Raw genomic sequence first — 71171 nt, forward strand, 5'->3', positions numbered from 1 at the left:
ATAAAACTTTCTTGTGACCAACTATTCCCCCTTCGCTGCCTGGTCGATTATTTCTGCTAGGCAGTTCAGCCAATGGGCTGGAATGAATGCAAAGTGTTTTTCTTTCTTTTTTTTTTTTTTTTTTTTTTTTTTTTCCCTAAAGGGTCAGCACAGCCTGTCTGATGGGACTGAGCAATTGTGAGCAGGCTTTCTCTGCCAGCACCCAGGACAGGTATGATTCCGGGGTTCCAGGGCTTTCCTGAAAGTGGAGGTCCCAAGAGGGTTCCTGGGTCCAGCAGCAGAGCCTGGCGCTCTTGCTGAGGAGCCAAGCACAGAAGCACGGCCGGCCGGGGCTGAACGGGGACCATTTGGAGCTGGTGTAATTGCTTATGTAGTTTTAATTGCTCATTCATCATGCTAACAGGCCCAGAGTACTGATCATTTGCCACGTGCTCAGTAATTAAAAGACCAGGGGGTGAGGTAGGGTGATGAGGAGTGGCGGGGTGAAATGAGGTGAAGAAAAGCCAAAATGCACAGCCCAGGAGGCAAGTGGGGGCGGTGGCTAGTCCCCTTTCTGACACTGAGCGAGGGCGGGTCTCCCCACCAGCATCTCACAGTCCTTGGTTTGCATCGGAGAGCAACCTCGCTCCTGGCTCCCTCAGGAGGGAACCCAGTCCCTGGACCGCCCTTTTCGGATCACAAGCCATTTCCATCCACGTCATCCTGCTTTCTCCTAGATGACCCAGTGAGATCCATGCTCTCTGGGCCTCCAGTTTTCAGGTGAAGGGAAAAGGCTCCATAAAATGCCTTGCCCAAGATCCCATGATGGCCGGCCATTGGTGGAGATGAAACCCAAATCCACGTCTTGTCATGCCAAATCTCCGACTTCTCCTCCCTATGGACAAGCAAAACGTGGGCTTTTCTCTGGGTCCCATTGGCGTTGTCACAATAGCTGAATTTTGGAATGAATATCCAATTGCCTAGGGAATTTACAATAAACTACAACAATTCACTGATTCCGAAGTCCCACCTTCAACAAGGGTGGCAGCATTTCTGAGGGTCAGGGTGGGAGTCTGTGGATAGGATGTTCCCCTGTCCACTCTACTAATTGGTCTGTCTGAAAGATCCTTGTTCCAAAGGACACACTGCTGGCACCAGTCCCTCTTCAAGGAAGGGCCTCACGGCAGGTGTCTTGGTTTGGGTTCCCCCAGCAGCAGATCCCAAGTCAAGTATTTGAGTGCAAAAAAGTTTATTTGCAAAGACGGAGAAAATTCTGGAAGAACTGGGGGGAAAAGAGACAGGGCAGGGATGGCAGAAGACATAGGGCAACTTACCAAAGAAGTTACCTCTGCAAGCATTGCAGGCTTAACCCCACTGGGGACCTCAAGGGTACAATGCATTACATGATTCACAGTTCTCTCATCCGAGGGGCGGGGACGCTAAGGTGTTTATACTCCAGCTCTCCTAGAGGTGGGGATGTCAATTCCTTGCCACGGTCACTTTCAGCCCACCTTGCAGAGCAGAGCAGGCCCCAGCCCCAAGAGAAGGTCCTCTGGCAAAAGAGATGAAGGTTCTGGCATTTGTGGGTTTGGCGGGTGTACGCCACAGTAGAAGGCCCTGGGGAATATGGGCAGGATGGGGACAGTGTCCAGACAGCAGGGTATCTGTCATACTGCTGCAGGGGAGGCTCCTGAGGGTCCCTGCCCCCGACCGTGTTGTTCATCTGCCTTCATTGGCCGCTCAGCTGTTCTGGAACAATTTGCAAGCTGAAATAGTATTAGCGTTCCCCTGGGAGTTATTTGTGCATTCATTTTCCCTCTCGCTTCTTTCTTCTTCTTCTCCCGCTAATGCAGCAGATCCCCTGACCCTAAAGACCAAAGGGCACATACCCACCGCAGGCAGCACGGGGAGGGCGCTCTGTGATGATGGGCTGTGAGCAGGAGTGACGTGATTATATGTATTCTAATTTCTTTAAGCAAATAGTGTGAGATTTGTACGTTTTATGGTTAACAACAAATTTTGTGTGAGTCAACTCACAGCTGACGGGGTCAATATTCATTGAGAACCACCACTCTGTGCCGTCGCCAAGAAATGTGTGCTTTCTTTTTGTATCTGGGGCAGGAAACTTCCTGGAAACAGTTTATTTACATGCACGGCCAACTTTCCATCAGTTGATCAATAAATCAATCAACAAATATTGATTGTCTCCATTGTGAAGAGCATTGTGGAGACTTATTATAAATATAAACACGCTCCCTGGCTCAGAGGAGCTCACTGCCTAACTGGGGGTAAGATCTGTAGACATGAAAAGGTAACTTACAATGCAGAGTAGTCTATAAACACTGAATGAGTGGTGTACATTGACTGGGTCTGGGAGATATCAAGGAAGACTTCCTGGAGGAAGGGTGATTTGAGCTCAGCCTTAAATGATAGGTAGGAGTTGCACAATAAGAGGACATGGAAGGTATTACAGACAAGAGCAGCAGTGCCAAGGAGGAAAATCCCAAGGCCTGTTCAGGACTGTGAAGGGGTCTGCCTGGCTGCAGTGGGGCTCCTAGATGGGACGGTCACGGCCCAAGCCTATGGGACAGTCTGGAACACTGTTGAATCTTCCTCATTCAAAGAACCACCCAGTCGTCAGTATTGGAACTTTGTCACTGCTGGGAACTGAATTTTGGCTCTCCAAAATGTGTATCTTGAAGCCCTAACCCCCAACGTGACCGTTTTTTGGGGGAGATAGGGCCGGTAAGGAGGTAATCAAGGCTAAGCAAAGTCAGAAGGGTGAGGTCTTAATCTGATAAGATTGGTGGCCTTATAAGAAAAAAAGTGTTCTCTCCCACCCTCCCTCCCTTCCCCTCCCTCTCCTCTGACCCCACTTACTTCCTTCCCTTCCTTCCTCCCTCTCTCCCTCTCTCTCTCCCTTTCCCCTCCCATTGCCCTCTCTGGGACCTACAAGCCTTAAGGAACTACAGTTCTCTTCATAGCAGGGATGTGCATGAGGTTCAGGCTGGGTTGACCTGCTCTGCTGCCCCACACCCCTCCCCAGACCATTGTAAGAGGAGGGCAGCTGATCTAGCAAATAAAAATATAGGACACCTAGGGCCATCTGGGTGGCTCAGTGGGTTAAAGGTCTGCCTTCAGCTTAGGTCCTGATACCCACTAGGGTCCTGGGAGGCTCCCTGCTCAGCGGGAAGTCTGTTTCTCCCTCTCCCCACTACTTGTACACACACACACACACACACACACTCTCTCTCTCTCTCTTACATACTCTCTCCAATAATAAATAAAAATCTTAAAAAGAATATAGGACACCTAGTTAAATTTGAATTTCAGATAAACAATGAATAATCTTGATAGCCTAAGTATGCACGTCCCATGCAATGCTTAGAACGTACTTGCACTAAAAAAAAAATCCCTTACTCATCGTTTAGCTGCAATTTAGCATGTAACTGGGTGTCCTGTGTTTTATCCCGCAACCCTCTCATGGAGGGCTCAGGACCCGTGTATGGCCAATCAGAAGGCCCCACTGTGCTCTGGGTCACCGTAATTGGTTCAGCTTGGGGCATGTGACCCAAGGTCGGAGCCCTTCCTGCCCATGCGCACTAGTACTGGAAGCTCCCAAGCTGTCAGGACCGCGACAGGGAAAGTTCTCCAGCTAGAGGAGACTTCCCCGAGGGAAGCACCCGTGTGACAACCCAGGTCACACAGGAGGAAGTAGAGCTGAGGGAGAAAGCAAGCCTGAAGACAGTGCTTGATTCGGCTACACCCCCTGAACTACAGCTCAAATGGCAAGTGGCTTGAATTGGGAATCCTTCACTCACAGCTGACTTGTTCTGGCAAAATCTGTGGGAGCTAAGTCACCTGAGAACTGTAAGACTCAAACCTGACTGAACTCAAAGGGAAGGCTGCTCCTAAGACCCCCTCCCTCCATTTAATCGCTGAGCAAACAGGGCCTCCTCGGCTCAGGGGCAGCAAAACGTCCCAACAGGTCCCTCACGAACACTGGGGACTCCTCTGTGTGGCTCCGAGGTGTCACCTCTGCCACATCCACATCCCCTGCTGCCAGCGGGCAGAGGAGCCCCCCCCCTTTTTTTCAGCCCTCCTTCCCCTCATATCCAGCTCTCCTTTTCTATCGAAGACCTTTTTTTTTTTTCGTTATCAGCCGTATCTTTTACGTTCCTTCTCTTCCTTGCCTTGCCCTCCATGCTCACTTTTCAGAATACAACCCACAGACTCTCTCAGCCCCACAGGGTGTGTGGATTTATTCTGGACTGGACTAGAAATATTGGAGCCAAAAAGACCTTAGGGCTGATACAATCCAGCCCCCTCTCTGTCCTGAGCTAACAGAAGAGGAAACTGAGGTTCACAGTGGTCCAATCACAAAGGCTCCAGCGAGAGTTATGGGTAGATTCTAGAATAAGAGGAAAGCCGAGCGGTTGAGGGCAAGGGTCCCCGGGTTTGGATTCAGAAATCCTGTATATTTATTTGGGTTCTACTACAAATCACTTAACCTCTTTATGTCCATTTCTCCGGCTTGAGGAGGAGCTTAAAACCCCCTTCACCTCATCATGGCTTCTGCAGCTGACAGAATTATAAAACTGCCAAATGAGTGTGCTGGACCAAGGCTGCACGGTATTAGTGTTGTTGGTGTTACTATTATTATTTAACGAAGCTAATCCGCCAGTGAAGGAAATGAGCACACATCACGAAATTAATTATAGATTTTTTTTTAAATGACTGTTTATATTGAAAGGAAGGCCTCGTAGTTGCCGCACAATTTGAGGATAAGTCGTGTTTGGGAAAAATATTAATATTCAGAGCTGTGTTGATTAGCTTCACTCTTGTTGCTAGGCAACAGGGTCCTTTGTAGCCTCTGCAGTGTGGGGATTTTTCTAGGGGTGGAGGTGGGGAAAGGGATGGGGGGATTAGAGGGAGGAGAAGTGTATTACAGTAAGTGATTCCGCTGGTTCAGCCAATTCCAAAGTTGCCTTAAAAAAAAAAATCTCCTTTAACAACCTATGTGATTATAGTTGTTGGATAAGGAAAACCAGAACGTGACCCCGAGCTCACCACTCACCCATGACTTGAGTTTCAGGTTTGGCAAGACTTGTGTTTACGAGATCAGAACTGAACCACACGCGGCCCCGGGGTTTACCACCGCTGACGTTCGCCATGGCCCAGCAAGGGCAGCCTGCCAGCGCGCAGATTAGGGGGTTGTGAAAGGCTGCCATGAATCAGATGATCCAATCTCCTTTAATAGCGGCTGTGGCCTTCCAGTTGAATTCTAACACTCGAATGGGGCCGACTCAGAGCAAGCCAAAGAGCATGTTTTCACAAGCAAAATGGAGGCGCTCGAGGATCTGGAATTCACTGGAAACCCAGGACAGGTTATGTGCGAGTGACCGTCTAGAGCATCTCCTGTGTGCTGGGCGCGTTGCAGGGTTTGCTGGTGGTCGGTCTGGCCCCGACACTGGGAAAGAGGCAGTACTGGCCCCATCTGGGGGACTGAGATTTGGAGGGGGTGAGTAACTTGGCCCTGGTCACACCAGCTAGCACAGGGCAGAGCAAAGGAATTAAACTCATCTTTCTGTACGTGAGTTCAGGGCGCTCACTTAACCAGGCCATCTGCCCTTACCTGGCTGGGAGGGGCTGGGAAGGGCTGAAGAGAAAATCTTGGGGCTTTGCATAAAGTCATCTTGTGGCCTCTGTTGGGTTGAGACTCACTCAGTGAGTTTCCGGTATCATCACAGATCACTTAATATACAGTCCTGTTCCAGCCCCTGCTGCTGCCTAGGCCACCTCCGAACTTAGCGGCATAAAACAAGACCCATTTCATTATGCTCGTGGGTCTGTCAGTTAAGAATTATTCAAGCAGGGCTCAGCTGGGCGATTCTTTCGCTCTGTGATGCATATACTGAGACCACCTTGTGGCCCGGTATGCTGGGTCTGGAGGGTTCTCCATGCCTTTGCTCACATGTCTGGTGCTGGGACATCATCCCAGCACAGCAGTCTTGGGGGTGGTTGGACATCTTGCATGGTAACTGCCCTCCCCCCAACAGCAACTGTTCCAAGAGACCCAGGGAAAGGCCACATGAACCTTTCTGACCTAGCCCAGAAGTCACACAGTGTCACATGTACCATAGTCTGTTAGTTAAAAGAGTCACAGCCCACTCTGACCCCAAATCTCGATGGGAGAGCTATCAGAGAATTTGGGGACTCTGTTAAAGACAGCTATAAGGGGTGCCTGGGTGGCTTGGTTGGTTAAGCGTCTGCCTTCGGTTCAGGTCATGATCCCAGGGTCCTGGATGGAGTCCTGCATGGGGCTCCCTGCTCAGTGGGGAGTCTGCTTCACCCTCTTCCCCTCCCCCAACTTGTGCTTTCTTGCATTCTCTCTGAAATAAATAAAATCTTAAAAAAAAGAAGAACCCAGCTCTAAGTACCGAGTTCTTCGTTTCAATGAGAAATGGATAGTCAAAAAACTTTGGATCCTCTGAAAATGGAGGAAATGCATAAGCGATATTCAGTCCTGCAAATCGGACTTATTTTGATGGATTTAGGATGAGGCTGGTTGAATAAAAGGTATGCTTAATAAGGGCTTTTGTTTGTTTGTTTTGAATTTCATGTTCAGGGGTAGTCGCCAGCTGAGAAGTCTGTCTTGCTGACCAGCTAAGTCTCATTTATAATTAATAGTGATTCCGTTTGCATACAGTGTGCTTATGACTTTTAAAAGACTTCATTCCACTATGATCATATTTACAATATTAGTTTGGTTAGGGAAGCCTTTTCTCCTTATAGAAATCAAGTGAGATAATGATGTCGTTGAAAGACTCTTTGGATATTTTAATGAGCTCTGCAAACTTATGCTAGCCTACCTCTCCTTTCTTGATGTTCTATGTCAGGCATTATGCTGGAATCATTTAGAATACTGAGATGCATAAAGACCATCTCTGGCAAAGACTGTCCCCCAGTATACTGCCTCTTCCTCCAACAGAAATCAAACTCTGATTTTATGCTAGGGGCTACGTTTCCCAGACTCCTTTGCAGGAAGTTACGGCCATGGAATTTAAAAAATCAGGCTATTGGGATAGAAGTGGAAGTATCACATGGATGCTTCCAGGAACCTTTTTTAACAGAGAGCTGATATTTAACCATTTCTCTTTTTTTTTCATCTCTTGCTGCCTGGAATGTAGATGTAATGACTGGAGCTATAGCCTCCATTATGGACCACGAGTATGGGCTTTCACTTTAGGAATGGTGGAATGGTAAACCGGAAGGAGCCTGGGTCGCTAAGATTCTCTCAGGGCAGTAGCCGTTCCCATGATGAACTGCCTATCTCTGGACTTTTACAAATGAGAAAAAAACCTCTGTTGCATTTAAGCTGCTGCAATTTTGAGTCTCTGTTGCTTTTAGCCAAGTTTAATCCTAATCAGTGTAGTCTCTCTCTAAGGAGGCCACAGTCTAGTGAGGCAACAAAGAAGTACATAATTATGATCGAATGAATAAATGAAATAAATGGCCTAATTACAGTGATCACAATTATGAGAAATAATCTGAGAGATGCAGTTTTGATGTTGAAATACTGGAATAGTGTGGCAATATTTTTCAATGTAGGACTAATCGAGAAAATAGAGGACAAATGGAATCTATATAGCCAATACCAGAGCCAAAAGGAAAATGCCAGATGAGTCCTGAGAAAGGAGCAAGGATTTTTGTTGTTGTTGTTGTTAGATTTATTTATTTATTTGAGAGAGGGAGCCCAAGCAGGAGGAGGGACAGAGGGAGAAGACTCTCCACTGAGCAGGGAGCCCAGTGTGGGGCTTGATTCTGGGATCATGATCTAAACCGAAGGCAGATGCTTAACTGATTGAGCCATCCAGGCACCCCACGGAGCAAGGATTTCTGTTGAGGGCATCTTACTCAGATTCACGGAAGAAGAGGTAGAAATTTTAACTTGGTCTGGAATTTGGGGCCTGCGTTTTAAACAAAGAGACGAGCAAGAACAAAGTCCAGGTGGTATGGAGATGTATAGAGAGTCTGTAGAAGGGTCCATGTGGCTGGGTGGGAGATCACACTGGAGAGTCCTATTTGGTGGGGAGGAGCAGGCTGTTTGCCCAGCTCCCTCGGCCTTCCTGAGGTGGAAGGGTGGGACTTCTGGCACTTGATGCCCATCGAGGGTCTTCATAGACCACCCCCTCCTTTGAGGGTCTCCTACGAAGGTTTCTTTGGCCTCACGTAACTTGTATCACTTTGAGTTAATTTTTGTACCTGGTGTGAGATAGGAGTCCAGCTTCGTTCTTTTGCACATATATATATATATCCAATGTCTTGTCCCACTTTCTGCCCAGTGTGTGGATCAGACATTGAGGCCCGCAATTCGTGGGACAAGCAAGCACCACATATGTCCAGCAAACAAAATGAGGAGCCTGAGCAGAGGCCAGGCCACACTTGTGGTGCTGTTGTTCACTTATTCTGATGTGGGCAGTTTAGTTTTAAGTACTGCACCTTCTGATCATGAGACTTGTGCCACAGGAAGGAGTTCCTGGAAGCCCAAACCTCTCTTTAAGTGCCTCTCTGCAGAAATCTTTTCTTTGGACTTGGTGAGGTTTAGCAGGTGTGTGGATTAGCAGTGAGGATTAGCACAGCCCTGCTGAGAAGGTGGCCCATTGCCCAGAGCCTTGGTCCACAAAGGCTATGTTAATAATCTGATGTGGGATGAGGGCAGGGGACATCATAATGAGATTCTTAATAAAATCCCTTTTCAAAGACTGCGGTTTAAAAAAAAAATTTAAACAATGACAGTAAATAAAATGTTCCAGTGCCTTAGGACACTAGAGGAGTTTTTGGTGTGCCAGACCTGTGGAATACTGGCTTTTCAAACCCCCTCCTTCCAGGGAAATCTAAAGGGCAAATGGTCAGGATAAGGAGTGAGTAAAGACAAGCATACTGTGCCTTAAAATGTTGGCGTAGAATACTCAGGATTTAAGTCTTTGATCCATTTTTAATTAACTTTTGAGTAGGTCTGAAGTATGGATTCAGCTGCATTTCTTGTGTGTATGGCTATCCAGCTGTCCCAGCGCAATTTGTTGAAGGGCCTACTCTTTTCCTCTTAAGTCGCCTTGGCACCTTTGTCAAAAATCAATTGACCATAGATGCATGGGTTTATTTCTAGACTCCCAAATCTATTCCATTGATCTACATGTCTGTCCTTATGCTGGTACTACACTGTTTTAATTACTGTAGCTTTGCAGTAAATTTTTTATTTATTTATTTATTTATTTATTTATTTATTTGACAGAGAGAAATCACAAGTAGATGGAGAGGCAGACAGAGAGAGACAGAGGGAAGCAGGCTCCCCGCTGAGCAGAGAGCCTGATGCGGAACTCGATCCCAGCACCCTGAGATCATGACCTGAGCCAAAGGCAGTGGCTTAAACCACTGAGCCACCCAGGCACCCCGCTTTGCAGTAAATTTTGAAATTGTGAAGTGGGAGTCCCCCAACTTTGTTCTTTCTTTTTCAAGATCATTAGGGCTGTTTGGGGTCCCTTTCAATTCCATACCTATTTTGGGATCTGCTTTTTCAGTTTTGAAAAAAAAAAATGACACTGGGGTGTTGATAAAGATTGTATTGAGTCTGTAGATTGCTTTAGAGAGTATTGCCATTTTTAACAATACTAAGTCCTCTGATCCATGAATATGGGATACCTTTCCATTTGTCTAGGCCTTCTTTCATTTCTTTCAATAATGTTTTGTAGTTACCAGTAGACAAGTTTTGCACCTCTTTGGTTAAACTTATTTAAAAAAAAAAGATTTTATTTATTTACTTTGACAGAGAGAGAGAGATCTTAAGTAGGCAGAAAGGCAGCCAGAGAGAGAGGGGAAAGCAGGCTCCCCGCTGAGCAGAGAGCCTGATGTGGGGCCCGATCCCAGGACCCTGAGATCACGACCCAAGCTGAAGGCAGAGGCTCAACCCACTGAGCAACCCAGGCACTCCTAAACTTATTTTTAAGTATTTGATTCTTTTCCATACTATTGTAAATGTAATTGTTTTCTTAATTTCACTTTTGGATTGTTCATTGTTTGTATACAGAAATACAACTGATTTTTGTGTGTTGCTCTTATATCCTGCAACTTTCCTGAATTTGCATCGGTTGAAGGACTTGCAAATTACATAGAAACCCATTCGAACTGGCTTGAACCCTAAGAGAGATTGATTGGTTCACATAATTTAAAAGTCCGGTACTCCTGGGTGGCTCAGTTGGTTGGGCAGCTGCCTTCGGCTCAGGTCATGATCCCGGCGTCCTGGGATCGAGTCCCACATCCGGCTCCTTACTCTACGGGGAGCCTGCTTCTCCCTCTGACTCTGCCTTCCACTCTGTCTGCCTATGCTCGCTCTCGCTCGCTCTCTCTCTGACAAATAAATTAAAAAAAAAAAGTCCAGTGGGATCTAGGCATGATTCTATCAAGGTTCTAGCTCTGTTTCTCTGTACTTCTCTCAGTTTTGCCCTTCTCTAAGAATTGGTTCTGTGTTCCTGTTGACCTCCCTTATGGTTTGCAGGAGGGTAGCTGACAAGAAGCTAGGTTTGCGTGCTACCTCAGTCACATCCAAGGAAAGACAAAAAAGCGTTTCCTTCCCTCAAAAGTCTTGAGTGTCTCTTTGATACTGTCATCCCTGTCTAGTGACTAGAGAGATGTATCACTGTGATTGGCTTACGCCGTTGAGATAGGGTTGGGTTCAAACCCACCCAGACTACAGTTGCTGTACAGAAGGAGATGGTTCTTAGAGGAAGATCTCAGGGTTGTTAGGAAGGGGAGTGACAGTGTCAACCAAACCTATGAAATTTGTATAGTACTGAGCTGCAATGACTGTTTGCTGCATCAGTGAATGAATTAAAGGAGTCACTAGTCCTTTCACGGATACCCAGTTCCCTAGGGCTGTCACAGCCTCGGTTTTAGTGATGGCCAACCCTGCAACCTCTAGAAATCCCCTACTGAGATCCTAGACTCTTCTATGGGGAAGAGAGAATTCTTTCTTCGGGTTCCATAGCCTCCCTGATTCCTGAGCTGCAAGACCCTGGTAAAACAGACCTGAAGAACTGTGAACATTGGGGAATCCACATATTCCGAATAAGCAGGGTGGACCTTGGGAGTCTGTGGTGTGGCTCTGAAGTCCTCATTTACAAATTGTTTCTCAGGCCTAATGCCTGACCCTCCACCTTAGGAATTCACTCCTCTGGTTAGTTTGAAAGGCTTTTACACCTTTAAGACCAACATCCCCCACCACAACTGTCAACTGGGGCTTTGGTTGGCAATCAAGCATCTTTGTATGATCAAACCCTACCAATACTGATGTATTCTGAGGAGTATTTTCCATGATAAAGAATCATCTACACCAGAGAGTCAGAGTCAAGGATGGGGGTCCCGGGAGCATCAGGTCCTGAATTATGAAAACTTACTTCTCTTCATAGATATAATGTTTGAGCTTAGTTCCTTCAATTCAAGACTCTACCCCTTCTCTGACTAATATCAAACTCCACTGTACAGAAGGTATTTTCCAAAAATAGCTACAACAATAGCCCCTGTCCCACGTGCTTCTCCAGGTCCTTCCCACTTTTACTTCCACAGGTGGAGTCTATGACCCTTACCATTGAGCCTGGGTGGGCCTTTGTTACTGCCTTGACCAATACAGTGTGGCAGAAGTGATACTGTATGACTTCCGAGGTACTCCGAGGTATACCTCTATGTAAGGTACTCTTGCCCTGCTCTCTTGGGACATTTGCTCTGGGAACCTGGCTACCATGCTGTGAGGAAGTTCAGGCAACTTATGGAGGGGACCCAAGGCTCCCAGACCACAGCCCCAGCTGAGCTTCTAGCCAACACCCAGTGCCAGCTTACTAGTCATGTGACAGAGTCCTCTTGCAAGTCAGTCCTTGTGGTAGGTGGCATCAAAGATGGTACCCAATGATAGATTCTTGCTCTTGTATAATCTCTTCCCCCTTAGAGTAGACCACACTGAGTACCCAGCTCCTAGAGTACAGCAGAAGTCATGGGATGACTCTTCCAAGATTAGGTTAGAAAAAGATGGTGGCTTCTGTCTTGGGCACTCCCTCACACTCTCTTTCTCTTGCATTTCTTTCCCTGGAGGTAGCTAGCCACCATGTTGTGAGGCCCTGAGCTGAAGGAGGCACCCCGCTAAACAGCATGCAGATTTCTGATCCACAGAAACCATACAAGATTCCAAGCATTTGTTATCTTAAACCACTAAATGTTGGGGTAATTTGTTAGGCAACAAGGGGTAACTAATACAATCTTCTTTTCCCCCCAGATCAGGTTGGATTAGCCAACACTGCATAGAAGAGCCCTTGCCTGAATTACAGAATTGTGAGTAAAAGAAACAATTGCTGGGGTTTTTGCCCACTAGGTTTTGGGGTCTTTGCTAGGCAGCTGTGGTTAACTTTTTCTCACTGAGAACCATCTGACAGGTGTTGGAAAAACAAAGCAAAAAATAAACCAGGCCGAAAGACTCATCTCCTGTAGTCTAGTGTTTTAGTCCCCTTGGACTGCCACATCATGGCCCACAGACTGGGTGGCTCAGAGAACAGAAAGTTCTCTCCTCATTCTCGAAGTTAGAAGTCCAAGATCAAGGTGTTGGCCAAGTGGATTTCTTCTGAAGCCTCTCTCCTTGGCTTGTAGATGGTTGCCATCCCACTGGGTCTTCACGTGGTCTTCCCCCTACACCTGTGTCGAAATCTTCTCCTCTTAAAAGGACACCAGTCCTTTTGGATTGGGGCCCACACTAAGAGCCTTATTTTAACTTAACCACCCCATTTAAAGACCCTAGCTCCAAATACAGTCACATTCTAAGGTCCTGGGGGTTAAGGCTTTGACATGGGAATTTTTGGGAGGAAACAGTTTAGCCCATAAGACCTAGGCCACCTAACTCCTTGGCATGGCCTAATTCCTAACTCCTCAATGAACTGATTTTTCTTTTCTTTTTTTTTTTTTAAGATTTAAAAAATTTATTCATGAGAGACTGAGAGAGAGAGGCAGAGGGAGAAGCAGGCTCCCCATGGAGCAGGGAACCCAACATGTGGGGCTTGATCCCCAAATCCCGGGATCATGACTTTAGCCGATGGCAGATATTTAACCGACTGAGCCACCCAGGTGCCCCAAACTGATTTTTCAAGAGATTAAAATATGTCCTTCTTTCTTCTGGCTGGGGCATTTTATAATGGGACAATTTTCATCATCTTCCCAAAGCTTTTTAAAAAGCTCTTTGAGGGGTGCTTGGGTGGCTCAGTGGGTTAAGCCGCTGCCTTCGGCTCAGGTCATGATCTCAGGGTCCTGGGATCGAGTCCCACATCGGCCTCTCTGCTCAGCAGGGAGCCTGCTTCCTCCTCTCTCTCTCTGCCTGCCTCTCTGCCTACTTGTGATCTCTCTCTGTTGAATAAATAAATAAAATCTTTAAAAAAAAAAAACAACTCTTTGAAACTCACTTCAGCCCTTTAAAAAAAGCAATACCTTCCTCCTAGTAATTCCTTCCCCTCCCTCCCTACAGGTGTCTGGGCTTCCCCACAGCAGATCCAGAGGCCCACGGTGTTGGCAGGATCTATGACAGAGACTCAGGGAGACCCAGACCCACTGTGCACCCAGACCCACGCCACAGAACCAAGAGCAGACACAGGCAGGACTTCAGCAGCCCCTGGGCCCGGGGTCCGGACCTCCTCCAACTCCCGGGCTCAACACAGGGCCCATGGTCCTAGTTTTGTGGCAGCTTCAGCCAGGCGGGAGGAGCTAATTCACAGGTCTCCTTAAATACTTCCCAAGGATTCATGACTATGGAAGAGCTGATGGCCTGAGGCAAAGCAGAAAGCTGGTACCCTCAGCTCAGTGTTAATTCCCTCGTTATCATTATCAGGCCAGACACTTCTTCCAGGTGGTTTTCTGTTTTCCTGCAAAATGGAGGGTGAGCAAGAGGGGAGGTTTTCAGCTTTGGGGCCAGATTCTTCTGCGGCAGAGCTCTCCTGCTGGGGGCGAGGGGCAGGCGGGTAAAGCCGGGAGGCTGCAAGCGGACAGAGACTTTTCCTGAGCAGAAGGGCTTCTCCCAGGTGCTCCTAGTGTGTTGGAGAGGATCTCCACCCCAACCCCCACCACCCTTCTGCCCTTTTTTCGACAAATGTGTAGACCATGGGTCAGGCACTGTGCTAGGTCCTTATTTTCCTTATGTGATTTGGATTTATCCTGCTTCCAGAAGCCCTGCAAAGACCTTTCCTTCTACCCACAAGCCCTGGCCCTGGATGACTTGAAGTCTTCTCCAGGTAAATAGGCTTTGTTGGTGGTTATAGCACTGTGTATGGGGGGGGGGGGTTGCAGCAAGTGGGGCATAGGAAGGAGGGGCTCCTGGTGGCTTCTTCCAGGTCCAGCTGCCCCTGAAAGTGGGTGTGGGGCAAGTGTTGGAGGCACAGAGAGGCAGCCTTCCTCCATAGGATTCTTGGCCTGCCTTCCAGGCTAGTTTGCTCGCCTGTTCTCAGTGAACACACCCTGCCAAGGAAAACAACAACCAAGGGCCCAGGAGAAAAGCCACTGTGTACAGAGCACAAGCCCCTAAATAGCTCTTCAGCTCCTGTCTAAACCTCAGAAATGTGACTTTGGGGTAGGACAAGGGCTGCTGTGGAACAGAGTTGGGACAAATACATAACAGAGCAGGGATCCTGTAATTCTACTTAATCGTAGGTTTATTTAAAAAGTGGCCTTCACGGGAGACTCTTAAAGTGCCCTGTGGTGGCGAGGCCTCATTTTACGGAGGGGGGCCCCCTGAATCACCGCCTCAAGTTGGGGGTTGGTGTGCAGGGGCCCAGGGGCTAGAAGGCCGGGTCTGAGGAGGGCTGGGATGCGGACAGGCCTCAGGTCTCCAGTCTCGGGCCTCAGCCCCGACCTTGGCCAAGGCTGGAAGATCCTGATTAACGTGAAAACGGAAGACAATTCGGGCGTCCTCGTCCTCGGGCAGCCCAGCTCCTGTGCAGCTAAGGGAGGAAGGTAATCATTCTGTCACTGTCTTTCGGGCCCAATTAGATGATTCAGCATATTCCCGGCCTTTCTCTGCGCAGAGGTGATTTATCGTGAGCTCTGCGGGGCCTGCCGAGGGTGAGTGATGGGGAGAGGGGCCCGTCCTCTGGGTGTGTGCGCACACTTCACACATCACGTACACAGCGCCAGATGGGGTTGTGTGTGAGACACGAAAACATTGGCGGGGCCTCTCCCAGCCACCCCTCTTGCTGTTTCTCCTGGAGAAACGCTTGTCTGGGGTGAAAATCTGTCCTTGCTCTGGGTGGGGGTTGGGGGGGGTCTCTTCACGGGAAGCCCAAGATGGGGGCAGGAGTTTAGAGGTTAGCCCCCTGGGCGGCTTGGGTTGAAGAGCTTCGGGAAAACAAATGAGAAGGTGGTTGCTTCGAGGGAGGCGGGAGGGGTTGAGCTGCTGAGCCGCTGAGCCGCTGGGCCACTGCCATGGGAGCAGAGGCCTTGGGCCAAGGGGCCTGGTGCTGGGCCGCGGGGTGGTGGCTGCGGCGGGAATGTGTGTGGAGGCCATGCCTGGGCTGCTGCCTTCTCCTGCATGTTCTGATGGGCCACTCTGTGTCATTGTTGTCCATCCTGGGGACTGGAGGGATCTCATATCTACTGCACCAGCTCAGCAAAGGAAGCTGTGTTGGTGTCTTCTGGGGTAAGGAAGCCCCAACCTGAGCTTCCTGAAGGAGTCAAAGGTGGGCCATGGCGATCCAGGGGCCGCCAGTGTGCATTCTTTCCATCCATCCATCTTCCCCAGAGAGTCTCCGGCTTCTGTCATGAGCTCTTAACATCAGTCATGGAACACTGCCTATGCCCGGCCACTCCCTAAGTCACTCACTGGAAGTCCGAGGGTCCTGGCCTGACATCGCATTCATACTGGTGATGTCATTTTTACTCACTTGTGAAATACATATTACATGCTAGCAGTTATTCCGGATGCCTCATGTACCTCATTTCTTCCCAAGACAATCCTTTGGCAAGGCTATTAGCATCCTGTGATGGTTAACTGAATGCACCAACTTGTCTGGGCACAGGGTGCCCAGACATTCAGTTAGTGGTGATTCTGGGTGTGTCTAGGAGGGTGTTTCCAGATGAGTTTAACATTTGAATTGGTAGACTGAGTCAGCAAATTGCCATCCCCAGTGTGGGTGGGCTGTATCCAATCAGTTGAAGGTGTGAATAGCACCAAAAGGCTGAGTTAGAGGAAACTTGACCTGCCTGCTTGTCGAGCTGGGATATTGGTTTCCTGCCTTTAGAGTAGAACTTACAGCATCGATTCTCCTGGTTCTTAGGCCTTCAGACTAAGACTACAACTACAGCACTCACTCTCCTGGGTCTCTAGCATACTGACTGTGGACCTTGGAACTTCTCAGCCTCCTTAGTCATGTGAGCCAATCCCTTATAGTAAATATCTCTCTCTTTGTCTCTCTCTCTCTCTCTCATTTTCTCTCTCTCTCTATATATATGCACTTTTGCATGAGAATTCTCATAGTTCTTTTGAAAGGTAGATAATTGCTCTCACATATGGCATATATATATGTGTGTGTGTGTATGTATATACACACACACGGACTAATAGGATATATATGTACTAATACCAATATACACTCACCAGTATGTATATACACACACCAATAGGACATATATATTATATAGGGTATGTTCTGTTTCTCTAGAGAACTCTAATGCATATCCCCATTTCACAGATAAGGAAACTGAGGCATGGAGACGCCATTTCATTGTAGAGGGTCTTACTCAGGAAGCTGGGATTTGCGCCAAGGCACTGTGACTCCCAGGCCCTCTTGCCTATACCACAAGTGCTCCTGACCTCTGACTGCTTAGCTTCTGCACATTCAAATATGGTCCTCAGCAGATTCAGTGCAGAAGAATGAGGCGAGAACCGTGGCTTGTGGCTCATGCCACTCACTCGTGCTTCCCGTGCAAGCCAGCCAGGCCCCATCATGAGAGGATGAATGAGAATTCCCAAGGGCTGGCAGGTGGCATCCAGCGTTCTCAAACCTGGGTGGCATGAGGAGACAGGTGATCCAGTGGATGTGGGAAGAGTGGGAGGCTAGCGAACCAGCTTCTAGGTCTCTCTGGCTGGGGGCATGCCATGTGGCCATCCCCTGGCACCTCGGTTTTGTCAGCTGTTGAGAGGCAGGTGTAGGCTCGATTAGCTCTGTGGCCCCAGGATCCTATGATTCTGCAGGGCTGTGGCTTTCCAGATGGCTTGGGGAATAGCCCCAAGTAACCACAGCCCTTTGTGGGCCCATTCCCAGCCCGAGGGCTTCATGCTGAATGTATCCAACCACAGAGGAAGGAACTTGGAGGGTGACCATTCAGGTTTGCAGCCAAACTCTGCCCTTTCCTGAGACTTTGGGCAAGTTCCTCAATCTCTCCCGGCCTCTTTCTGTAAAATGGGGCTAACAATGCCAGCTCCCAGGATTGCTGAGACCATGAACGCAGGCATGGTGCTAATCTAAGAGGCCGCAGGGTCTGTGGCGTTTCCTTACCTTCCTGACTCAATGCATGTCACCGTGGCTCATTGTCCCAGCCCGAGGACTCAAAGTGTCACCCGTATCTCTCCCCTTCCCTTTCAGGATCCTGAGAAAGCCTCAAGGACACTGTGGGATGCAGCTTACTCTCTTAAAGGGTCAGGCTTGCTTTCTGTCTCCATTTTTCTTCCCTTTTCTTGTTTCCTGGCTCTTTTCCCTGATTCCTTTCTTTTTCTCAACAAGCAGTTGCTAAGGAACTCTGTATATGTGCATTTGTGCTGTTTCTTTCAAGGTTGTATTTCCACCAGCTCTCGAATGTGAGGCAAACGGCCTTCCTTCTCTTCAACCTGGCATCACGTGACCCTTAAAGAGGCGGATGGAGGCTACCTGTATGGGGCCGTGTGTGCATATGTGTGTGTAGTGCAGAAATCCACCTGTGTGTGTGTGTGTGTGTGTGTGTGTGTGTACACGTGCAGACACCCACATGTGTACACTTGAGCATACACAAGAACGCCCAGGTACACACCAGAATGTGCTTCTCTAGCAGATGCACAAATGAGTCTCATAAGGCCCTCTTCTTACTCTGCCCCCAAAATGCCAAATTGCCAATGAAATTCAAGTCATGTCTCATGGGTTTGAAAGGGAGTGTGTGTCTGGGTAGAAGGAAAGAATCCATGCCAGATCGTGGTGCTCTTTTCATCTCAAAGCCCCACATTTTGAGATGTGCCTTTGCCCAGAGGGGAGGGAAAATGAACTAAATGAGGTAGGGAAGAGACATACCAGGTTCATGGATTAGAAGACTCCACAAAGAAAGGATGCCAATTTCCTCCCAAATCCATCTATATATCTAACACAATTCCAATTAAAACTGTAGCAGGATTCCTCGTAGGTATAGAAAAGCTGATTCTAAAATGTGTGTGGAAAAACAAAGGAACTAGAATAGCCAGAACAGTTTTGAAAAAGAAGAAGAAAATTGGAAGAATTCCACTACTTGATTTTAAGACCAACCACAACGTGACAGTGGTGGAGGGATAAACATATAGATCAGTGGAATAGACAGCCCAAACACAGACCCATCAATATATGGCAAATGGATTTTTGAAGAAGGTACAGGGCAGTTCAAAGGAGGAAGGATAGTGTTTTCAACAAACGGCATTGGAATAATTGGACATCTGTAACAAAAAAATAAATCTCAACCTAAACCTCACTCACACCTTATCCAAAAAACTTAACCCAAGATGGATCATAGGTCTGAACGTACAACATAAAACAGGAATTCTTTCTAGGATTAGGCGGAGTTCTTCGACATGAAACCAAAAGGGTAATCTATGAAAGAATAATTGATGAACTGAATCTGACCCAAATTGAAAACTTTTGTTCTGTGAGAAACATGCTTAAGAGGATGAAGCAGCAGCAAGCTACAGACTGGAGAAAATATTCGCCAATCATGTATCCAACTAAAGACTTGTCTGCAAAATATGTCAAGAATTCTTAAAACTCTGCAGTGGGAAAACTAACAGCCTGATTAAAGTCAAAACACTCCGACACTTCACCGGAGAGGATAACAGATGGCAAATAAACAGAAAACGATGTTCAGCATCAGTAGCCATGAGGGAAATGCTGAGATCTGTATTACACACCTATCCGAATGGCTAAAATGAAAAACGCCGACCATATCAAGTGCAGGCAGGATGTGGAACAACGTAGCACACATTGCCAGTGGGAACGTCCAATGCAGCCTTCCTGAGAAACGGTTTGGCAGTTTCTTATAAAGTTAAACAATGATCTCCACATGACCCGGCAATCCCACACCCGTTATTTATCCAAAGGAAATGCGAATGTATGTTCCCACAAAAATCTGCCAAGAAACTTGCTAACGGTTCTGTATGATTACCCCAAAGTGGAAACAAAGCAAACATCCTCCAGTGAGTGACTAGTTAGACGAATGGTGCTATACCCATCCAACAGAAGACTATTCTGCCATGAAAAGGAATATTAACTATTGAAATACTCAATGTGGAGGGATCTCAAGAGCATTAACGTTGAGTGACAGAAGCCATTGTGAAGAGCTTACATTCTGCATGGTTCCAGCTATATGAGGTTCTGGAATAGATGACACTACAGTGGTGGGGAATGGATCGGTGGTTCCCAAACATTAGGGGTGGGGAAAAACTTGACTAGAAATGGGGAGTAAGATGCAGGAATTCAGGATGATGGAGATGTTCTGTGTCCTGATTGTGGTAATAGTTAACAAGAGTCTTTGCATGTGTAAAGCTTCATAGGACTGTATACACACATACACACACACACACACACACAAAACACAGTTTGGGGGTTGTCCCTTAATGAATTAAACACCCAGTACCATTTATCTATTTGAAGGAGTTACAATTTCTTTCCTCTTTTCAGAAGGGAGACTGGACACATGGACTGGTATTAGACAGATCTGTTCATCACCTGTGAAGGCTGGAGGCTAAATATCTGGTACCGAACTTCCCTACCACCCCCCCCACCCCTCCCCTCGACCTGGATGCCACAATTCCTTTCTGCTACACTTTCCCTAACCCTTACTTTGCTATCACAACGTGCCTGTACCTGTAGGGATCCTACTTTTTCATCCTAAGCAGGTCATGTGGTCTCTGTTAGAACCAGTGTGCTTAGGGACACAACAGGACAGCAATGTTTAAAATTGAGACTGACTGCAGGACACTCTGGGCCGAGGGTGGTCTTGTGCAGACAGTGTCTCTGGCTTGCCAGTGATCCCATGTATGTGCTGCATTTGTCCCATTCGAAACCCTCTTTCTTGTTACCCGCCCCCCACAGCCCCCTGGTTCAGAAAAGGGGTCAGCCATGGTAGAAATGTGATTCCTGACAAACAGATAAGTAGATGAGGGCTGGCAGAAATTAGGCCCCTCGAAGCAATCAGACTGCAGATAAAACAGAAATTTAATGAAAATTGAAAATACAATCCATATTACGTAGCCATTAAAAATGATGTTTACCAGGAGTTTGCAATCACATGAAAAATGCTTGTATCACTACGCTGAGCAAGAAAAGAGCAAATTACCAAATTGTGTGTACAGTTGATCACAATTATATTTTAAAAGATGTAAAGTAAAAAGACGGAAGCTAAATATACCGGGCGGCTGGCAGTGACCGACTTTCAGTGGGAGGAGGAGTTCCCCCCTCCACCACCACCGTGGCTCTGTACTTTAATCTATACATTCCAAATATTTTCTAGATTGACTACGTTCATCTAATTTAAATTAATCTTCAAACTGAGGAAATAGAACGTTGGGATTTTATTTTAAAAATACAATGTGGAGCCCTGGCGCTCTGTGCGTAAGTGATCAAATATTTATTTAGTACCTCGCCTGTCCTGAATCCTTTGTACAATAACACCGTCACTGCCAGCCCTGCCCCCGCCCCTTCCCCTCCTGTAGCAGAGCCTCTCCAGCACACACAATGTCATCATCTGAGCACTGCATTTGGGACTAAGTGCCTCACTGAATGACTGAGGCAAGCTTAAGGATCTGGCACAGAACATCACTGACAAGGCAGCTTCCTTTGGACAATTTCGCCATGACAGACACCCTCCAATAAACCCATGTCTAGGCCTGAAAGGTCCCCAGTTAAAACCCCTGTGTCTCCCGTGAATCACAGGCTCCCAGCGACTCTGGCTCAGCCTCCCTCTCTGGCAGCCCAGCCCCCAGCGCTCATCAGACAGGTCCCCTTTTGTATCCGCTGGCCCACTCTCTCACTGCCAGCTTCCCCTGATTGACAGCACCCACCTGTCAATCACAGGCCCCACTCAACGGCCTTTGCAGGGTTACTGCAGGGCCCCTCGGCCTGCCTCCCAAGACATGGGCATTCTTCCCCTCGGGCTAAGACCTCTCCCAGCCCCCTGCCATGCCCCCGAGTGATCTGCAGGCCATTCACAATGCCTGGCCGCCCTCATTAGCCCAGCGGCCTTTGGGGCCCCTCCTCAGTGCAAGGCACCATTCACGCTGATCCCCGCCCTCCAAATTCAGTGTTAGGCCACCTGACCCCTGTCGGCAACAATTTCTGTGACACGACTCAGTGTGGGAAAGGCCAGTGACACTTTCTAGACAGATCAGGCCCCACATGGCCTTCTTTGACCCTGCCCCTCTCCTGCGGCCACTGCTGGCCCGGATGGTAGGTGGGGAGAGCTTCTGGGCCTGGAGGGCACACCCTCCCGGGCTCTCCAGAAAGGGCTCTATCGTCCCTTGTTAACCACAAACGTGGTGCAAGCCAAACCAGGAGAAGCAAACACGGGGCTGAATCTGCCAAAGTGGAGGAGAATTAAGGAATGGGGCTCAGAGCCCCTGCTGGGCAACAGGAAAGGTGGGTAGAGCACATCCCAGACAGTCAGAGAGAGAGAAGGTGGGGGAAAGGAGGAGGGAGAGGGAGAAGACCAGCACTGTGCTTGGGCCAGAACTGGCAAGAGATATTACCAAGTTCCAGAAACCTCCGGCCTAACTGGGCGGGCACTTGCAATGCACTGTGATAAGTGCTGTGACAGGCGCAGGTATAACACAGCACGGATTCCAGAAAAGGGATTTGTCCCCCAGCCTCTGGGTGTGTGAATGTGAGTGTGCACGAACGTGTACAGTGTAGGACGTCAGGAGAGGCCTCCCCAGAGAAGCTGATAACTGAACCAAGTCTTGGGCAACGGGCAGCAAGCAGCTGGCCAGGCAAAGGAATAGGGATGAGCGTTCCAGGTAGAGGGAACAGAATGTGCAAAGCCACAGCCCAACGCCAGCGTTCTCCTGTTTTCTCACAGGGGGACCTCAGGGGACTTCACCTAGGAGCTTGGCGCAAGCTGCACTTTCACTTTCTGCCTCAGGTCATTGGTGATGGGCAGGCTATGTATCAGATACCTCTGATGTGGCTTGGGTTCTCACAGCATGGTGGCTGGGTTCTGAGAGGAAGTGTCTGTGGAGGTGGCATCCAGAGAGCGAGTCTCTCAAGAGGAAGGCTTAGCAGGGAAGCTTCATGGCCTTGGCTGGCCTAGCCTGGGACATCATTCCCTGTCACTTATATTGTATTCTACTGGTTACAAGTGAGTTACAAGGCCATCTCATATTCAAGGGGCAAGGACATAGACGCTTTGGAAGACGTGTCAAAAGATTTGCGGGCGTGTTTGAAAGTGCCCTGGATGATGCTGATGAGCTGGTCCTGCCCTCTGTACCACACTGGAGACTTTCTGATGACAACATTAAGAATGAAACCTGAGGGTTCCTGATAGTACCACTGGTGAGTTTATTAGGGGGAAAGCCCAGCTCTAAGGGTCGCACGTTATTTGAATGACAGCTTGAACCAGGACAGCCATCAGCATCAAGTTCATTCCAGAGGGAACTTAATGTGTACACCAGCTCAAATAAACGTCTGTTCCATCTGTTGGTGGGAACAGCAAATGTGAAGGGTAGTGCACACAGGAGAGGAAGGAAGGCTTTAGAAGGAGGGAATGGTGGGCGCTTGACTGGCTCAGTTGGTTGGGCGTCTGTCTGCCTTCTGCTCAGGTCATGATCTTGGGGTCCTGGGATGGAGCCCTGTGTCAGGCTCCCTGGGAGCTGCTTCTCCTTCCCCCACTCATGCTCATGTGCACTCTCTCTCTCATCTTAAAAAAAGAAAGCAGGAAAGGTGAGAGAGTTATTTCAATAATTAGCAAAATGCGAGAAGTGCCCTCCTTTCAAGGCCTCTCTCTCATAACGGAGCCCTAGGAGGAGTCAGAAATTGTTGGGGGCACCTACCTGGCTCAGTTGAAGAGTGTGTGACTCTTGATCTCAGGGTCGTGAGTTTGAGCCCCATGTTGGGTGTAGAGATTACTAAAAAGAAAGGAAAGAAGGGAAGGGAAAGAAGGAAGGAAGGAAAGAAGGAAGGGAGGAAGGAAGAAAAGAAAGAAAGAAATTGCTTAGGACTGAAAGTTTGACCAGCTACATGGCTTTGGCTGGGTCACTTTGGCTTTCTGGCCTCTGTTCCCTCATCTGGAAGATGAGAGGGTCAGAGGAAGGTCTCTGAGGTTAGTCTGAGGTGACTCTTCAATTTTAATGAGAGGACTGGCATCCGGTAGGCCATGGGGGGTTGGGCTAGTACAGGGGGGCCATCCTTCAGTTCAACAAGCTTTGCCAAGCCTGGGGGCCTGGGTGGGAAACCAGCCAAGCTAGGCCTGTGCTGGCAAAATGCCACATATCCAAGGACGTTCTCAGCCAGAGTGTACAGAGTTCCCAGGAATCAGGCACTACGGTTCGTGTTCCCCTTGTGAAGAATCACATCCCAGGGCACTGTTCAAGTTAATATCAAAAAGACAGAAAAAAGAGTTCTTCTGCCCCTTCTGGGCAATCTAGGGAGAGAAGATGGAGCAACTATTCTCAGCTGACCAAATTGCCACGTGACAGATGACTTTTTACATTGTGAGTGGGGTTCCTTGAAACCGCCCACATGGATCACCACACCTGGATCAGCTCGCTCACTCCTGAGCCATATGGGATTCTGCAAGGCCAAGGGGACCGCAGGACCAGGACACCCCGGGTGCCTCTTAGAGGCCCAAGCAGCAGGTGGAAACCTATGCTACGAGGCTGGCCCCATTCCCCTAGCGTCAGGCTTCTTCCAGGTCAGGACACAGTGGAAAGGCTGATGGAAAAGGCTATCACATAAAACAGAGAGGAGTAGGGGAGATTTGCTTCTGGAAGGTCCCTCTACAGAGGCACAGTGCTCATTCTGTGGAAGAAGATATTTTCCAAAGATGGCGGTCATAAGAGTGCTCATTCACCCCATACACCCTTCTGCAATGCAGAGTGGGGTCCATGTCCACACCCCCTTGAATCTGATGGCCTCTGACAAGAGGAGGTAACATGATCTGACTTCTGAGGTTTGGTCTGTAAAGGCCAGCGAGTTTCCTCAAGGTTCTTTCTTGGGACTCTCACTCTTAGAATCCATAAATCACATTGTGAGCAAGCGAGAGACCCATGGGCAGGCCCAAGTGTTCGTGTTCCACTCCATAGACCCCGCTGAGGTACCAGCCAACAGCCGGCATCAGCTCCCAAACGTGGGTATGAAGGAGCTTCCAGATGGTTCCAGCCCCCAGCCCTTGAGACAGCCCCAGCTTCAAACCTTTCCCTCTGAGGGCCCAGACATTATGGAGCAGAGACAACCTGTCCTTGTTAGAAGGACCTCTCCAAATTCCTGACCCACAAAAATCTGTGAACAAATTAAAATGGTTGTTTTAAGCCAGGAATTTTGTGGCTTGTTGTCAGTCAGCATTTCTCAAATGGTAATCCTTGGACTTCCCATGATGGGCAGGGCTGAGGGTGGGATAGAAGTTTGCTGAAAATACCATCCTGACCCTACTCCAGATTCAAGGAATCAGAACTCCTGGGGGATAGGGTCAGAAAACGAATATTTTTAAAAAATATTTTTATTTATTTATTGAGAGAGAGCATGCGTGCATGAGCACAGGGAGAGGGGGAGAGAAAATCTCAAGCAGACTCCAGGCTGAGCACGGAGTCTGACATGGGGCTCAGTCTCACGACCCTGAGATCATGACCTGAATTGAAATCAAGAGTTGGACGTTCCACTGCCTGAGCCACACAGGTGCCCCCAGAAAATCAATATATTTTTTAAAAGATTTTATCTATTTTTTTTGACAGAGAGAGATCACAAGTAGGCAGAGAGGCAGACAGAGACAGAGGGGGAAGCAGGCTCCCTGCTGAGCAGAGAGCCCGATGCGGGGCTCGATTCCAGGACCCTGGGATCATGACCCGAGCTGAAAGCAGAGGCCTTAACCCACTGAGCCACCCAGGCGCCCCAGAAAATCAATATTTTAAACCACCACCTGCACATGATTCTGAGGCATCGCTGTGGGCAACTCTATTAGCACAGGGTTAGGGAAACAATCTTGATAATGATTTGTCTTAGTTGTTAGGTTGCAATTTACAAACCCAACTCTAGCTAACTGAAGCTCCAGATGAGACTTTCTGAACAGAAGTACATGCTTCTTGCCTCCTACTTCAGACCAACCATCTCTCCTCCCGACATTCTCGCGGCCAGGTGTGCCACGTGACTATGCGGAGACATAATGGGAAAAGCCATGGACAGAACTCTAGGAGACTTCCTTCAAAGACAGCTGATGTGTCCTTTGCCCCATTTTCTTTTTTCTGCTGGTGGGAATGTGGACATGAAAGCTGGAGCTGGAGCAGCCATCTTGGACCAAGAAGAGATCTGGAGAACAAACACTAGGCACACATGAGTGACAAGATAATAGGAAAACCAACCCTGGGCTTCAATATTCTGAACTTTTGTGTATGAAACAAATAAACTCTCTTGTTCAGCCACTGTGACTTTGGGTCACTGTTACTTGCACCTGAATGTCACCTTCACCAGTAAAAACAGCAGATGTGGTGAGCAAAAATCTCCAGGTGATTTGGTACCTAGGGCCAAGGGCTGACAGGGGACTGCCAGGATCCACCTAAGACACGTGTCTAGAGCAAGCCGAGGTCAGAAAAGCCTCCTAGGCCTAGAAACCTACCAGGAGACGCCCGCTGGCTCTTTTGAAGTTCTTTCCACAATCCAATGGTTTGTTTAAGATGGGGTGACAGGCTACGTGCTCCTTCATCCCAGGCTCCCACGAGGACTTAGATAATGTTGGTCAAAGCCAGCCATACCCTAGGTGCTCCGGGGGAGCAGTTCTGGTGGTAGGAGCCGAGGGTCTGGCTTCAAACTGAGGTTTGTGCCCAAGACCTCATTAAGGTTCAACTTTTATCTAAGTACTCTAAGATTTATTTATTTATTTACTTACTTATTTATTTATTTAAAGGTTTTATTTCTTTGTCAGAGAGAGAGCAAGCACGTGCACAAGCAGAGGGAGTGGCGGGCAGAGGGAGAAGCAGACTCCCCCACCAGCAATGAGCCTGACTCGGAACTCCATCCAGGACCTGAGCCAAGGGCAGACGCTTAACCGACTGAGCCACTCAGGTGTTCCCTACTCTAAGATTTATTCATAATAATGCCATTTAAGGAGCACTTCCTATGTACTAGGCAAAGTTTGCTAAGCACTTAGCGTACATGATTGCATTTATTCTTTTTTTTTTTAAAGACTTTATTTATTTATTTGACAGAGAGAAATTACAAGTACACTGAGAGGCAGGCAGAGAGGGAGAGAGAAGGAAGCAGGCTCCCTGCTGAGCAGAGAGCCCGATGCGGAACTCGATCCCAGGACCCTGAGATCATGACCTGAGCCGAAGGCAGCAGCTTAACCCACTGAACCACCCAGGCACCCCTGCATTTATTCTTAAAAGAACTCTATGTGGAAAAGTCCCTCTTACTAGCTGTGTGAGAAAGCAGGCTCAGAGGGGTGGCGTGTAATGAGCCCAAGGTCCCATGGATGGCAGAGGAGGAGCTAGAACTCGGACCCAAGTCTCCGAGATTCCGAAGTTCAGGGGCTAACGTTTTGGTGACCTTCTGGAAACCAACTTGTCCCCTTCCATGTGACCGGAGCTGGCTCGCCAAGCGGGCACTCTTGCTTCTCCCCAGAAGGCAGAAACCAGGGACACTCCCAAAACAAGGCTGTAGATGAAAGAGAACACACCAAGACAGGCTTGGGCAAGTGGGCAATGCCTCTGCGAGGGGTTTGGAGATGATCCCTGGTCCAGGACTTGGCGAGGGTGAGAGAGAAAGTGCTTTTGGCCCTCAGCCACAGCAGCCACCTGTGAGAGAAAGCTGGGTGTGTGTTTGCATTAAGCCTAATGGGGAGTGGATTCGGCCATGGATGACTGCTCACGGGAACTTTTCAGCCTTCAAAGCACCCCTGCTTTCCAGTGAATTATTACTAATTGCTCATTCTAGAAAACCAGAAGCCCCCCTCTCTTCTCATCTTTACCTTTACCTCTCTCCACATCAACTCCTTGACTCGCAAACCACCAATTAGGAGCAACAGAAACTACTAGCCGCTAATTAATACTAATTAACAGGGCTACTTAAAGTAAATGCTATTTACAAAGCCAAAAGCATTTACCTATTATGAGTTAAATGGGAAAGGTCATGCCAAGTTTACACAGCTGCCCGGATGTCCTTCCATTCATCACCTTTCTTTCCGGAGTCTTTCTTCCACCCCTGGCCACTGCCTGTGTCACTCCAGAAGACAGAGACTCATCTTTTTTGATAACCATCAGCCACCTTCTCCACGGTTCCACAGTGTCTGGAATCAATGCTTTGGCGGAGGCAGAGGACACTGGAATGAGTCTGTAGGGATGTCTGCAGTGTCGGAAAACCTCAGAGGGTTTTCTGAAGGTGGCCTCGGGGATATGGATCTTACAGTCTGGATACCCTCATCTCCAAACCCTTCCGTGTCCTTGAGTGTTTGCACATCTGAGTGAAGGCGCTCCGGAGGTCAAATCAGAGATGCCCACTCCACGTGGCTGGCTCCCCCACCTGCCATGCATGAGGAGGAATTGCACTTCCTGCCTGCTTCCCCCGCCACCCGGGGATGACGGGGGCCACCTGACCCATCAATGGCAACCAGTGAGTTCTGAGCCGGAAGTAAGCCAGTTTTCCCTCTGTCGCAGTAGATGGCACTGTTCGAAATAGCAGCCCATTGACCTGGGTTCTGGAGCGCAGGCCAGAGAAAGGAGAACCCCCCAGCCAAGCCCTAAGGGGCACACTGTGTGTGAGTGAGAAATCAATCTTTGTTATGCCAAAGTCACTGAGAATTTAGGGGACCACGGATGACTAGTGCCCGCCACAGGGGTTCTTAGCCTGTCCATTCCCAATCTGGGAATTCTTGTTAGGATACCTGAAGGGATTTGAAATCTCACCTGACACTAAGCAAGCCTATGGCCAGCACAAGTAATTCCCTGCAGCAGGCGTTGGGGGGTCCCTCCAGGCCCCCACAACTATCACTCTTCAACCCTTGACACCTTTTTGGCATTGCTAAACTCTCACCCACTGCAGATAATTGGGATTACCTTAAAGCTGGCTTGATGGTGCGCTACACCTCTTTCCTGTGCTTCTAACCTCCACGCCTGACCTGCTCAGAACAATGTTCTGTCTGACACGGAGCCAGGAGACTTTCATCCTCCATTGTGACTCACTCGCCAGGCAGGAACTCACCTCCATCCGACCGTGGCCCCCGAGTACACCTCCAGGCAAGCTATCCCAGAGATCACGGGCAAGCAAGGCTCACAAACTCAGACAAAGAGCTCGAATCCACATGGTGTAGCAAAGCAACTGGAAACACACCAAAGCGGGGAGAGAGAGATGGGGTAGGATCACATACTTAGGACAGGGTACAAGCAGACAGAAGGACTGCACTGCTTGAATCCTGGGGTAGGCGATGCTCCGTCTCTCTCTGCTGCCTCTGTCAGCCTTCCCCCGCTGATTGTGTGGGTACGAGACCGTAGTTGAGGTTTGGGGTGCATAGAAGTCTGGAAGGTGCCTGGGGCCAATGGCGCACGCATGCTCTATCAGAGAGATGCAGAGACAGCATGTCTGGCCTCGGCTGCGCGTCTCCAATTAGCCCGAGGAACAGCCATGGCAGTAATTTGCATTTCTTGGGCATGGGACACATGGGGCCAGAATGAGTGTTACCAATGGGTGGCTGAATATTGAGTGCCTCATATGCCTCATGTATATTTAGTTTATTATGAATATTTAGTGCCTCAGGTGCCTTAAATATATTTAGTGCCTCATGAATATTCTGTGCCTCTTGTATATTTAGTACCTCATGAATATTAGGAATCTCTCCCTCCTTCTACCTCTTTCTCTCTGTGTTCGCCCATATGCTCTACCTTATCTGCCTAACGCTTTCCCCAGCTTACTAACTTCCTTATCAATGACGAATTCCATCCATCCCACTGCTTTCTTGTCTTCGATGGCAGAACTGAATGTTCTCAAACACAACAGTAAGTACACACGGTGTCTTCGGTCATAGCAAAAAACAAACTCTCTTGGTCAGAATTCGATCACAAGTTCGCAAGGGCTCACCAGGCACAGACATTTTCCAAGCTTATCACGTGATGGCACCCCGAAGGCAGGATTCATTTTGCTTCCTTTACATGGAAGGGCGTTGAAACACAGAGAGGTTTAGAAACTTGCCAGAGGTCACACAGCTGGTAAGAAGCATAGTCAGAACTTGAACTCAGAGTTAATGCTTTTTGGCCTTTCATCTCCACTGGGGAGTAGGGGATGTTCTACATCAGCTTGATGCCTCCCACCTGTCACCTGAGCTTCCTATTATTTTCCAAATAAAGATCCAAACCCTTGCTACCACTTACTACAAGGCCGGCATAATCTGGCCCCTGCTGACCACCCTAGCCTCTCCTTCCCCACTCCATCCCCCTCACCATCTGTCTTCCAGTCACACGCAGATCTTGTCTTTTTGTTATTTTTTTTTAAAGATTTTATTTATTTATTTGACAGAGATCGCAAGTAGGCAGAGAGGCAGTCAGAGAGAGAAAAGGGGAAGCAGGGTCCCCACTGAGCAGAGAGCCCGATGCGGGGCTTCATCCCAGGACCCTGAGATCATGACCTGAGGCAAAGGCAGTCTTTACCCACTGAGCCACCCAGGCGCCTCCCCCCTTTTAAGATTTATTTATTTATTTGAGAGAGAGAGAAAAAGTGAGCATGCACATATACGCACTCGCAGGAGGGAGGGGCAGAGGGAGAGGGAGAAGACCTCCTTGCTGAGCAGGGAGCTCAGTGCTGGGACTCCATCCCAGGACCCCAGGATCATGACCTGAGCTGAAGGCAGACACTTAACCAACTGCACCACCCAGGCGCCCCTCACACCCCGATATTTTATCAGCTCTCAAATAGGCCATATTACCTCCCATCACAGGACATTTGCACATGCCACTCCTTCTGTCTGCAATGCTTTGCCCTTCCTTCTTATCTGGCTCATGCCCATTTGTCCTCATATCTCCACCTGCATGTTCCCTCCTGCCCCACCAAGAAATTCTGACCCCTCTAGTCTAGGTCAGTTTCTTAGTTTACAGAATCCTTCCCTTCAGAGTACTGGTGTCAGCTTATAGTTATATTTGCATTGCTGTCATTATTCACTAACCTCTTCACTGACTTGTGCATGCTCTGGAATCAGGGCTTTTGCTCCCCAGCCATATCTTGCATGCCCTCCTTGTAGGTGTTTGTTGATGTCAATATAGGTGCTTACCCTGAGGAAGTTGCCAGGGCCCCTGTGTCAGACATCCTCCTCTAGTAGTTTCTTTCTCAAGAGGAAGAGAAAAACTACCTTACCTGGAATCAAAACTGATGACCACCTGTGTCGTGTGACCTGAAGAGGTCTCAAAATTATCCTCCCTCCCTTTAGTTTGCTGGAAAATGCCGTGACAAAATGCCTTTGGAATGGCGTTTTCTGTGAAGATGCAAATCTGTCTAGGGGAGCTTTCACATGAAACCCAAGCTCAGTTAGAATCAGATTGCAGGGGGGGCTCCTGACTGGCTCAGTCGGTAGAGCATGTAACTCTTGATCTCGGGGTTGTGAGTTCAAGCCCCATGTTGGGTGTGGAGATTCTTAAAAATGGGGAAAAAGTTATTATTAAAAAAGAATCAGGGGCGCCTGGGTGGCTCAGTGGGTTAAAGCCTCTGCCTTCGGCTCAGGTCATGATCCCAGGGTACTGGGATCGAGCCCCACATCGGGCTTTCTGCTCAGCAGGGAGCCTGCCTCCTCCTCTCTCTCTGCCTGCCTCTCTGCCTACCTGTGATCTCTCTGTGTCAAATAAATAAAATCCTTTTATAAAAAGCTTTTAAAAAATAAATAAATAAAAATAAAAAAAGAAAAGAATCAGATTCCAGTCACATTTATTGAGCACCTACTCTGTGCCAGGGAGCATGCTAGGCACTTATTACCCATATAAAGTGTTAGTTATCTACTGCTGCATAAGAAATTACCCCCAAACCCAGAGGCTTAAAACAGCACATGTTTCCTCTGTTACAGTATCTGCAGGTCAGGAATCCAGGTGTAGCTTAATTGGGTACCTCTAGTTAGGGTCTCTAGTGAGGCTGTGGTCAAGATATTGACCAGTCACAGGTTCTACTGGGGGGGTGGGTGGGGTGGAGGACTTCTGAGCTCACTCACGTGGCTGTTAGTGGCCTCCCGCACTCACTGGCCATTGGCTGGAGACTTTCTCTCACCATGTGGGCCTCCCCGTGAGCACCTCACAACATGGTAGCAGGCTTCCCTCAGAGTGATTGAGCGAGAAAGCAAGAGAGGGTGGGCAAGGTGGGAACCAAGTCTTTGTATAGCCTAATTCCATGTTCCATTTCTGTTCATTAAAAGTGAGTCAACAGGTCCAGCCAGCACTCAGGGGGAGGGGATTACGCAAGAGCATGAATACCAGGAGACAGAGATCATGGGAGTGAGCCACTGGCAAGGCTGCCTTCCACCTATCAGTTCCCATTTCATCCTACCGGCAGCCTGGTGAGGGACTTTTTATCTTCATTTCAAAGGGGAAAAGCTGGTTCAGAGAGGCTAAGGGTGGTGGTTAAATTTTATGTGTCAGCTTGGCTAGGCTATGGCCCACAGTGGTTTGGTCAAATACTTCAGATGTTGCCGTAAAGGTATTTTTGTAGATGTGATTAACATCGACAGTCAGCTGACTTTAAATAAACCAAGATTACCCTCCATAATGTGGGTGGATGCCTCCAATCAGTGGAACGCCTTAAGAGGAAAACTGAGGTTTCCTGGAGAAAAAGGGATTCTACTTCAAGACTGCAACATAGGAATCTTAGCCCAATTTCCAGCCCACCAGCCCATCCTACAGATTTCGGCGTCAAGACTACAGTGTGAATTCCTGTTGGGATTTTCCGTCTGTTGGCCTGCCCTGTGTATTTCCAACTCCAGACCGTGACATCAATTCTCGCCTGAGTTTCTGACCCTACAAGTTTCAGACTTGTCAGCCTCCACAATTGTATGCATCAATTTCTCAACATAAATCTCTTCATCTATATATACGCACGTTTATGTTGATGTTTATATCCTGTTAGTTCTGTTTCTCTGGAGAACCAACTGATAACAGTAGGTTGTCCCAAGTCATGTGTGATTGGTAAAGTGGCAAAGCAGGGAGCTGGAGAAAGAGGTCGAGAGCATAAAGCAGTCATCCGTCAACAAATATTTACTGGGTAATGTGGCAGACGCTGTTTTCCAAATATGGCCTCCACAAGATATCCCAGCCTACAAGCTCGTCTTACAATGTGATTTTGAGGCTTCTCCCATCAAGAGGTGGGGTTTGTGTTCTCTCCACTTGAACATGGGTAGGTGTGTGACTACAGTAGAAGTATGGCTATTTGATTCCCAAGCCTGACTCCTAAAAGGTGATGCTGCCTTTTTTTTTTTTTTTTTAAGATTTTATTTGAGAGAGAGAGAGAGAGAGAGAGATTGAGAGAACAAGGGGCAGAGGGAGAAGCAGGCTCCCCATTGGGCAGGGAACCTGACACAGGGCTCGATCCCAGGATCCTGGGACCACGACCTGAGCTAAAGGCAGACACTTCACCAGCTGAGCCACCCAGGTGCCCCGATACCACATTTTTCTACCCATCTTGAACCAATCCCACTTGGAACTCCGCAGTGATGCTGTGAGGCAACCCAAGCTAGTCTGGGTGGACCGAGCCCGTGAAGAAGCCTTGTTGCAGGTGTTCGGGCTGAGAGTTAACAGCCAGCACCCACCAGTGGACAGACCTCTGGGTGATTTCAGCACCAGCCTTTGGACTCCCTGTCCTTCTAGAGTGGTGACAAGCTGCCCCTGCCATGCCTTGTCTGCATACATGCCAGAAATTTTGAAGCATTAAGAAAAAAGACTTTTGCCATTTTAAGTTGCTAAGTTTAGGGGTGATTAGTTACACAGCAATAAATAACTGGGCTGTCTGTCCCTGCACCAAGTGCTGTTGGTGGTCCCAGGGGTACACTGGCGAGTGAAATAAACATGATCTAAAGGAGTTTTGTATCAGGCAGCTTGGGCGGCTCTAACAAGACATCATAGACTCGGTGGCTTAAACAAGAAACATTTGTTCCTTGCGGTTCTGGAGCCTAGGAAGTCCAAGTTCGAGTTTCCAGTCAATCCAGGTCCTAGTGAGAGCTCTCTTCCTGACTTGCAGAGGGTTGTCTTCTTACTGTACCCTCACCTCTCTCCTGCTGCCTCTTCTTAGAAGGGCACTAATTCCATCATGAGGACCCCACCCTCGTGACCTCATCGAAACCTAATGACCTCCCCAAGGCCCTGCCTCCAAATATCAGTACACTGGGGGTTAGGGCTATAACATAGGAATTTGGTGGGGGCTGGAGGAAGGCACAAGCAACAGACATTACATCTAGCAACGTTACATACCTAATGGAGGGAAGAGCTCCTGATCACAGAAATGAATGAGTACATAAGCTATCAAAGCTATGGAGAAAATAGAACAGGTGATGTGTTCCAGAAGTACTGATTGGGCCAGGGTAGTCAGGAGAGGCCACTCTGGTGCCATTTGAGTAGAGATGGGGATGATGGGGAGGGGCAGACAAGCAAAGAGCAAGGAAAAGGCATTCCCGGCAGAAGGGACAGCAAGTTCAAGGCTGGAACCAAGGCCAAACTAGGATGGGGGCTCTTTGAAGGGTGTCAGCAACTGGGGAGACAGCAGGTGGTGGGGATAGGGAACTTCATTTGCTGATAATGAAGGGCCAGGAGCTTCCACTGGTTTCTTCACAGCCAACATGTGGTGGTGGTGGGACTGGAGCGCAGGTCAAATTCAGTGCCTCCAAGAAAGAGGATCCTGGGAGGGACTGGAGGCATGAGCTCCCTCAGAGTTGGTCCAGCCCTGCCCAAAGCCTGCTCTGTGCTGAGCTGACCTCCACCCCCCAACCAGGGGGAGGGAAGGAGGGGAGGAGGCTGGAGGGGCAGAGGGACTCCCACGCATATCAATGGGCTCTTTCTCCTTTCACTAAGCTCAGCAGAACTCTGGCCTTTGTCTGGGGCCCCTGCTCCCAGGGCAGATCTCATAAAGGGCGGACAGGCCTGGCCAAAGTACCCAGTCCTGGCTGGCCTCACAAAGGCAGGGTGAGGAGGTTAAAGCCCGGTGTCAGCTGCTCAAAATCTTGTCCCTGGGGCTTTTCCTGCTTTTGTTGTTCCTGGCCATAGGCCTGATATGGAAGGGGGGCCTCTCTGCCATTACTGGCTGAAGAAACTCCGATGGGGGATGGCGAGGCTGGCCTCTGCCAAGGTTACAATGGACTGGTGAGCCATGGGGGCGGGCGATGCAGGGGAGGAGTGCACCGTCTCTGGGCTTTCAGATCCCCAGCTCCACGGGCTCCACGGAGCTCATAAATCCGTATCATAGATCCCTGCAGTCTTGGGCAAAGAACCCGAGACCTCCTCTTGCGGACAGTGCCCCCACAGCAATTTCGCTAATGTTCCAAGGGAAGGACCTGGCCTCTCCAAGACACTGCTAGGGGACTGGTGGTCTTCCTACCAGGACTCTCTGGAAATTGTGAATGAATGTGCTAAACGTGCACATCCCTGTCAACAGGAGAAGGACAGATCAATCGGGGTACAGTTACAAGACAGAATACTACGCAGCAGTGTAAAAGAACATGCTACTGCATCCTCGGTAACATGAACGAAGCTTACAGACATCACGTCGAGTAAAAGAAGCCAGGCGCGAGAGAGTAAATGCTGTTGGGTTCCATTTATGAGAAGTTCACGGACAGGCAAACCTCACTGGTAATGCTGGAGGTCAGAATAGTGGTCGCTTCTGGGGGTGTTGACTACGAGGGAGCATGACAGAGTCTTCTGGAGCTGGTGCTGGAATTGTTCTATAGCTCCCTGCTTCTGGGTAATGGTTACATATGTGTAAATATATATACACATAAATTCATCATGCTGTACATTTTGGATCTGTACATTCCAAGAAAAGAAGGAGAAGAAAAACTGACCTGGTTAACCACCCCTCCCACACACACATCCTGCTGCTTGAGTCAGAGGTAAGTGCTGGGTGTTCACGAGCCCAGGAACAATTCAGGGAGCCAGGTTCCAGCTGTCCCGAGGAGATCAAGGTGTGGTCTCAAAAGGAGGCTTTTGCTGGCACCTGGTCCCCCCATTTAGTTGCCCTCTGAGCTCTGGTGAGGGCTGCCCTTGAGCGCAGCAGCCAGAAACCCTTCAAGCCAATTTCTAACCCTCCTTCTGGTGGCCCAAGGGTGGGCGAGAGGTGGGGTGGTGGGCCGCAGCAGATGCCAAGGCCATGTTCATGCAACCTTGCTTCACCTTTGCTGTGTTCTCCACGGCTTCCTCCCTGTAGCAAGAAGCTGGCTATAGCTACTGAAGCACAGCCTTCCCCAGGAGCTCCTAAATTTTGCTAATTGGGGTTCCTGAACACACTTACTGATTTGATTGAATCTCTTGACTTTCCCTGGCCTGTCCCTCTCCCTCCTACCCCCTCCCTCTCAACTTGAATTACCTCCCCCTCCATGTAACCTGCCCACCACAGACATACACAGATCCACAAACGCCTCTCCTGAAGGGGCTCCCAGCCAACCTGTTCATGTGCAGCTCAGGGAGCTCCTGGTTGCTTCTTCAGATCCTGAAGTCAACAGGAAGTGAAGTACTAAAAACAAAGGCACTAGGAGTGCCTGGCTGGCTCTATTGGTAGATCCTGCGATGCCTGATCTCAGGGTCTTGAGTTCAAGCCCCGCATTGGCATAAAGCTTAGTTTAAAAATAAAAAACAGGGGCACCTGGGTGGCTCAGTGGGTTAAGCCTCTGTCTTTGGCTCAGGTTATGATCTCAAGATCCTGAGATCGAGTCCCGCATCAGGTTTTCTGCTCCGCAGGGAGTCTGCTTCCTCCTCTCTCTCTCTGCCTGCCTCTCTGCCTACTTGTGATCTCTCTCTGTCAAATAAATAAAATAATAAAAATTAAAAATATAAATAAATAAATAAACAAACTGAAAAACAAAGAAACAAAGGCATGAATGAGTGACTGAGTCACTCAGCAAAGGACTCTCCTAGGGTCCAGAATGCTAAGACAGAGGCAGGAAGCAGGGAACACTGTCCAAGCCTAGAGAGAGTTGGTAGAGGCTGGTGGTCCTCCTCAGATGTCTCCTAAATGTTGACTTTCTCACCACTGCAATCCCATCAGTCTGAGATTCAGCACAAGTCTGTTAAGTATTCATTGTGGACAGATTACCTAAGAACTACGGGACACAGTTTCTGCAGCTGGAGCCCTCAACATTTACTGAATGAGAAACATGGAGAGGTGACTTCCAATCAGCCAGAGAATCACTGGTGCACGCCCACGCACCTCGACGGTCTCCCCCAAAGCCCCCAGGAAAATGACAGTAAAAGCATTTTTTTTTAAAAAGATATAAATCCACAAGGACAGAAAGAAAGCGAGAAGAAACAGCTGTCCAGAGGTGTCACCAACAACTTGGAATCCAGAAAGCAAATGGACAAACAGTAACTGACTTAGCAGACCAGAGAATGCTCGAAGCTCAGTGCAGATGGGGAAGAAGCTACTAGAAGCAAGGTGATTCAGACGTCAGAACCCGAGAGAGGCCAAGTTGTCAGGGGCCCCAGGTACTGCGGAAGATACACATGGGGACACCTGGAGGGCTCAGGCAGTCAAACATCTGCCTTCAGTTCAGATCATGGTCCCTGGGTCCTGGAATAGAGACCGGAGTTGTTGGGCTCCACGCTCAGCGGGAATCCTGCTTCTTCCTCTCCCTCTGCCCCTCCCCCTGCTCATGCTCTTGCTGGCTCCCCCCACTCCCTCAAATGAATAAATAAAATGTTAAAAAAAAAAAAAGGTACAGATGGGCTGAAAACAGGGCTGTTAGCACGCCTGTTAACGAGGCTGCTAGACCCTTCCAGCATTCCTATCCAGGTGACCTCACGCCTGCTCCTGACCTCCCACAGCTTGAATGCACAAGGTTCTAGATTCAGGACACCACGCTCAGTTGATGGCAAGGGTGCCATGCTGAAAACAGGGGGTATCATACGGGAAAAAGAGTTAGCTGATTATTGTCATCTTAAGCCGCTAACTTTTGGGGTGATTTATTAGGAGCAGTAGACAACCGCCAAAGAAAATAAATGAATGGCATAGAAAGTGTGGGATTCAGAAAACTGGAGATCCCACATAGTGGAGAGAGGCAAGAATTCTCACTTGGATGCTGAGGGGGAGATCCCAGGGGGATCCCTGGGCAGCAGGCCCAGAGCAGAACCCAGGCCGACCACAGCAGGAGCACGCAGGATTTGGGGACAGGGTCTCCGAAGCGGGGGGGGGGGGGGGGACAAAGAAAAGAAGCTGGGGGGAGGGGGCGGTTATCCAAATGTATCCAGAAGCTGAGCAAACCAAAAGGGGGTGAGAGATAAATATTAACTTTAAGGAAAACAAAAATTTGTACAGTAAGGAACATGTATTCCAAGCATACTACACGACATGACAGTGAATAAATTTACATGCTTATAAACGCCGTATATTGATTTAATGAAAAAAATCGTGACATCACTTTACTAGGATCATAGAGGCAAGCGGCAGTATAGGTGTGTATGGGGGAGGAGTTAAATTTGATTTTCGAGTAAAAAATCAATGATGGATTTATTTCCTAAGGCTGCCATAAAAAGCACAGACTGGGTGGTTCAAACAACAGAAATGTAGGGGAGCCTGGGTGCTGCAGTCAGTTGGGTTAAGCATCTGACTCTTGATTTCAGCTCAGGTCTTGATCTCAGGGGTGTGGGATCAAGTCCCATGGTGGGCTCCATGCTCAGCATGGAGTTGCTTTGAGATTCTCTCCATCTCCCTCTGCCCCACCCCCTGCTCACAGGCTCTAAACAAACAAACAAACAAATAAAATCTTAAGAGCAAAAAGAAAGAAGCAACAGAAATGTTCTGTCTCACAGTTCTGGAAGCTAGAAGTCTGAGATGGAGGTGTCGGCGGGCTATGTTCCCTCGGAAGACACCAGGGAAGGATCTGTTCCAGGCTTCTTTCCCAGCTTCTGGTACTTCCTTGGCTTATGGCAGCATAATTTCAATCTTCCCGTGGTGTTCTCCCCATGTGCATGTCTGTGTCTGGGTCTGAATTTCCCATTTTCGTAAGGACATCCGTCATACTGGATGAGGGCCCACTCTAATGACCTCGTCTTGACTTGATCGTCTTGCAAAGACCCTGTTTCTAAACAAGGTCACATTCATTGGTCTGGGGTGGAGGTGGGGGGGTGGGTTAGGACTTCAGAGCCTTTTGGAAAGACAGAATCCAACCCCTAACAGATGGATAATGTCTCAGGTTGATATATCAAGGGGTAACAGCATAAGCACATTATTTAGAAATATGAAGGTAAATATGAAGAGGAAAAAATAGATCAGAAAGTCAAAAGTGGATCGCTGTGGGTACCAGAAATTGGGGTAGAGCCAAGGAGCCGCGTGCCTGACTGTAGAAAGCATGCACACTTCTCACCCGCCTTGGTTATGACACTCATTACGTGCCGTTACAATTGGATTATTCATCTGTGGTCCACGTAGGACCATAAACTCCTGCGGGCTAAGAGCAATCATGGCCACATTTACATCATGCCTACTAGGTCGCCTGCCATTAGTCCAAGCAGCTCACAACAACCCCGTGAAGGAGGTTCTGTTGTTATCCACCATTTCAGTGGATAATACTGAGGCACAGAGAAGTTAAGTAATTTGCCCCAGGCCACACAGCCAACTAGAAGAGGAGCCTGCATTGGAGAAGCAACACTGCTACTGCTGCTTTTTTTTTTTTTTTTTAAACACTGCTTCTATTTCTGTTTCATTTTGGCATTTCCCGTTCTGCTGAGCACAGAAGGATTCCCATAGTAGGTGTACAGTATCTGTTAGAGGAAGGAAGGGGCTGGAGGGGCATCTTTGTTTACTCATCTTTGATGAGTGTATGGTTTCCTTCTCTCCTAGACCAGCCAAGCCTCGTTATGTCTGCACCTCCATGCTTGCCTCTTAGGGGACCTGTCCACCCTTCAAATCCTGCCATCTGGGTAGCCATATTCTTTCCCACGTAGTCCATCCGACTCCACTGACTGCAGCTGATTGGGCTAGAAAGGGCCCCTGACCCAGGAGCAACCAATCAGAGGCTGTTCTGGGAGCTGTCACCTGGTGAGGAAAGACAAATTGGCCAGTCCAGTTCTCCCTATCAGGCAACGTTTCACTTAGCTGCTCAGAGAATCTGGGTCACTCAGCCATGGACAGAAGGCAGTGTCAGTCTGCCCATGGCTGGTTTTGTTGTGAGCAACAGAGAATGGCTAGTGGAGGGAGAACAGAGAGAAGCCGAACCACCTCATAGCCCTGAGAGAGGTAGAGAGATTCCTAGGACTCCCTCAGAGCCTACCATCTGTCCAATTCCAGACCTCACGCTACCTTGCAACCAAACCCCTTTTTCTTAAGACAGCTAAGTCTCTTCTGATCTTTTAAACAGTCCCCAGTGACAGTACCCATGTCAGTGATCAGAGATTATGATGCCTTTTGTGTGGGCCTTTCTCCTTTCTAGAGGTTTCCTCTGTGTCTTCCTGTGTTTCCCCTCTTGCCTTTTTATCTCCCTCTCTACCTCTCTCATGCTCTGGCTAACCAGACATTACATTTTTACTGGGCATTGTTTTTCATGAAGTCATGGACCGCCAGTGCTGTAAGGCACCTTTCAGATTAGCACTGTCCAATAGAACTTTCTGCGATGATGGAAGTGTTCCACATCTTTGCCGTCCAATACAGCAGCCACCAGACGCATGTCGGTATTAAGCTCTTGAAATGTTGCTGGTGGGACTAAGGAGCTAAATTTTGCATTTTGTTTAATTTGAATCAGTTTAAAAGTAAATAGTCACACGTGACTAATGGGTGCCGAGTTGGACCACACAATCAATTGATTATCTGATCCATGACCTCTTTTTCTAGATGAGTCTCTTGTTGTGAGCATGAGCCTTGGATCGTCTCTTTTTTATCCCAGTGGCTGCCTCTTTGAGGCACTGCCCAGCTATGGGACACAGCCTCACAGGGACTGGGGTGACTGGCCCTCCCTGAAAGTCAAGGAGTTGTGCCCTTGTAATAGCAGACCAGGTAGGCCCTCGGAGGCCCTCCACGCAGGGGCCTATGTGTAGCGAGATTTGAGGGACAGGTCAAGTGATCTGGCTGAAGCAGGAGAACATCATAATCTCAAATTCAGGAATACCTCTTTGATCTTGGGGGCCTCCACAGAGATCCAGTTCTGCTTCTTCCTGCTGACCCCCCACTCTCCACCCCCTTTCCCCAGAGGCCTTCCCATCAAGGTAGTCCTATTCTGTGCCCTAGTCCCTCAGAGTCTCTCCCTGCAGCAGAAGATGGTGCCTTGAGACCAGTGGCTTACTATTCTCAGTGTGTACGCCCTTGGGACAAAAACGAGTGGGCTGCTTCACTAATTGGTTTTGCTTACATTTCCCAGATGTGGCCACGTGACCTTGTTCGGGCCAATGGCATGTAAGCAAAAAAGATGGCCGCCACATCCAGCTCTGGCCTGGAGAAACCTCCCATGGGTTCTTTCCTCTTCCGCACCTTGGTATGGATACATCCAGCAGAGCTACAAGATGGAAGGCACCTGGGTCCCTGACCCACTTCTAGAGAGGAGAGCCTCTCATCCTTCAGGAACACCCAATTTTGGACTTCATGTCAGTGATCAGTAATCTGCTGTGGTAAGCCTCTGCCCCTGGGGGGGTATGTGTCTGTGGTAGCAGCCACCATTTCCCTGACTGCTCCTCCCCCCACCCCAGCAAACACAAGTCCTCATGTCATGGATAGTGGCCATTGGGGTTGTTCTGGCAATGCCTGTGGGAGATGCACGGTCCTGTGAATTGTGATCGGAGATCTCAGCACACAAGATGAAGGCAGTGATGCTGAGGCCCTGTGCCGTGCTCAGAATGGACTGTGCCCGCATGGGGCCTTCCAGCTCCACACAGTCTGCCCTCCCTGGGGCCCAGAGCTGACAGACACAACTCCCCTTGCTCTCCCAGTTCGCTGAATGGAAGGTCATTCCATTCATGACCCACAAGGTGATGTGATGCCCACAAGGGAATGGATCTCTCTGGGGGAGCAAAGGCCCACAGAATGTCCTCTCTGAGGAGGTGATGGTCTTTGGCCTCCACACAGATAACACGGACCACATGGGGCTTCCTTCCTTCGCAGTCCTCAGTGGGACCAACAGGCCTCAGCGGGAGAGACGGGGAGCACCTCAGCTCCAAAGAGCTCAGCTAACTCATTTGAATGTGAGAGCAGCAAGGAGAAAGTCAAAGGAATTGGAATCACGACTTGAGTGAGGCCCAAGGTGGGTATTTCCTGGCAAAGAGATGAGGAGCCTGGCCAATATTCTCTGCCAAAATTTCCCAGCTCTGAGAGTCACGGATGAAGGGCACAGAAACTTTCTGCCTCATTAACCAAACTAGGGAACACAAGTAGAGGGTCAGGCTGCGAGGGCAAATTTGGAGATCACTCTGGAGCGTGCAAAGTTGGAGGGGCTGGTGGGGGTGTGGGCACGGCCACGATTCCAGCAGCTGGAAGGGAATGGGGACCCGAGAGGGCCAAGTGGATGTGCAGACTTGTGTCTGGGGACAGGTGATGATCAAATGCCCAGTAAGAGAGGGGACTGCCAAGAGAGCCAGAAAGAACGTTAAGAAGAGGCTTGTGGAACAAACAAAGTGGGGCGCTTGAGGCGCCAAGAAAGCTAGACAAGGAGACAAATGAAGAGCAGGAGAGGAGGAGGCGCGGGGATGGGGGTTGGAGGAGGCGCGGGGGTGGGGGTTGGAGGAGCCCCTGGGGACAGAGTGTGGGGGAGGAAGGAGCGGTGGGCCACGTGGGGCAGTGAGAAGACGAGAGGGGAAGGGGCACGGAAAGGCCATCGGATCTGGTGACACGAGCTCATCGGCGGCCTATGAGAACAAAAGTTACCCCAGAAGGACACTCACTGGTTGGCAAGGGGAAGCCAGGTGGAGATTCGAAATTTATGGCAGACAGTCTACAAAAAGGATAAATTGTCCCGTAGGGACTGTGAGCTAATTGTGTCACGTGGTGTGCCTCGGGCAGGGACAGTCTAGCGGCACAAAACAGAAGCCCCACTTGCGCAAGCCGAAGTGCAAAGGGAGAATTTATGGGAAGATAGCCTCATGTTCAAGGACAGGAAGTGCAGCCGGCCTCTGGGGAAGGAAACCAGTGACTGGGGAGGCAGCAGGAACCTTGGCAGCTCTGTGCTCTCCTCCTTGGTTTCGGCTGCTCCGAGATCTCTGATCTCCACTTTCCTCCATGAATGCTCCTTCCTTCTCTCAGCTTCTGCGGCTGCTCTGTGTGCAAGGTTGGGGGGGGGTGGATTGGTTGCCTTGGGTGGTGCTCCGTCTCCCCCGAGCCCCCCGCAACAGTGCCCGGCACACAGCGTTCAGGTAGCTGACAAAGACTGCCTAGGACTGCCAAGGTGTACCAAGGCCAAGTTCCGGGAGGGCGTCTAATTGGTCTGTGTGGGTCAGGTGCCCATGGTTGTGGCCAAGAAGTGGGTCTTGTGTCCTTGGGACCCTCAGAGGGGACCGAGGAACCCCATCTTTGGGAAGGGCTCCGGCCAAAGCAGGTTCCTGAAGAAGAGAATGTAGTGGCTCTCGTGCTTGGATGTTCCAGAAAAGCCGAAGGCCTGTGATCTGCCTGGAACGGAGAAAGACTCATGAGGTCAAGCCCCACTTTAATGGTGGCCAATAAACAATTCCATGGAGGCCATGAGGCGTGAGGGGTGTGTGGCCACGGACCACCAGCATTCCTAAAAAAGATGTTCCCCTGCTTCCCTCCACCCCCCCCAACCCCGCAACACACACCCAGGCCCAGGGAGCCCACCCATGGAGCTCGTCAGGACCTCTCACAACATCCGGGAGACTCCCCCACCCTCAACTCTTGTCTTCGTGGATGTAGCCCGACTCCTTTGTTTTTCCTCTCAACAGCAGCCCAAAATGAAAAGAGCTAGGTTGGAGGGGGCTGCAGGAGAGCGGGGAGCCACACCTGCCCCACTTGGAATGGTCCTGACCACAGGCACGTGGAGCAAGCAGGGTCTCAAAAGGGAACAGTTAGGATAGTTTGAGAAGTATTTATGTACAAAGGGCCCGTCAGCAAAGCTGTGGATGTAGCATAACCACAGGGTGAGCCAAGAAGCAGAAACTGTTAGCGCTGGGGTTGTTACCAGCCTGGACCCAAAGTGACAGGAGGTAGTCACGGTTCCCCCAACTGAGAGGGGACAGAGGTGAGTAGAGAGGCCACCTGAAAGGGAGCGGAGACTTTCAGTGGCAGGGTCAGTCAGCCCATGTAGGCTTCCCAGGGAGGAAACTGGGAAATAAATCCCCCCCCCAACCTCCTGTCCCCTGGGCTCTTGGCGGGGCTTCTCTGTTGGCTGGAACCCGCTAACGGGAAGCCCGAGGGTGGGGAGCCCTTTGAGATGAGTGCAGGGGGCAGCTTCCTGGGGTACAGGGCAGGGAGGAAGAGGGGATAGTATGGACCTGAAGGGGCAAAGGGAAGGGTCTGGGAACACCTGCTTACATGTGGGTCGCTCTCTAAACCCTGGCCTTCCCCAAAGCGAGCCACTGGTTCCTTTGTCTTTTGTTACTAGCGCCCAACCCAGTGCACAGCTCAGGCTCCCGACCTATGTTCACTGACACCCTGAACAAATTCATGGTGCCTCTTTTTCTCACATTGGCAGTGTAGTGGTCTTAATGGTATTTAACTGAATGGGACCAGAAACTCCTCCTAAGGCAAAAGTTTAGAGGGAGGAATGAAATCAGAAATGTCCCAAACACGAAGCTGGAATGATGCTGTCGCTCCTGTTCACACCCTCACCCAGAAGTGTGAATAGCAAGAAGTGTGAATAGCAAGCCATACTCTCCTCTTTGGTCCCATGGCCTTTATATGGGTAATAATAACAACCGTAACTGAAACAGTGCCGCTCTTTCAAGTTTACCGAGTGGCTTTTCTGCATTATCTCATCAGATGTCCTCAACAATCCTGTCAGGTACACTGTATGGCCCAATTTTACCAGCCAGGCTCAGAGAGGTTAGGTGACTTGCTCAAGGTCACAGAGCTAGGACTTCGAGTCCATTTCTGCCGTCATTTGTGCTCTGTTGTCTATTCTGCTGCCTATTGTTGGAAGGCCTCTCAGGTCCATTCCTTGACAGGCTCGCTGTCCAGATTTGGGAGTTCCAGCTTTCAAGGGGCTGAACAGCTGAGCCAGGAACCTGAGCAAATGGGCCAGAACGGGTGCCCAGGAACTCTGCTGGGGCACGTGAACCCTTTGTTTTCTGCTGCCACCTCCTGGATCGTCCTGACCCCTTTCTTCTCTCCACTCAGCTCTGCCTCAAATACAAGCAGAATGGGGGGCGTCGGAGGGCAGAGGGGTGCGCTGGTGTGTGTGGCGGGGGGTGCCCTCCCTACTCATCGCAAAACTGTAAAATAATTTGAGGACTTGAAAACAGACTTCACGAGGCACCTGCTTGGCTCAGTTGGAGGAACACGCGACTCTTGGTCTCGGGGTTGTGGGTGCCAGCCCCACGGTGGGTGTAGAGATTACTAAATAAATAGATAACCTTAAAAAAAAAATTGAACTCATTTTTGAATTCACTTGCTATACCGCGGATGAACCTTGAAGATATGCTCAATGAAATAGGCCAGCCACAAAAGGATAAATAGTATATAATCTCATTCGCATGAGGCATTCAAAATAGTCAAGTTCATAGAGACAGAACGTACAATGGCGGGGGTCACCAGGGGCTGGACGGGGAAGGAAGACTGGGGAGTTCGTGTTTAATGGGGACGGAGTTTCAGTTTTGCAAGACGAGAAAGTTCTGGCACTGGATGGTGGCGACAGGTGCAGAGCAGTGTGAATGTACTTCACGTCACCAAGCTGTGCACTTGAAAATGGTCAAAATGGCGCATTTTATGTTCTCGTATATGTTATTAGATTTTTAAAAACTTGAATTGGTAAACCTTCAATGAGCGTTTACCATGTGTTCTGTACTAAGCATTCAAAGCTATAAAGCTTCAGTCCTGCCATCAAGGATAGGTCAGTCCTATCGGGCAAAAGCAAGATAATCGTACCTACAGCCCTGCGCAAAGTGCGATCTGGCGACTTGCGTGGAACTGATGGAGGGGAGGGGAAGGGCGAAGTCTTCCCGAAGGTGGTAGTGTCCCAGGCAGCCGTTCCCAGGAACTGAGATGACTTCCTGTGTGTGAAAGAGAGGTTGGGCAGGAAGTGGGAGAGCTAGGGACACAGAATATTCCAAGCAGACCAGTACAGAGTTGTGAAATAGCACACCTCTTCTCTTTTATTTGTGAGGAATGCAGCTAAACCCGTACCCTCTCATTCTACACAGACAGGTCTATGACAGTGCTTCTCATACCATTTGCTGTGAAGAACATGATGCACATGTATGTGTGCGTGTTTGTAATTTCCAGTCCATCACAGACGGACATGTGGCCCTACTGTGTGTGACTATTACAGAGCTCGTGCCACGTGCCACCTACCAAGGAAGTCTGAACTCATCTACTTCTCGTTCAGTAGGAGTCCACTGATCACCGGCTTGGATGTTACAAGGTCAGGTCGCTTTCAAGGTTTTAGAACGGTTACTCAGGTTTATCGTACTGTGGACTAGCATGGTCTGCAGACCACGTTTTGAGTAGCGCTACTCCAAAAGGCAGTGTGTCCCTTCTAGGGAGGAACCACTTCCTTTTATTTTACCCATCCTTGTGCATGCCTTCAGATTTTTAGCAGGATCACCCGAAAGAAGCCCGCTCCTCGCCCAGAAAGGGATGCCTGCTTGTTAATTAGCTAGTGTTTTGAATATGAAAAGCTCTGCCAGCATTAAATATTATTATTATTATTAGCCTCGTGTCCACTATAGTAGATGTCATTTAATTAGAACTGCATAATAGGCAAATCTGCCTTAATTGGCTGGGATGTGGCTAAGAAACCATTTCACGTCTGTGTCTATGTTCTCTGTTCTGTGGTCATCACATTCTCTGGCAATGGGTCATTCTGGAGACCTTGGGTAGGGTTCAGGGAAGGTTATCTGGCTACTGATTAACACTTAATTAGCACCTTTTTCATGTAGCACAGCAGTGACTTTGTAAATTTAAAATTTTCAGGGGACCACTTAATGTGGAATTAAAGTACAAGTGCAATATTTAAGATGCATGAAATTGTTTTACGCATTACAGCATTAACTAGCTCTTAATTTATGCAGTGCATGCCAGAGAAGGGCAATTAAAATGTAGCAGGGAAAAAAATTATAGATCTCTATGTTGTCCTGTCTTTTCCTCTCCCGGTGCTTTGGAAGGCTTTTGCTACGTTTGTATCTCAACTCCTGTTCTAGATTTAGGAGTAAAGGGTAAGTTCTGTAGCCTGTTTGCTACCACAGGAATTGGCATCATTTTTAGCCTGAAACTCTCTCCAACTGGTAAGTCCCTCCCAGAGCCTAGAGATCCACCCCAACCTCAGTGATTTCTCCAGGGGTAGACACCTAACCCAAGCAGAGCCAATGAGATGTCAGGAAACATTTGCTGGAACCTTATGGGAAAGTGATGCTAACAGTGCCCTCCTTGGTAGCAACCAGAAGGAGTGGTTCCCTTTTCCCCTGGCCAGTGTGAGGATGTGAGGTCCGGAACAGCAGCAGCCATTTTGTAAGCAGTCTGGAGCTGCAAGGGAGCCACTGTTTGGAATCTGGCGAACAGATTCCAACACATGCGAGGCTATCTGGCAAGATATCCTGGGAGCCATGGGAGACACAGGATTGGGACTTGTCTGTAGGCCATCTGACTTCTGGACTCTTGAATTATGTTGAACCCTGTAAATATACTGCGTATTCCCACCTTGATTCATGCTGTTCCCTTTGGCCGGAATTCTCTTCCCTTCCTTCTCCATCCTTCAAGGCCAAGTCTAACACCCCCCGCCCCCCCACACACACACCGTGTAAGAAGCTTGCCTTGATGTGAGCCATGCTCGAGATGGTCAGAACCCTCCTCTGGACACTAATGCCCCTTACTTGAACCTTGCCTTCAGCAGGGAGCACATGCTGTCCTGAAAAGCATCAGGTTAAAATTTGATTCTCTAGCTCCCGCCATGTAGACCCAAACTCTTGCTTCTTCCATCCCCAGCATTAGTGTCAGCGGGCCATACTGAATGTGCAAAGTTCCACAATCCTGTTCCTAGAAAGGATTATTAATGTTAGGGGGCAGAGGAGAAAGTGCAAGCAAGCATGTGGTCTTCTTAGCTAATGCCAGACCAAAAAGACTCGGGGTAAAAGCTGCAGGCAGCTGGATGGGTCCCTGGGCCATGGCAGCTGTAGAGGGCAGGCGAGGACTTGCCCTAAGAAGGGGGAGGAGTCACAGAAACGAGCCAGTTAGAATATTCCTCTGCCCCTCTGTTTGTAACCTTATAACTTACACAGAGGGTTACAGTCTCCAAGTACAAAGTCGAGGGCTATGAAAGTCAAAGTTTCCCTGTCACCTTCTCCTTCCCACTCTCCATGTCCTCTGTGGCAGATGTGTGCCTGAGTTTCTCTGATCCCTGTGCCCGCACCCCTAGCCTCACAGTGCACCCAGCCCTTCTCCGGGTGGACCCAGCCAACAGCTGGGCAAGGCGGTGGCACTCGGAGCTGGCCACTCCCCCCCCCCCCCCCCGCCAGCCCTCCCCCAGTGACAACCTTTGCTCGGGGCTCCCAGAGACTTTTCAGAGCTGCATTGCCACCTGCCGGCTCCCCCTGCCCAGTCCCGCTTCTGCCCTTCTCCCTTCCCGGGGAAACCCTGGGCACTCCTGACTCCATCTTAGTGCCTGCCTCCCTAAGAACCTGACCCATGACGCCCTCCACAGACGTAGCAACGCTAACTCTGGGATGTGTGTTCTTCCACACAGGTTTTCCTACTCACTTCTGTACGTGGACGTGTGTACACCACCTAAAGCTTTGTCATCATTCCTTTTGTTTTCACATGAGTGCGGTCGTATTGTGTATGTGAATCATCCCACCACTTAAAATTGTAGCACATCTCCCCAAACAGTAGAAATCGGTGTGCGTAGGCATGTCTTTCTTTTTGTGTGCTGTATACTACGTTATAGTATGGTGAGCCCACTGTTTGCTTAACCCTTCTCATACTGATGGACATTTGGGCCATTTCTTTTATATCATAACAATGCTGCCAGGAACGTGCGATAACATGGATTTCAAATACACTGAATGTTATTCTAAGCGGTATAAACCACGTACAGTGAAAGGCTAAAAGAGAAACCTGTGTTCACCGTGCCTTTGATTTTCTGTGTTCTGATGCTTTGATATCTGAGGCCCTGCTAACCTCTAAGGGACTGTCTGTCCCAGGATTACCGATTCCTAGATCCTCTATCCGGCTGTCACGCTCCTGGGCACTGTCCACCTGCCCTGATCAGACAGCTAGGGACCACCCCCATGTCCCAGAGCCAGTTCCTTCCCTTGAAAATGACATTAAAGGCTCTTGCCTGGCATGCCCCCTTCCTCTAGGGATTTGTAAGTACAACCAATTATCTTTTCTCTGGTGATCCCCTCCCAGTCGGCTGGCCTCACCATACAGAAGGTTCCAGAATGCTTTAGTTCGTGAACTCTTCCTGGGCAAATGTGAAGTGCTAAGTGTGCTGTTACTTAAGTCAGACACAAGAAAGAACTTCCCAGGGGTAAGCAAGGCCACCGGAAACGCTCCAAGTTACTGGAGCATCTTGAAAACAGTATCGTCAACAGCAGCCGTGAGCCGATTCCCCCAGGAGCAGAGGCAGGGACTGAGGCGAAGCAGCCGTCTCCTGCCGGCTGAAGCCTTTGGGAATTTACCACTCACCAGGGCACGGCCCCAGCCCTTGCTGAAGGAGGCCACCAGGGTCCACCCCCGCCCCCCCACCCCGACCTGGCGGATCCTGCAGTCCCCGCAGACGACTGAGGTCGGCTCACCTGAAAGGGGAGCAGGGAGGGGATGATCGCCCTCTCCGTCGCCCTGGGGCTCTGGGCCCGATGACGTGGCGCATCCTGGCGGAGGCTAGCCTGTGTTCACAGCTGCCTGCCGGGAGCCGGAGCCTGTCAGCTCGAGCGGCAGCGAGGGAAGACGTTTCTGACACTAAACCCCAGGGGAATCCACGGAGAAGCTGGGCTGTCATTACTTATTAACAATGGGCCTGATCCCCAGCCAGGCAGGCCCAGGGAAATAGCCTGGGGGGAGGCCAGCCTTCCCGCTAGGAGGTGGATTAACACTTTCTGGGCAGTGGGGAGCTGTTTGGGGGGTCCATTGTCACATTTTGCATGTAAGAAGGACCATTCTTTACATATTAGACACAGGCACACTCTCTTCCTCGTCTTGGCCTCCCCCTCTGTGTCTGCATTCTTCTCCTCTGCTCCCTGCCCCCCTCAAGTTTTAAACCGGCAAACCCACAGGATGTGGGAGGCTGTGCTCACAGGGAAAAGGAAGGTTTGAGAACGCACACCAGAAACCTAGGTCTTGTGCCCGCAGAGCTGGCCCGCGGGGGTGGGAAGAGGGAGAGGCAGGTGGAGCCGGGGTCCAGGCAGGGTCTGCAAACTGGCTGGTCGTTAAACCTGGTCGTTGCCCCTTTACTCCCCTCTTGAGATGTCCTGGGCTCCAGGGCCGGCATGCTCGATCCCAGCTCCCGCGATCTCAGGCAGGCAGAGCGACCCGCCCTGATGATGCCGCAGGTCAGTTTTCCAGAGAAGTAGATGCCGAGAGAGACTGGCACCCGGCACAGTTTTTAGGAAGCGCTCCTAGGAGCGGCACGTGGAGAAGGGAGCAGCTGCAAGCAGGAGCGGGCAGAGGAGAAAACCACTACAATCCTAGCTGGACAGAAGCCTCAGCGGATCCCATCAAGAGCTCTGGAGCCCCAGTGACTCCTTAGTGTGCTTGGGAGTTGGGCTGGAGGAACGAGCCTCCGAGCCTCCCTTCCCTGGAATGGATCTCGCTGGGCGTGGACTGCTCTAGGAACTGGCATGACCCTGGGCAGGGCGGTTTCTTCAGCCTCAGGGAAGGGCTGACAGCTGAGGGCAGGCTGTGGACCGTGTTAAGTCTTTCCTTCCTGAGCACAGCAGCCAGCACCCTGCCTCCCAGGAGCACAGCGTGGGGGGAGGAGGGGGGTGGATGGCGCGGAGGCAGGGTCGGATGGGGCATTCCTCAGGACTCCTGCCTCCCCACACTGTGTGGGGAGGTGCCTCCTTTCGTGCTGTATCTCCTCCTCTCCTCCCTAACAGCACCCCCCCACCCCTCTTCCCATCCCTCCTCCCACTCTCCTATCCTTCCTGCCACCCCTCCCCCATTCTTCCTGTCATCCACCTCCCATCTCTCTCCCCACCCTTCCCATCCCTCCTCCCGCCCTCCTGCCATTCCTCCCGCCATTCCTCCCCATCCCTCCTCTTACTGCCCTCCCTTTCGGCTTCCCTCCAGCACCCATCACAGAGGTTTACAAAGTGTTAACGGCCGTCCAGTCTGGTGGGCCAGTGCGAGTTTACAAGGAAGCGGAACTGCCCTAATTGAGGTGGAAGGTCAGGAAGCCCCTCCTTCTGGCCACTGTTTTGCTATAAAACACTTTGTAATCTGGAAAGAACCTGCCGGCTGAACCAGGAGCACGTTTGCCCCTCTAATTGGGAGGTTCCAAACTTCACCACAGGGGGCGCTGCGTGGTCGGAGGTGCTTTGGCCTTGTTTGCGTTCCGGAAACGCACAGTGGTTACGGGCATAATGTAAAGTCAGTTCCGTGGGGGTCATTGGCACGTCATAGGTAAGTCTAAGGTTTCGCGGACTTTAGGACACGGTGGTGGACCTAACTGGGGAGGCGCATTTAGGAAGTGGTCAGTTAGCATTTTATCACAAGTCCACGCTCCTGGAGCCCCCCAGGACCTGGGCTTCGGTCAGCTCCAGAGGTCTTGTTTGGTAGCCTCGAGAGCCTTAGAAATGGGTTCTCACTAGTGAAGGCAGTGGTTTTCTAGAAGGGTGTATTGGCTAGAAAGGGGAGCTGCATTCCAGTGCGGGCAGGTGCAGACGTGGACAGTCTGGCACGCCTGTGGGTGGTTCTCATACAAATGTCCCCGTGGGCATGATTCCTAAGGGACCCTGCGTGCATCCAGCTGTTGGTTGGGTGGATTTTGGGCCCCTGGAGTTGGACCAGAAAGTTAGAGGATCCCGCTGCAAGAATCCCCTCGTGTTTGCCTCAGGCAGATTTTCTGCTAGGCGCTGGCTGTTGGAACTCTTAAAAAGACCAAGGGCTGGAGCTTGACGGAATTTCCCGCACAAGATTGCTTCACACAGCTGGCTCAGAGCATGGAGCGTGGGGGAGGACGTGGTGGAGGACTTCGCTTAGGAGTCACCTAGTGGCACTGTGGGGGAGGGGCCCAAGGCCCTGGCCCACCTCTAATTACTGAAGGCTACAGAGACCTACCAAAAAGAACCTTCTCATTTTTGCAAGACCAAACTGCCTTAGGTCAATTGGCAACAGCCTAAAATCCCACCCCAGATCCTCTATAAAACCTTAATCAGCTGTGAATTCGCACCTCCCCACATCAATAGCCACCATGGACCTCAGTGCTTTCTCACTGGTAAATTCGGGTCTAGCACTTGGGTCCTTTGTCATAAGAACTATACATACTGGTTTTATCATTTTTTTAAATATTTTATTTATTTGACAGAGAGAGAGAAATCACAAGTAGGCAGAGAGGCAAGCAGAGAGAGGGGAGGAAGCAGGCTCCCCACTGAGCAGAGAGCCCGATGCGGGGCTCGATCCCAGGACCCTGGGATCATGACCTGAGCTGAAGGCAGAGGCTTTAACCCACCAAGCCACCCAGGTGCCCCATGGTTTTATCATTTTTAAAAAGTTTATTTATTTTAGAGAAGGTGGGGCAGAGGGAGAGAATCCCAAGCAGACTCCCCGTTGAATGCGGAGCCCAAGGCAAGGCTGGATCCTACAACCCATGAGATCATGACCTGAACCGTAACCAAGAGTCGGATGCTTGATCAGCCAAGCCACCCAGCACCCCATATAGGAGTTGTTTTCTCAAACCATTCCAAAACAGGTTGGATTCACAAATTGGAGACCAATGTCTTGTGGCCAGGGGGTGGGGGTAAAAAAAATCAGTGCTCCGAAGTGGCCACAGCTTTTCTAATATTTGTCGACGTCTTAGCAAGGAAGCATTTGCTGATGAGTACAAGGTATTTATGAAGGGCTGCTGTGCCTAGCCACGAGGACAGACCTAGTTGGGAGGGTGCAGGTTGCCTATGAGGAAGAGAACCAGGGCTGTGAGTTACATTCTCAGCTTGGGTCACATCTTCTCTCCCTGCAGCCTGGTCCTGAGGGGCAGAGTCCATGTCACTGAGGAAAGCAGAGGTTCTCGGCCAGCAGTAATAACACGCTCACCTGTGTGAGGTAAGCCCCACTGCCCAATACCTTAGGGCACAACTTTGATTCCGAGTGTCCTTTAGCCCTTTTAGTTGACCCATTTTCCCTGTAAAGTTGGGCCCTTTACAGCTGCAAAAAATGTAAGAGATGCCACCCAGACATGTGCATCTCCTTGGGCTTGCCAATAGCTAGTTCCCTTGTTGTTGGCTTACAAAAGCCCAGTTTTGCTCTGCTGTCAGATGGCAGGGTGTTCATGGAAGGTGGGCTCAATCCCAGGAGATGATCCATAATTACCCTAAGCCGGGTATGGGACAAACCTCACTCTCCGATGACTTATTTTAGGGACATGCATGCCCTGGCCAATAGAACCTAATGACAGTCCTGGTTGTGGGATTTTTCAGAAATATTTTTCTTCCTGAAAAGAAAGAAATGACTCAGGAGACTGCAGCCACCCTCACACACCATGTTCTTTCTGCCTTTGAAAGCTGCTGTAAAGATATGAGGTGTTAGAGCAGCAGCAGCCGTTTTGTGACCATGAGGAGATGACAGAACAGAAAGGTAGAAAGGGCCTGGGTCCTTGATGACCTCTTTGGCCACTAAACTCAGACTGCCTCTGAGTTTCTTGTATGTGAGATATTAATATACTCTTATTGTTTAGCTTACTTTTGTTGGGTACTCTGCTGAGAGCATCCTAATGGGTACAGTCCCCGTTTAAAAGTTGAGAAACCGGGGGAGGGGGTTACACCGGTGTGGCTCAGTTGGTTAAGCGATGGTGTTTGGCTTAGGTCATGATCCTGGAGGTCCGGTATCGAGCCCGCATTGGGCTCCCTGCTTGGGGGGAGTCTGCTTCTCCCTCTAACCCTCCCTCTTCTCATGCTTTCTCTCTCTCATTCTGTCTGTCAAATAAATAAAATCTTAAAAAAAAAAATGGAGAAAGCTAAGGTTCAGAGAGATTGGGTCATAGAGTCTGTGACAGAGAGGGGCCTAGAATCCAGGAATTACAGTTTCATCCAGGGCACTCTTCCCTCCCTCTGAACTCTACTGAGTCTTAGGAACCCCCTGGGACTCCCTCAAAGCCAAAGGTGCCCATGATTAGGCACTGTGTGTCTGCCTCCCTTCCCCCACCCAAACGGGAGCATCGTGGCTTTTATAGGACTTGCTTTATTGGCTTCTCACTAACATTCGGTTTGAAACAAAGGCTGTGAGGCTTAAAAATATATTTAAAACCACTGTCTTATCCCTCACCCTTCAATTAACAACAGCAGCCAGCTCTTTACCCCACCACAGGGGAAATTGTAAGGAAAATCTCTTTTCTAAGAGGAAATAGGGCATCGTATTTAATTTCCTAGGTTCAAGGCCAGAGATCCGAGTTGAACTGCTCACTCACATGCTCGCACCCACAACCCGCACTTCTGAGGCATATGTGTGCAGACACGCTGCTCACTTGATTTTGTCATCCTCTTAGGCTCTTCCAAGTTATCAAACGCAAAGATGCAGTGAGGCTAGCACAGGTGCTAGGGTTTCTAGAAACACCTGGAGGGCTGAGCTGTCGCTCTCGACCCGCAAGAACGACCCGCAGACGAGGTGGGTGGCAAACTTCTTTATTCAATCTTCAGCCCAGGGACCCTGAACATCGATTACAGCCCCAAGTTATAGGATACAGTGGATAGAAAGTAACCAATCACCACATAACACAACTACTATAACATCCAATCAGAAGGGATACAGATGACTTCAATCCAGATCATGCGGGGAGCTCGTGCCTACTGACGTGAGCCCCCGAAACTTATTGTTCACTCTGTTTTTGTGCCGTTCCCATGTGCCGTTCCCATGGTCCCTGGTTAATCTTATACTAGTCCCGATACTTCAGTACAGGTTGTGCGTTCCCTGGAGCGCTCCCACATAAACATTCATCTGCCCTTCTCCTCAAGCCTCGCCTAGTACGTGACTCCCAGCTTCTGCTGCATGGCTCTCCACACTGAGCGAAAGAAAAAGCTCCTGCCTGGGTTCTGGAAATGTCAGCAGCCATAGGCAGACTGGTCATCAGGCCATGTCGTCGGCTCTTCCAGACTCTCAGGCTACCTCCTCCTTGAGACCCAGCTTCTCTTGCTTCCTACCACTTCCTCTCAAGTTGTCCAGTTGGATCCAGTGGGCCAGTGTGATCCGCTGGGCTTCTCGCCGTCCAGCTTGGACCCACTGGCCTTGCTCAGGCTGGACAGTGTTCTCAAACCAGGGTACCTTCTGTCTTTCCCAGGGTGTGGATTCCCGAGCCAATCAGTGCTAACAGGATAATGTAGTTTAATGACACAGAATAGGGGGTAACTTATACAAAAGGGACCTGGCTGTCCTCAGAATGGGGGTATGAACATTGCAGGTGTCTGCCCCTTTAATCAGCCCCATTACAGCCTCGTGGGAACAACCATGAACTGCCTTTCTTCCCCGGCTTCTCTCTGCACCCCTTCCTCCTCTCCCTTCCTCTTCTCTTTCAGTCATTATCAGTTTCCTCAATGCCTGCAATTCCTGGTGTCTACTGCTGCCTCATCAATGACCCCCCCCAAATCTAGTAGCTTTAGAAGACGATTTTAAATATATAGCACAACTTTGGGGTGCAGAATTTTGTCAGGGCTCAGTAGGGTGATTCTTTTCCTTCTCTTGGTATCTGCCGCGATCACTCCGTGGTATTTGCTAGCAGCCTGGCTGGTCTGGAGGGTCAAAGTGGACCACATCTGGTGCCTCAGCGGGAAAGGGCACAAGGTGGGGCTTCCCAGGCTGCTCTCCCTCGTTGTACTGCTTCAGGCCCTCTCCACATGGTGTGTCTAGGAGAGTGGGACTTCTTACCTGGGAGCTATAAGAGTAAGGGTTCCAAGAGACAGGGAATGGAAGTTTCCAGGCTTTTATGGCCCAGTGTTCCTTTCCCCATATTCTATTAGTCAAAGAAGTCACAGAGCCCACCCAGATTTGAGGGAGGGGATGGTCTAGATTCCTTCTTCTCTAGGAGGGGGGATCTGAAGGTAGACTTCCCCGTTTCCTTAAGTTACAGAGAAACTCTTTCATTGTAATGATGGTGAATGGGGGGTGGGTGCAGTGGAGAGAACCCGGCACAGCAAGAGGTGACTTGGGCTGGGTGGGGGATGCAGGAGAGAACAGACGACAGCTAAGACAGCCGGGACTAGGAAGGGGTGCACAGGGGAAGGGGGGGCCTTGGAATTAATCTGAGTGTCCCCTAAAAGCAGAGCCTACAATGAAGACTTGGGTGTAGGTCCTTTGGGGGGATGAGATGACCCCCGACAGTGCAGTCAAGGGCACAAGTGACACAGGGAGGGGAAGGAAACCCATAAGGGGTGTGTCAAGGAGCGGGTAGACATCTGGGACTTGAGTGTGTCGAAGCCCCTGGGAGACTCTCAGGGTGGGGGTCCCGGCTCTAGAGTTGTCGGCAGAAGGGTAGTGAACCTGCGCTGTTCACACCCCCACTTCCTTCTCTCGTTGATCAGGAGTTGACACTAGGGCGTTGAGCTCCCGACAGTTTTGCCCTGCTCTGCACTAGGGACCGTCCCAGGGCAGTCACTGTGTCCAGGAGCTATCTGCAGGTGGCCTCCGGGTGGGCAGGGAGGTGTGGGCAGGGCCCAGACGATGGCCGCTGAGACCGTTTCTGATGAGACGGTCTTCCTTCTGCAGTGGGGGGGCACCTGTCACACTGTATTCTATGTTAAAAATGCCCCCTGCTTGTGCAACACAGTCCCCTCCTCCACCCGCCTGTGTATCCATCATTACCACCTGCCTGGGCCACAGGTGCCACTGTGACATCTGTCCTAAGCATCTCGGTTTTGCCCCCTTGCAGTCTGCAACTGCCAAGTGCTTTGTGCTTTTTATGCAATTGGTCTTAAAGAATCTCTATAAAGTCTTTAAGAATCTCTATAAAGTATAAGCTGAATACTCTGAGTACTCTTTGGCTCAATTAGGCCCATTTCATGGATGCACAAAGAATTCTTTATCTTTTTATAAGATTTATTTATTTATTTATTTATCTATTTGGGGGGAGGGTAGGGCAGAGGGGGAGAGAGAGGGAAAGAGAATCCTCAAGCAGACTCCCTGCTGAACAAAGAGCCAGATCTGGGGCTCCATCCCAGGACCCCAGGATCATGATCCAAGCCAAAAATCAAGGGTCAGCTGCTTTACGGACTGAGCCAGCCAGCCCCCTCCCCCAAACTGAACACTTCTAAGTGAGTCATTTCGAAGAGCTAGAATAAGGTTGATCCAAGAGGCTTTGCCACAAACCAGACCTGTTTGCTTGACTACCTGCCTTTCTCCCTCTCTCTAGCTCACCCCCCCACCCCCCAACCCCCGCTTCTTGGGCTTAATTGATAGGCAAATTATTGAGTGTTTGGCCAGGCTGAGGGCCAGGAGGCTGTTTCTAGCCTGCAGATCCTGCCTTTTAGGTAAAGTAGGGACGAATCTGCCAGCAACCGTCAGATAACGGGCCCCTTCCAGTGACAAGGGCATGATGGATTTCCCCCATTCTTTGATATCAGTGCTTTTGTTAGTTTGCATTTTGTGCGGGGCCTTTCCTCTTGGCAACTCAAGGCCTTTTGCAGAGCCTTATGTAATGGAAAATCATTCTGCAAGGTAGGCAGACCAGGCAAGGCCAGCATACAGAAACCGCATTCCTTATACACACGCACAGCTACCTGCTGGGGCCCATCTGTGTTGGGGCAGCGACATGCGACATTCGTGGCACTTGGAGACCATAACAGAACACAGACACAGGCAAAGGGGAATGCAGTCGCCTTTGCTAAGCTCCAAGGAGGCCCCTCTCCCCATGCTTGGGTGACTGGCTTTGAAATAAGAAAAGGAAGAGCTTTAAGAAAGGCAGAGGTGAGTGAGGGAGGAATGGGATGATTATCAAAAGGAAGGAGAAGTCAAGTACACAGTCTTTATGGAAAACTGAGCAGTAACCACTGTAGCTGAATAGGGGCTCACCCTATGAGCCAGCAACTCCCCTCCCAGAGAGATGCCTGGTAACCTGTGGAATGGGAGGTGGGAAGGGGGCATCCGAGGGGGGTGGTAATGTTCTAGATCTTGATCTCTGTGCTGGCTGACACCTGAATTTACTTAGTAAAAACTCATTGAGCTATACACTTACTACATGTATGTTACACTTCTACACCCAGGAGGTGTATATTTTATGTATGTTACCCTTTAAAAAAGGTTTGCGGGGCACCTGGGTGGCTCAGTGGGTTAAAGCCTCTGCCTTCGGCTTGGGTCATGATCCCAGGGTCCTGGGATGGAGCCCCACATCGGGCTCTCTGCTCGGCGGGGAGCCTGCTTCCCCCTCTCTCTCTGCCTGCCTCTCTGCCTGCTTGTAATCTCTGTCTGTCAAATAAATAAATAAAATATTTTTTAAAAAAAAGGTTTGCAATAAGGAGGGGAAGAGGAGTAAGGGAAACGCAGACATGCATCACTTTGTGAACAGGTTGGAGCCTGACCTTGAACCCATTTGTTCACTAATCCAAAGGGACCATCACTCACTTCACCTGTTCTTGGCAGCAGAGAGGATATCCATTTTTTTCTGGTGCTTAGCTTTCCACCAGAGTTTGCGGGCCAAAATTTCGTAAGCAGACATGCTTCTAGTTGGAGTCAGGCCAAAGGCATTAGAGATTTATGACTTCATTCATTCACTCATTCCTTCATTCAGCCATCAAAGCCAGGAAGAAGTATTATGTGATTCTGGAAGCCTTTGGCCAGAGCTATTCGTTTCTAGATGTTCTCTTAGCAGCAACAAGACACTTCAGCCCACTTGGGGGGAAAAGTCAGAGGTGGGGTGAGGACTCCCAGTGCTATACAGAGTGCCTTCACCCCTCTTTCCCTAGATTCCTGCATTGGGGTGGGAGGCTCATACTTGCTAGAATGGAGAGTGACAAGGAGTGACAGCTTTGAAAAAGGGCAGATTTGTTTTCCGGGGCTGCCGGAACAAAGTACTGGGAACTGAGAGGCATAAACAGTAGAAGTGTACTGTCCCCCTGTACTGGGGGCTACAAGTCCAAGGTCAAATTTCCCCTTTTCTGCAATGACACTTGTCACACAGGATTAGGGCCTACCCGCCTGACCTCATTTTAAACTCAATGACCTCGGTAAAGACCCTCCCTTCCAAATAGCATTCTGGGGACTGGGAGGGTTCAGACTTCAACATATATTTTGGAGGGGGGGAGGACACGACTGAGCCCATACCAGAGGGAAATGGCTCCATTCCAAGCACTGACCCCACCCTACCCCCACCCTCCATTCTCTCCATTGTGTCTGGGGCACGGCAGCTGGGAAAAGGCTGACAGGGACCAGAAGCTCCTAAAACACTGGGTAGGGCCTGGAAAGCAGTTGGCCTGAAGAATGAAAGAGAAGATAGGAGGAGAACCTCTGGAAGTTTCATGGTGCCTGTGGACACAGGCTCAGGAGACAGGCAGGTCTGGTTCAAATTCTGATTCCACGCATGGAAGTACACTCTCATTGTATGACCTTAAGCAAATGAAAGCTAGGTTCTTTAAGCCTTGGTGTCCCCATCTCTAAAGCTGAAATTTCACAGGCGCCTCAGGGGCTCAGTTGATGAAGCATCTGCCTTTGACTCAGGTCAGGATCTCAGGGTCATGGGATCGAGCCCCTCTTTGGCTCCCTGATCAGCGGGGGGGATCTGCTTCTCCCTCTGCCTCTGTCCCTTCCCTGCTTGTGCACACATGTGCTCTTTCAGACTCTCTGTGTCTCTCCTCTCTCAAACAAATAAATATAATCTTTAAAAAAAATAATAAAGTTGGAACTTCAGTTCCCACTTCCCAGGGGTGTCACTGGGCACGTGAAAAGGCTTGCACTGCGCTTGGTGTACAGACAGCACATAAGACATGTGAGGAATTATTGTTTGATCCTGAAAGAGACTCAAGGAAAGCAGAAGCACTAAATCAGGGTTTTAGCTGCTGTACAGAGTGGTTTTAAAATGATTAATCAGGTTTTGAATTATTTCAGTCAGATGTGGATCTATTTGTTTTTGTTTTTAACAAAAACAAATGCAACAGAAGGGTTCTATTTTTTTTTAAAGATTTTATTTATTTATTTATGTATTTGAGAGAAAGAGAAAGAGAGAATGCGTGGGATAAGGGGCAGAGGGAGAGAGAGTAGTAGGCTCCCCACTGAGCAAGGACCTCAATGCGGAGATCGATCCCAGGACCCTGGGATCTTGACCTAAACTGAAAGCAGATGCTTCGCTGACTGAGCCACCCAGACAGCCCCCGCCCGCACAGAAGGATTCAAGGTGCAACGTACCCTTGGGCAGTATATGCCCTAGGTCTCCAGGCCTACATCCCTAGAGTTTTCCCAAGCATATATATGATCTCTATAAATTTGGATTTTTTTTTAATACATAAATAGGACCACAGTAGATGCCGCTGGACCACTCACATTCCCCGGATCACCCCCACCCACCCCGAGAAGCACCTACAGACATTGGGCTCAAAGCCTACCTCCTTCTGGATCTCTCTGCATGAGCATACTTTCTGGTCAAGGAGGTGCTCAGTGTCCCTTGGGGCTGGCTGGAGGCCCTGAGACATGAATGAGTGGCCGGAGGTGATAGATAAGTACCCCAGCCTCCTTGCCCCTTGGTAGCTGGATCCTGATGCTTGTTCCACACGCATTCTCAGTGGGTCCCCATGGGACTGAGCCCCAATTGCCCCAGTGGGAACCTGCTCGCTGACCTGCCCTTTGTTGACCTGACCTCCCCACCCTGGCTCAGTCCTCTCTTCCCTCACCGTGCTTCCCAAGTCACCTCCCACATAATGACCTGCAGGCAGATTCTTGTCTGTAGCTCTGCTACGAGGGGAAACCCAGCTAACACCGGGACTGTGTAGTCACACAGTGGTCTGCACCAAACTTTCTCCAGCCGGCAGTGGGGCTCACAGATCTTTCTCTAGGGGCACGTATGGAAGGACTTCGGATCACTTCACATCCGTTTCGGACGCTTCCAGCTTTTTGTAGAGAACAACGTACCAGTGAGCAGCCTTGTACATGTATCTTTCCAAAAATGGGCAAATCAGAAGGCTCATCTTCTAGAAGTCCCCAGTTGCTGGGTGGAAAGCTAAGGAGAGAGTTTTGATCAGGCTCTGACGTCAAGATTGGAGGCGACAAGGAGTAAAGTGGCTCCGACTTCGGACACTGTTTATAGTGAGGAGCCAGCGCTCCTGAGAGGCCCAGCCCCCCGCCCCTGAGAGTCGACCCAGGGCTCTCTGTACATTTGAGCGGGTGTCTGTGTGCTCTGTGTGCTGCGCAGAGGGCCTTCCCTCAGAGTCGCTGCCTTCAAGAAGAACCCCCATCCCACTGCCTAATCGGTGCCATAGGCCGTTGTTTTTCAAGGAAAAGTCTCCAATTTTCTGATGAAAAACAACTTGTTTGGAGAGCACGCACTCCTAGGATCTTCAGGCTCCTCCTCCGGGCTGACTGTTGTTGACAAGAAAGTAATGCTTAGGAGGAGTGTGGAAGGAATCGGTGATGAGGCTGAGAACGGGCCCACGGAGCGCACAGGCAGTGTTTTCTATAATTTGGTAGCTCTGCCCACTCATGAGCACTTAGAGTGTTTACCTGATCACCAGTCTGTTCTGAAAACAAATGTTCAATTCATCAAAATACTTCCTGCTCCTCTCTTGAGTTATTTGCTGCCTACCGGCTGCCTACTTAATCACCCCTAAAGATGCAGAGAGAGGCGCCCCGGACCTGGCTCTGGGGACTTGAACCTTCAGAGAGCTAGTTCAAGGCTGGAGGCAGCAATGGCCAGAGCCGCCCAGAAAGTCAAGGTTGTTGACCTTGACTGAGAGGAGGGAATGGATTCTTCTTTCCCTGTCTCTTCCTTTTTCCTCTCTCTCTTGTTTTTCCTTTTCATCTTCTTGGTTTTCTCTTGTCCTTGGAGGTGGGGAGCAGGCAGAAGAGATGCTCGGGGACACGCTCCCATCTTCAATAAAACCTTCCGGGAAGGAAAAGGCTCTGTGAAGAATTGTCAAAAGAGAAGGAGGGGTATTTTGTTGGCTTTCTGCTGAGACGAGATGGGGGTGCCATACCTTCTCTCCGTCTCTTGCTCTCTCTCTCTCTGTCACACGCACACACATAGGCACCAATTTGGGATGTGAGTCCTGGTGAGAGTCTCTGATGCCCACACCCCACGTGCCTAACTCAAGAGGCAGCCACGGGGCGTCAGGCCAGGCAAGGTGGGACTATCAGTCAGCCACCACACTGCTCAGGGTGACTTAGAGGTCTGCCCTCCCTGCCCTTGGGGAGGTCCCGGGACCCGTCAGGCCTCTGGGGAACCTTCTCCTGGCCGCCTGGAGAATGCTCCCACTCCTGGAGGTGTGAGTTGTGAGGTCTGGAGTTGTGAGTTCTGAGGTCTGGAGTTGTGAGGTCTGGAGACTTCCAGGCACCCCAGAAGGAGTGTGGGAAGTTGAATTCTGACCCTGTTGCCAAAGGTGTGTGATTCCGTCCATCCTGGGAGAGCCTCAGCCTGCCTGTGGAATTCTTACGACTTTGTTCCCAGAGCAAGTCATCTCCCTTTGTCCCAGCCTCTCTGTTCCAGATGCTGCCTGGCTCTGATTCTTCTTCATGAAAACAGCGATGTGTTTTCCTGAACAAGAGAACCAGCTGCTCTGGGTCTCTAGATCCTTAGCGACCTGTACTTGATCCTATTTAATCCTTAGGACAGTCCTGCATCCCGAGGACTGCTATTACCATTTCATAGCTAAGTAGCTAATGGAGTAAAGAGATCGTCACAGAGCCGGTTAGTAGAAGAGTTGAAATTCGAACTCGGCTCTCTCTAACTGCCCCTAGCCACTGTTCCATACTGCCTTCACATACCATAGAAAGAAAAGAAAAGAAAAGGATAGTTTTAAATTTTTTTTTAAAGATTTTATTTGACAGAGAGAGACCGCGAGAGAGGGAACACAAGCAGGGGGAGTGGGAGAGGGAAAAGCAGGCTCCCCGCTGAGCAGAGAGCCCCATGGGGGGACTTGATCCCTGGAATCACAACCTGAGCCAAAGGCAGACTCTTAACCCACTGAGCCATCACAGTGCCCCGAGAAAAAGCTGTTTTTAGAAAGACACCAGAATTTCTGTGCCTTACTCTGAGTGACCCTGCTCTAGGTTCAGCTAAAAACGCTATTGCTTCTACCACTATGGAAACAGTATGGTGGTTCCTCAAAAAATTAAAAATAGAACAGCCATATGATCCAGCAATTCCACTTCTGGGTATTTATCCAAAAGAATTGAAAGCAGAGACTCGAAGAGATATTTCTCACACCCATGTACATAGCGGCATTATTCACAGTAGCCAAGAAGCGACAGCAACCCAAATGTCCACCGCCGGATGAATAGATAAACACAATGTGGTTTAGCCATACAGTGGAATATCATTCAGCTTCCGGCACCTGCTATGACATGGGTACACCTTAAAAACGTGACGTTAAGTGAAATAAGCCAGTTACAACGGGACAAACACCGCATGACTCCCCTTAGATGAGGTCCCTGGTGTAGTCAGATTCGCAGAGCTGCAAGCAGAAGAGTGGTTGCCAAGGGCTGCGGGGAGGGGGTGGAGAGGGAGTTGTTCGATGATTTGGGGAGATGAAAAAGTTCTGGGAATCTGTTGCACAGCGATGCGAATATATTTAACACTGCTGAATTGTGCTCTTAAAAATGGTTAAGACGGTAAATTTTACAGCATGTGGTTTTTACTACAATTTGAAGCTTCCAAAAATTAAAAAGAAACCTATTCCCAAAGCGCCAGTGCTTCCGAAAAGCTCAAGGTTTAATCCACTCTCTGACCACCCCGCCCCCCATGATTATTTTGAAATGTTCTTTGCAGAGCCCCAGTCATGGACCGTTAGATCCGACTCTACGAGGAAACTGCTAAAGCTTCCCCAGGCTATCTCCACGCAGATTGCTTCTTTACACCTCCTCCCCGCAACCGTGCCTAGTTCAGAGATTCTTAACACCTCTGGGTCTCAGGAAAATCTGAGAATCTGATAGAAGCTGCCACCTCCCCACCCCCCACACCTCGAACGTACATATGCCGTGATACAACTTGTTTTCCTTATGATTCAATGGATTTAGGGATACCTGGCGCCTCTCCAAGGACCCTAGGACAAGGGTCCCTCACATCACAGGGCTTCCCCTGATTGGCTCAAAGACTCCATTGTTCATCATCTACTTTCCCCCTCAATGCGATCAAGGGGAGAGGGAGCGTCTTAAAAAATCCAGAATGGTGTCCTACTCTTTGGGTGACGATTCATTCTAAAGCATCTTTCTCTATGTAGTGTGTGTGTGTTAGTGTGAGTGTCTGTCTGCATATGTGTGTTAGGGGCAGTTAGATAGCAACCAGAAAAACCTAATCAGGGACCCACACTCCAGAAGTAGCTACACAAGGACTTTGAATATCCCTATCTAAATCTATTCCAGAGGGTTGCTTAACATTAAGATCTTAGAAATACGAAGACAGTTAAGATTCCAGGTTCTGAGCCCTGGTCGGAGCAAGGCTAGTGGCAGAGCTGCCTGGCAGCCTCCATTTTCAGAGGACTGGGCGCCTGATCCCCCCCAGAAGTGTGGCCACCCCTGCCAAAAGATCATGCTCCTGCCTCTGAGCAGACTCAGCATGCAAAGTGCCCATTGGAGGGCCCAAGGACAGAGTGGGACGTTACCAAGCCTGCAGGAACAGGTTATGGCATGGTCCTTGTACCTGCTTCCTAATCAATGGTCATACGGCCGGCTGAACTCCATCTGAGGAAGGACAAGTAGGGCCCCAACCTGCTTTCATGGCACATTTCCCTGGCTGCAGGATCAGTTCGGGGAGGCCCACAAGCTGTCCAAGTCGGAAGCAGCTTTGCTTTATTCAGGAAGTGTCATCTGGACTCAGTTTCTCCCTCTCCCTCCTCCTGGCTCTTAGACTTGGTGTCCCAGCAAGATGGAAACAGCATCTCATATTCATGGTGCTTCAAGTTCGGCATGGAAAGTCAGGAGGATAGTCTCCCGAGAGCTCTTAACAAAAGCCTCCAAAGTGAGTCTGATTGCCATTTCGGCTGGACTTGTATCACGTGGCCACCCCTCATCCCAACATTGATGTTGGGGAAGAACTGTTCTGATAGGCCAGGCCCCCTCCAGCTCCACCAGGACCACGTGAGTTGAGAATAAGGGAGAGTAGCGAATTACAGCTGGTCCCAAATGCTTTGCCACTCCTGCCACTGAGGGGTGGTCTCCCATTTCCTTGCGTCTAGGCCAGGCTTGTGCCTCGTTTGGACCCAAAAAGTACAGTAGACATAACACCGTACATTTCAAGGCTGGGTCTTAGGAAGTCTGCAGATTCTGCTTTTTCATACTTGGAACACGCGTCCAAGAAGCCACGTAGAGAGGCCCGTGTTGGGGAGAGTCAAGGAGCTCTGGCCAATATCCCCAGCTGATCTCCCGGCCAGCACCAGCTCTGTCTGCCAGCTGTGTGGGTGGGCTCGTCTTTGGCCATCCAAACCGGTGGGGCCTCCAGCCACCAGGAGGAACAGAAACATCACCCTGCTGAGCCTGGTCAATTCATGCAACCATGAGAAATGGTTGTTGTTGTTTGAAGTCACAAAGTCTGGGGATAACTAGTTACACAGCCATAAATAGCTTATATAGGGTGGCTCCCCGAATGACAGTCAGAAGGTTTTCCTAGAAATTACGTGAGTGAAAGCTCATGTACAACAAACAGGATCTCCCCATGGCCATCTATTCTGTGTAGTCAACTCTGCCTGGCAAAGGATGGGCTCAAGAGATACGGAATTTTCCGAAGCATTTCCTTGTCCCCTCACCAGTTTTGTCAGTGTTCAGAGACCATTGCTGGAGCAGCAGAGGCCACTTCCTGATGCTGGGCTCACAGCTGTGGGGTTTTAAACATGGCCGCTCTGACGGTGGCTGCTGGCCTTTCTGCACGTGGCAAAGATGGCGGCTCCTCAGCAGGTCAGTCCTGCAGGCTTCTGAGAGTCATTCTTGGGGACCTGGCCTAGAGTTTCGACAACAGCCCTCTGTTGTGGATTGAATGGTGCCCTCCCAAAAGCTGGGGCCATGTCCTAACCCCTGGAACCTATGCATGGGGCCTTACTCGGTGAAAAGGTCTTCGCAGATGTAATAAAGTTGCGATCTTAGGAGCAGATGATCCTGGATTCCCCAGGTGGGTGCTAAATCCAATGACAGGAGCTCGGATCCAGATGGAAGAGGAGAAAACTTAGGAGAGGAGAAAGCCATGTGGAGACAGAGGCAGGATGGACTGATCTAGCCCGCAAAGAATGTGGACAGCCACCAGAAGCTGGGAGAGGCAAAGGATGTCCCTTTGATGTCAGACTTCGGGCCTCCAGAATGGTGGAGAGAATCCATTTCTGTTATTTGAAGCCACTCAGTCTGTGGTCATTTGGTGGGGTGGCTTCAGGGAATGAACACTCCTTCCAATGATTCTGTAAGCACTCACTCCTCTGTCTTAAATCCCTTTCTGCTTAAAATATCTGGAACAGTTCCTTCCTTCCTCCCTTCCTTCCTTCCTTCCGTCCTTCCTTTTCTCTCTCTCTTTTTTTTTATGTTTTATTTATTTATTTTTTTAAAAGAATTTTTGACAGAGAGATTGAGAGAGCACAAGTAGGGAGAGCAGCAGGTGGGGGGGTGGGAAGCAGACTCCGCACTGAGCAGAGAGCCTGATGCGGGGCTCAATCCCAGGACCTTGGAATCATGACCTCAGCCGAAGGCGGAGGCTTAACCGTCTGAGCCCCCCAGGCGCCCCCACAGTTACTTCCTAAAGAGTAGGTTTTCTTAGTCTGCTTTTCTTCTCCAAACCAAGACTCTACATTTTCATAGAGATGTGGATCATACATGTACATGGGCACCTCTGAATCTGTGTGCCTTTCTGTGTATGAATTTGCGCTTGTGTTTGGTGTTGGGATGTGTGTCTGTTTTTTTATGTATCTGTGTATTTATATGTGTGTTTATGTTTGTATTTATGTGTGTGCTTATGTGTATATATGTGTGTGTATTTATGTGTGTGTTTCTGTGTGTATATGTGTGTATTTATATGCATTGTATTGTGTGTGCATATTTACGTGTGTGTTTGTGTGTTTTTAAGCGTGTGTTTATATGTGTGTACGTGTATATGTGTTTGTGTATTCACGTGTGTGTGCGTGTATACGTGTGTGGAGAGAGGTTCCAAGGAGAACTGAAGCGGCGGTGCTTACTGTTAATACCATAAACTTGAGCTATTGTTTTCATAAATAGGAGGCCAGAGATGGTCTCTTGCTGCTTCTACCCCAGTGCTGTCGAAATGATGTTGCTAGGGAAGAACCCTTCTTTCATGCTGCAAGGGCAGCCACAGAATCCAGGGTGGGCAAACTGCACAGCACGGAAGCCCAGGTTTTTCTGCTTTGTCCATGGAGATCCAAAGCCCATAATGGCCTTGGGGTTGGGGAACAAAATAAAAACCATGGAGTCGTCTGCTGGTAAAAGTGACATCACCGCTGCACTTCTCCATAAATACCCCCCCAACACACACCGTTGCTGGTTATTAATAAGCATGCATTGTGCACCTGGAGCTGTTCCAGTGACTGGCTTTCCCGAGCGGTCCATCTCCATACCAGCTCTCCAAAACCTTTTGCCTTTATGTGGTGCCATCGATAGTGGGCAAAGCAGGGGACAGGAAGGACGTGAAGCTGCTGGTGACTCAGGCCAGCTCTGTCACCTCCTTCCATGAGCCCAGGTCTCTGGAAACGAGTCTTCGCAGCCAAGCCCCTGCCCTGGACACAGGCTCCTTAAGGGAGTCCTGTTTTTCTGCTGCTCCCTCCGTCTCCTGGGTACTTCCAGAGCCCTCCCTCTGGAGTTCCTCTCCTGGGGCCCGGGGCCCTTCACAATCCCCAGGGCACATCCCTCCATCACTCAGGCTTTGCGGGTCCCCGACCCCCACACAGCGAGTACTGCTCCCAGCACTGGGTGCTGCTGCAGAAACGGGACGGGTCTGGAGCTTGGAGTCCGGCCACTCTCACGGTCCCATCGGGATCCTCCCCAGCCGCAGTGCTGACAGCTGCTTTGGCAGAATGCTTGTATTGAACCTCAGCCTCCAGACCCCAGCTCACCAGGGTGCCCCCTCAAGAACAGTGTTGCCCCGAGACCATCCTGCCCCCCTGAGCATCACCCAGGGCTGGGGAGCACCGTGCCCTGGGGTTTCAGCTGGGGGATGTGGCAAAGCCATGGGCGCCCCGGGAGTGCAGAGCAGCAAAGGGCAAGGAATAGAAGCCAGGGGCTGAGGAAGTGGGGAGGAGTACTGTGGAAGAGCAGGGGCCGGGGTGGGGCACCCCACCCAATCCCGAAGCATGTGGTCGCGTCCCGTGGGAGAGGCGGACGAGCGGCTGTGGCTGTGGGTTGTCGGGCACTCGTCGGGCCGGATACGCATCTTCACACCAGACCCCACAATGGCGTGAATTATTCCTGCCTGTCCAGCCAGGAAACCAAGAAACACAGCTTGAGTGACTGGCCCACTGTTTGGAAAGGCAGCCTGATTCCCATGTGTGCCACCACGGCCACTGGCTTGCCACACCTCTCTCTCTCTCTCAGACCTGTTGGCGGCCAGGGGCCCCCACTGGAGTCTGGGCTGACGGAGCAGGGGGACAAGCACAGATGGCCCCATCCCTCCTCTGGCCATGGCCCTGTGTCCCCCCAGGGGCTCTGGGCTCCAGCCTCTTCTTCCCTCCCTCTCAGAGGCTCAGAGCATTGTGGCCGCCACCGGCGCCAGCGCTCCCAGCAGCCTCGGAGCTGAAGCCTCTGCCATTCATCAGTGAGGCTCCCTTGGACATCTGTGTTAAGAAACAAATGTTCTCCCCCTTTAGTAAATCATGGGCAACATCCCACACAGGGACAGCTGGTTAGAACACAAGCGACTACTTTCCTACAAGGTGAGGACACCGAAGGCACAAAATGTATGTGGGGCCGTGCACGGGCAGTGGCCGACCTCCCAGCTCAGCACATCCTGGCTTCCATCCGTGTGCCCCTCTGCCTCGGGCTCCTGGCCAGCTGGACCCTGTGCCTCCCTCCCAGCCCTTGAGGAAAGAAGGTCGTCTTTCTGGCTGGTTACCTGGGCAAAAGGCAGGCTTAGCAGACAAAGCTCCTCCAGGCACCTCCCCAACACCTCAGTTTAATCGGCCTCTCCTCTTGTCCTCTGGTTCTCAAAACCAGAAATCTCACGAAGGTGGCTCCTTTGTCTCAAGCGGAGAGGGTGGGGGGGGGGGGGCGGGGGGTAGTGGTGGAAAAGGCAACATTGGCCTGTAGAATAATCACATTATTGCGCTCTTTTATAGGCCCTACTCTTGAGGGTGTTCTTTCTTCTGTCTTCAAACCTCAAGATCCAGTCTCCCATCCTTCAAAACCTACTCTGGAATAAATCTCAGGTCAGTCATTTACACCTTAGTATAAATTTAAGTCAGTGAAAAAATTGTCTGTCCTAGGAGGGTTTGCATTTAAATCTTTCCAGATGGAAATTGTTACGCGGTCAGAAATTCATCCCCATCAAAGGGGTTTTGACTCATAATCCTGTAGAGCAGAGAGGTATTTTTGGTGCGTACAGTGCTTCCACAGATGGAAAATACCACGACTTCATCTACCTGTCCTGTTCCCGAACTGTCTTAGAGTGACTTCTTCCCTCTCTCTGCTTTCTTACCCTCCCTGACTTCAACTGAGCCTGTGGTTTGAGAGGTTTTGTTGACTCACTTTTATGATTCATCTCAGAATCATAGGATTTCAGGGCTGGTGGGATCTTGGAGGTCAAATAATGCAAGTTTCTAGATGAAGAAACAGAAACTCAGAAAAAGATAAGTGAGAGGCCCAGGATTCTGCAGCAAGTTACGGCAAAGCTGGGACCAGATGTCGGGTCTCCTGATTCCTGTAACTAGCTCTCCACCCAACACCAATGCTGTCTACACGGTGCAGTCCAGGCACAGGCTCTCTGCTCTTCTCAACCACAGAGCAAGGGCCTGTACCAGGGCCTGGCGCTTCCACGGTTAATGACAGAGGCAGCCCTCGTGTGTCCTAGAAGCATTTGGTCTACACAGTGAGGCCCATGGAGCTCCCTTTGTGGCTGCAGGGTGCACAAGGGGAAAGGGGTAAAGAAGCCTGAGCACTGAGCACTGCCATCCCCATCCCAACTCCTCTGGTGAGGGTTTTTTTTTTTTTAGATTTTATTTATTTATCTGACAGACAGAGATCACAAGTAGGCAGAGAGGCAGGCTGGGGGAGTGGGGAAGCAGGCTCCCCGCTCAGCAGGGAACCCGATGCGGGGCTCGATCCCAGAACCCTGAGATCATGACCTGAGCCAAAGGCAGAGGCCCAACCCACTGGGCCACCCAGGTGCCCCATCCTCTCGTGAGTTTTGCAACAAGGGGCTTTAGTTTTGCTTTTCCAGTAGCCCAGAGCCCCTCACCCTTCAAGGGCAGAGCCCCCTTAACCACACTCACCAAACCAGCTCTTGTGATTGTTAAATAGAGTCAAAACATGGAAAAAGGAAGGGTGCTTGTGCATAGTAAGTGCTTGCTGAATACCCATGATGTCTTTGGTGCCTCCCTTCAAAACCTCCCAGATGTCTCTGAACCTCTCCCCCTGAAACTAAGTACTGTGAGCTTAGGTTTAAAAAGGTTGGGGGAGGGGGCATCTGGGTGGCTCAGTCGGTTAAATGTCCAACTTTGACTCTTGGTTTAGGCTCAGGTCATGATCTCAGGGTGGTAGGTTTGAGCCCCATGTCCGGCTCTGTGCCCAGCATGGAGTCCGCTTAAGATTATCTCTCTCCCTCTCCCTCCTCCTTCTGCCCCTCCCCATTCTCTCTCTCTAAAATAAATAAAATCTTTAAAAGGAAAAAAAAAAAAAAAGGTTGGTGGCAGGAAGGGAGAGATGTTAAGAAATCTGTGTGGAAATTTCTGGAAATTTATCTGAACAACTGAAGTACACTGACCGTACCTACTTTATCATGACATCAGGTCAAACCCAACAAAGAAAACTAATTTTAAGATAAAGTTCTGGTGTGATAGAGAGAGAGAGAGAGAGAGAGAGGGAGTGTGTGTGTGTGTGTGTGTGTGTGTGTGTGTAGTTGTGCAAGCTTCTTCTCTCTGGGCTTGAGGTTAGCCTGTTCTACATCAAGTCATTATTCTAGAACCTGTTTTTGGGAGGCTCCAAGGGAGCCAATGC

The 71171-nt window shown here is 49.8% G+C and overlaps 1 long non-coding RNA gene across 4 annotated transcripts; it reads left to right on the forward strand.

The window, feature by feature from the left end:
- The first annotated feature begins 5098 nt into the window (after nt 1-5098).
- Nucleotides 5099-25888, forward strand: LOC106006058. Of its 4 annotated transcripts, XR_006609495.1 has the most exons (8): nt 10431-11724; nt 12302-12357; nt 14228-14294; nt 15049-15120; nt 16332-16425; nt 19944-20018; nt 22647-22811; nt 25506-25888. It is a non-coding gene; the product is annotated as an uncharacterized LOC106006058 (long non-coding RNA). The 4 variants fall into 4 exon arrangements; XR_001179905.2 differs by lacking the exons at nt 10431-11724; nt 16332-16425 and adding an exon at nt 5099-5500; XR_006609494.1 differs by lacking the exon at nt 16332-16425.
- The last annotated feature ends 45283 nt before the right edge of the window (nt 25889-71171 follow it).

This window comes from Mustela putorius, unplaced genomic scaffold (assembly GCF_011764305.1).
Source record: "Mustela putorius furo isolate JIRA1106 unplaced genomic scaffold, ASM1176430v1.1 tig00003836_pilon_pilon_pilon, whole genome shotgun sequence".
In the NCBI taxonomy this organism is placed as follows: domain Eukaryota; kingdom Metazoa; phylum Chordata; class Mammalia; order Carnivora; family Mustelidae; genus Mustela; species Mustela putorius.